This window comes from Perca flavescens, chromosome 3, assembly GCF_004354835.1.
Source record: "Perca flavescens isolate YP-PL-M2 chromosome 3, PFLA_1.0, whole genome shotgun sequence".
NCBI lineage: Eukaryota > Metazoa > Chordata > Actinopteri > Perciformes > Percidae > Perca > Perca flavescens.
Genome location: NC_041333.1, coordinates 15,724,224 through 15,792,358, shown reverse-complemented (window position 1 = coordinate 15,792,358; position 68,135 = coordinate 15,724,224). Strand labels below are relative to the sequence as shown.

Here is a 68,135-nt window from a genome sequence, read left to right as displayed (position 1 = left end):
ATGCCAAAAACCTGGACGGCTGGACTGGACGACCTGGTCAAGTGTGGTTACTGGCCTGCAACGGTAAACTACCACTGTGTACCAGTTGACCTTTCCAGTCTTTCGAACATCTGAAGCTGCTTGCACCGGGGCTCTCCGTCAGGCATTCATTCAGAATGTTGGAGGAGAGGAGCAGAGCCTGTGGGAGTAAATATATATATACTATTTATATATATATATATATATATATATATATATTTTTTTTTTTAAAAATACAAAAAGTTCAGTGAAGTTCGGCATGTATCATGAAATGCACAATGTTTGTTTTGTCATTGCCATCTAGCCAAGCAACATATGTGGGATGCCTTCCAGCGGGCATACATAGAGTGGTCCCATGCCAAATTTGAGGTGGAGAGAGCCATGGGCATTAGTCCTTTTACCTGCCTTGTTTAGGTGTTACAAATGCATGCGGTTTCTGTGGATGGCAACCGCAAGCATTATAGATTCAGAAGTGCCACAGGGTATTACATATGTCTTTGAAGCATTAACTGAAAGATATTCATGTATAGTTTGTGCTGCATTTTAAGGACTTTTATTGACATACATCATATCTAAAGATCCACAGAAGGGCTATTTGATGGTGCATTGTTTGCAAACGATTTGACGATGTGGCAAATTTTGTGCATTACGTTCAAAATGCTACAAAGCATGTAAGTTTAACATTAGCTACACTAAAGTCATATACAAGTGCATTCTCTCAGAAAATTATAATATCATGGAAAGTTCCATTGCTCTGCCATCCTCAAATCAACATATCTGTATTATCATTTTATTCACATATTCTTTTATCTAATCTGATCTGATCTGTAAACCCGTATCATCAATTATCATTCATTATTTTATATTAATAGGCATCAGGTAAAGGTATGTGTGGCTCCAGTCAGTGGACAGCGGCTAAAGAGACCTGCAGGGCATCTCGTCAAAAATTGACGAGGGATTGAGATAGCGGTGTGCAGGCATGGAGTCCTTCTCAAGGCATTAAATATGTTCAGAGGAGATTTTGCCTATCCTATGTACCTTCAAAAAGAGCTGTCTACCCTAAGTCCAGCCTTTTTCTGCATGGATGTGGCCTGCAGATACTTCCCCTACCTTGAGAAAGTTGCCACCCAGTGTCCGGAGCTGCAGGTTAGAATGATGTAAAAAAAAAAAATTTAATTTAAACAAATCCATTTCCTCCACTTCTGAAGGTGACATCATGCCATGAGTTGTTGATTGTTTTGCATCTCAAAAGTATTCTTCTAACTGTTGTGACTGCAAGACACAACTTACTTTAGCACATTCATTGTAATGCATTTCAGGCATGTCTGTTTTTTCACATCATAGGCCCTGCAGATTATGCGTCCACTCCTCTCAGTGATGCACGCCAAAGCCCATACATGGACGTGTGAGGTTAGCGTGTAATTTTGTGCATGAATTTCTACTTCCATTTGTGCTTGGGTATGACTGGTTATAATTGTCTTGTAATTGCGTGTGTGAAAGTTGAGCATATTTGTGAATTGCAGTTGAAATGGGGAGGGCGGACCCAAGAAGGGGCAGGTAACACAATAGGAGAGGAGGTGGAACAGGTAAAACTTTTAAATATTGGGCTGACTGCATTAATCTTTCAACCTTCATCATCACACTATCACTAACTGTTTACTAACTGTTTACGATTTAGGTCAACAGCTTCTTGTCCAGGGCTGCCATGTCAACTAAGTACATGTCGAAAGGAGGTAAAAAAAAAATAACAATCCTGTGTGTTTGCATGGGGGCATTTATTTCTGCCATGATTAAACAAACTAGCAATTGCTTTTCTACACAGCACGATTTGAGACATGATTACTATGTTGACAATATCCTGGAACCAAAGGAAAATGGCAAACTTGCAAAGGACATTAGTCCAAAGATACGTGAAGGTATATTTTTCCACCCTGTGACATTGCCACACATTCCTGAAAAGCAGTGGACTAATTCCCATGACATACAAAACATATTAAGTGGGAACCCAGATTGTGGATATTCTCTCTACGTTTTTGTTGCTTTTGAAGACGCTGAGTAGACTGGACCAGGAAAAAGAAGCTGGACTTGCTGTGTGCAGAGCTCGGTGTGGACGACATCAAACTCCAGCAATGGATTGTTGATGTCCAGCACTGGCCATATGGTAGTACTTAAGGTTTTTAAAACATAAACAGAAACTTTTTTAATTTTATGTATTTTTTATGTAACATGTCATCATTTAAACAAAAATTTCCCAGCTACCACTGTCTTGGAGGAAGAGTCGGTGGAAGGAAAAATCGAGGGGCTGTACCTCAGCATTCGCCAACGAAAGCAAAATCTCTACAGACAGACTGGTTTGACTTTTAACACCTTAATATTTTTAACGCTTCAGGACATCTTTTCATCATGTGATTTGAGGTGCTCTAGATTGTCCACATTCAGTGTATTCAAGCAAAACATGAAACTCAAATCTGCAAAAATGTGATGTTGAGCTTCATGGCCATCATTTGCTGCTTAACAGAGATGCCATGTTTGAAGGCTTCTATCACCTAGTGTCCACAACTTTTGCTGTTACTTACTTGCACTAAACTCTGTTTTTACGTTTTGATTACAGTCCTGGAGTAATTTTATCAGATAAAATCCAGAAATACACTGACAAAACATCACTGCATATTCTAATTTTTTTCCTCTTAGACACCAACAAAAGGAGACATGCCATCCGTAAAAAATTGTTCAAGAGAAAAGCATATACAGAATGCCATGGATCAGCTGGACTAAGCACTGAAAATACAGTTACCACCTCTTGACGAGTTGCTTATAACTGACAATTTTGTCTGGCCCTGGGAAAGCCTTTACTCAAGTATGTTAATAACCTCTGGATTTAACTATAAATAGAAGTTTATGTTGATTACATTTTCAATGAAGCAATAGCAAATCATACTTTTATGACTATCGCTACTGTGTTGTGTAGTGTAAAATTAAGAACAGTGCTGAGAAGGACTGAAATTCCTTAATTACATGATCCACTTACATGTATGAAGTAAGAAAGTTGTAATATCATGGAGCAAACACTGAAATGAATATGTGCTTGTGTGACAGTATGTAAACAATGTTTAGTAAAACAATGTCTTAACCAGAGAAAGTGGTTGCAAACTTGCATGTTCATGAGCAACAGTACTGTTTGAAATATGAAACGTGATATTATGGTAACATACTACCATTGTCATTAAACAATACATTAAAACACACTAAATACATTAATTTGACACCATGTTTTATTCCATGAACTACAGACAATGGTGATCTCTCCACCAAAAAAAATGTCTTTGACATAGCCATGCTAGTCCACCGCTTTCAGGAAGACATCAGGAACATCATTGTGGATGAGATGCATAGGCACATTACCTCACTCAAAATGCAGCACCACAAGCTAACAGCAATGGTGGAGGTTCAATGTAAGTAAATGTTCACTACTGGAATTCCTACTAATTGTGTATCTCCAAATGTCACAGCATATAAATGAAACCAGCACATTGAGCGCTTTCAAAATACTTTAGCTATGTTAGGTCAATACTTTGTACGTGATGAATAGTCCTGACAGTCATATCTTGTCTTTTCAGGCAGAGAACCAAGTCTTCTCAGCATCTTGAAGAGGCGTCTTCAAGAGCTGCAGGACAACATTGCCACAGCCAAAATGTCATACAGTCCTGCTTTCCAGGGAGGCACAACTGTATTGCAGCAGCTGCTGCAGCAGGACAGTGAAACGTCCAACGAACTGGAGATGGAGTCCTCTGATGAACTAGAGATGGAGTCGTCCGACGAGGATTTAATTGAGGACATTTAAAATGCCTTTTTGTGCACTCTGCCCTGTTACATGCCTTTCGAAGCTCCTGTCTGGATGTGTTTCCCTCTTGTTCTTTCTCTTGCTCACTCTTTTTTCTCTCCAGGATTGAGATGATTGCTTTCCACCTGTGTTTGGAGTATTTGAGGTGGCAGTCAATAAAAGGACTCCTGAGAAGTGGGAGCTAGCTCTTGCTCTGCTCTGCTGGCTGGTTGCCAGTCTTCTTGTCTTTTAAGCTGTGGCTGTTTGGTTATTAAACTGTGGAGTGTTGTGAGGTGGAGGTTGAGGACCTTAGGTAAGTTGGAGTACCCTGTACATCTTGCATGTACTTGATCTTTGTATAGATACACCAGGTTTAGTGGTTGTTGCCGCCTGTGTAATGTTCTCTTTATCTTTTTGTAGAGAGCCGGCTAGGTATTAGGTTTGTTTTGTTTGTAGCGCTAACGCTAGTGATGAGCTAGGCCCCGTTTTGTTATATTGATTTTATTTGTTTGGCACAACCTCCAGGTCCCATCCTCCACCCTCCTGTTGTGAGCTATTTCCATGTTTTGAATAAAAACACTTTTACACTGACTCTGCACTGACTCTCTCTACACTCACAAAATTTGGTATGTGCCTGTAACTCCTGAAGATTAACATGTACATGTACACAGCATTAGCCATGCCCAACAGAAAGTGCGGCAATTGGGATTTTGTGTGTTGTGACACATCCTGATCAATTTGTCCTAGATGATTGATCTTATTCTTGATTCATCCTATTCATGTCAGTTGTTGATATACATAATGTCAAGTTGTTGATATGAAATTGCAAAAACATTATTGGATTTGTTGCAATGTGCTGAAAAAGCAATATAATGTCAAAGTTGGTATAAAAGATGTCAAGATGTTGATTTGAAATTGCTAAGAATGTTGTTTTAATGTTCTTAAATAGCGATATTTACATGAAACTTTAAAAAAACTTGCCACATAAACAGGAAATGTGTCATAAATTTACCATGCATTGCTTGACATGGATCATAAATCACATGTTAATGATAATATTCACATGCTCAAAATGTATACAATAATATACAAAACTATAATGTAATTTTAAAAATATAGCTGTTTTTTTGTATTTTGACTACATTTCCCATGACGTGTACCATTAATTTCAATGGTGCTTACAACAATGGCGCTGAAATTTGTAGTTCCCTGAGGCATTTTTAACAAATTAGGTTTAGGATTGAAAACAGTGCCACAGATGGAAATTGTGCACAGAAATAGTTAGAGCAAGTAGTTACATGTGTCACGACAATGATATACAACTAAAAGAAGCATAATTCCACAAAATATCCAAAAACTTTCAGAGACCATCTGTAACAGGTGAGTTGATGCAAGAGTCAATTATGAAAAATTAGTTGGTGTATCCTATTGTAACCGTATAGTGACTAGAATTAAGCTACATTTGCAATTTTTGGAGAGTTTTTTGCTTTTGTTGAACTACCATTTACATTCTTGGTTTACGGTTTGATTATGCTTACAGTTTCTAGAGGGCTTGGCCCATGATCTTTGAACAGATATTTAATTGCTATGACAGTTTTGCTTTTAAGGTTGTACTCCATGTGAACTGTTTTTGCAAGAAAATGCAAATATTTGTTCACATTATCTGGTCATGATAATTCTTCATTCTCAAGCTCATCAAATTGTACTACGGATCAGGTCATATATGTCAGTTTGAGGAAAAAAATTAAAATATTCAGAGGATAAAATAAACTACCATATATTGTTCAGTCTGATGCAAGAGAGCATGTGAGTAATTTTTACTGCCCCCACACCACCAGTTATCTCAGTAGCGCCCCCCAAAGGTGTAAAAATTTCACTTTTTGAATGTCTTTAATTCCAGAACCACTAATCATATCTGTCTGAAAATTGGTATGGTAATTACTTAAGATATGGGTTATAAATTATGTTTCTGTCATTGTTCCACCTCATTTGCACACATGGGTAAATAACATGTATTTAAAAATAATGACAACATTGCAAGCTTTTGACTTCATATCAAAGCAGGTGATTAATGTTAGTAATTTAATCATGTTTCTCATTTTATATATAAAACTATTATGTAATTTTAAAAATATAGCTGTTTTTGTATTTTGACTACATTTCCCATGACGCGTACCATTAATTCCAATGGTGCTTACAACAATGGCGCTGAAATTTGTAGTTCCCTGAGGCATTTTTAACAAATTAGGTTTAGGATTGAAAACAGTGCCACAGATGGAAATTGTGCACGGAAATAGTTAGAGCAAGTAGTTAAATGTGTCACGACAATGATATACAACTAAAAGAAGCATAATTCCACAAAATATCCAAAAACTTTCAGAGACCATCTGTAACAGGTGAGTTGATGCAAGAGTCAATTATGAAAAATTAGTTGGTGTATCCTATTGTAACCGTATAGTGACTAGAATTAAGCCACATTTGCAATTTTTGGAGAGTTTTTGCTTTTGTTGAACTACCATTTACATTCTTGGTTTACGGTTTGATTATGCTTACAGTTTCTAGAGGGCTTGGCCCATGATCTTTGAACAGATATTTAATTGCTATGACAGTTTTGCTTTTTAGGTTGTACTCCATGTGAACTGTTTTTGCAAGAAAATGCAAATATTTGTTCACATTATCTGGTCATGATAATTCTTCATGTCAAGCTCATCAAATTGTACTACGGATCAGGTCATATATGTCAGTTTGAGAAAAAAAATGAAAATATTCAGAGGATAAAATAAACTACCATATATTGTTCAGTCTGATGCAAGAGAGCATGTGAGTAATTTTACTGCCCCCAGACCACCAGTTATCTCAGTAGCGCCCCCCAAAGGTGTAAAAATTTCACTTTTTGAATGTCTTTAATTCCAGAACCACTAATCATATCTGTCTGAAAATTGGTATGGTAATTACTTAAGATATGGGTTATAAATTATGTTTCTGTCATTGTTCCACCTCATTTGCACACATGGGTAAATAACATGTATTTAAAAATAATGACAACATTGCAAGCTTTTGACTTCATATCAAAGCAGGTGATTAATGTTAGTAATGTAATCATGTTTCTCATTTTATATATAAAACTATTATGTAATTTTAAAAATATAACTGTTTTTGTATTTTGACTACATTTCCCATGACGTGTACCATTAATTCCAATGGTGCTTACAACAATGGCGCTGAAATTTGTAGTTCCCTGAGGCATTTTTTATCTTTTTTTTACAAACGAATTAGGTTTAGGATTGCCACAGATGGAAATGTGCACAGAAATAGTTAGAGCAAGTAGTAACATGTGTCACGACAATGATATACAACTAAAAGAAGCATAATTCCACAAAATATCCAAAAACTGTGTGCTTTGCCCCATGTTGCTAGGTAACGCCCTTTACCAGCTGGGCGGAAGACGAACGTGAGCCTCGCCTGTAAAGTGGACGAGAGCAACCGACAAAAGTCCGCTCTCAAGTCAGACAGTTTCCAGTTGATTCCAGCAGCCTTCAGGCTGAACAACAAGTGACAGAAACACTGTGGTCTGATTCTGATTTAATAAAATGTTATCAGACCATAAATCAGCTCCTCCAGCTGTTTTTATTATGATCGAAATGCTCTACATGCATCTGTTGCTGATTTTAATTAACAACAGACTGTAGATGATCTGTAATCTGAACAGATTTAGTCTCTCTGACTTCTAAACATCACTATCAGCACAACATGTGTTCTGTACAGAATAAGCCTTTAAATCAGACAGCCTTTAAATTTCAAAATCAATAAAAAGTTTATACAAAACTTCGATTCTGAAACAATCAGTTGTTAGATCAGCTGAGAGGCCGATGTTTTCCAGCATGCCCTGGGTCCGCCTGGGTCTTGTAGTCGGTGAAAAAGCAACTGAGCTGCCTGCTCTCATGCTGCGTTCATGCCACCTGGGAATAGAAGGACCACCCCGTGATTACGTTGTTTTTCCGACTGGCAGCGTTCATATGGTCGGGACGCGTGTTCTTCTTCTTCTGTTATATTGGCGTTTGGCGTAACAACTTGTTGCATGGCTGCCACCAATGGTTGGCCGTGGCGAGAGATCATCACGTGTGTGAAAACATGGAGGCCACAATAATACAAGATTTCCTTTTATTTTCTTATACGAACATGGAAACAGCACATCGCCAGCTGTTTGTTTGTGTTATCTGCAGGACAACTAACAGGAAAATACACGGATAATGTGTTGTTTTTTTATACATGGGCCTATTTATTTAACTTCCTCTCCAGAATGTAGTTCATGTCATTAGCTGAGCAAAACAGAGACAAGACATAAAGACCAGGTGAAGATAAAGATGACTATTATCATTTATTTTCTTCTTCCTTATTTACACAATATTCTCCACATTGGTCCACAATGACCTCCACCTTTTGCCACTGAAAAAAGAAATAAAAGTATACATGAGTATTATAAGGGGCTTTTTTTTTTTTTTTTTACAACAATAGGCCTACATCAATAAATAAATAACAAAAGACCTTCAGAACAGGATGATTAACATCTGCCACCACCCCCACCTACCAGGCATTTCTTACAGATAGCATTAATACTAGATACTCTTGTTCACACTGAAAACACTTGTCCTAAATGACGATTCATGTCAAATATGATATTCATGTCAAGATGTTTTTGTAATGTGCTGAAATACTTACCATAAAGGGCAAGGATGCCACTGCATAAATAGCTGTTTCTGCCCCTTACAAAGAATTAAACAAAATAAAAATTATTATTATAATTATAATTATTATTTATTATTATTATTATTATTATTATTATAAGGGTTATTCTGTACAGATGTAAGCTCAAGACCTGCTTACCACCCTCACTGGAACCCTTCCAATTTGCCTACCGTCAGAACAGGAGCACAGAGGATGCCATCTCTACAGCACTTCACTCTGCACAATGCTGTTCATTGACTTTAGTTCAGCATTCAACACCATCATCCCCTCCAAACTGATCACCAAACTCAGTGAACTGGGCATCAATACCTCCCTCTGTAACTGGATTCTGGACTTCCTAACCAACAGACCTCAGTCTGCTAGGTTAGATAATAACACCTCCTCAACCATCACCCTGAACACCGGCATACCACAGTTATGTGTGCCCCCCGACAATTGCACTACCCTATCCCACCCAGTGTTATATTTATTTACAAATGTACATACTGTAATTACACTTATACATAGCCATATTCTACTGCTCGTCATACTATTTATCCTGCACATACACTTATTCTTACTACTCTTATAATGTTACTGTTTCTGCAATACAATGGTACTGTTACCACACTGCACATAGCTGTACATACTTTACATATCTGTCTATATGGTTCATACTGAATATCCATATTTATTCAGTTTTTCTTATAATATATATACTGCATAGTATATCTATATTTTACAACCATTATTATGTCAATGCTACTACATTGCCCGTATCTGTACATGTTGTTCATATTACATAGCCATATTTATTCTGCTCTTATAAGGTAGCTGCTAATACACTACACATATTTATTAGGGCTGCAGCTATCGATTATTTTAGTCATCGAATATTCTACGATTATTCCATTGATTAATCGGATAAGAAATACTTAGTAAGAAATACTTGGTAAACAGCAATAGTAAATATTTATTATTGCTGTTTACTAAAAAAAAGGAAACCTGTCGCTTGTATATATACAAAAGACTGGTTTCCTTTTTAAAAAAGCAACCTTTTTTATTGCCAAATTCCAAGAACCTTAAAAAGAAATACATTACAATAGTAAATTTTTGGTGGCCCAAATGTTAATATTTTTTTTACCCAATTCCCCTTCTTGCCTCTGGCTCTTTGCACTGGATATGCAAATACACAGCCTAATACACAGTGAGGAGCATAGATATATCTATGGTGAAGAGAAAGAATAAAGAATGCATGCTGGGGGAGGAGCCGGTTTGTCTCCGAAGCAGCTACATTTCCAAAGATTAGAAGCAAACTAATAAAAGTTACACTACAAACCGACAGCTTTCGTTTTAGCTTGGTAAAACATCGCTATTAGCAGAGTAGCATGCTGCAGGCTAGTTGTGTAAACAGCGCGGTGGGCGAGAGCAGCAGACGTCAACTACCTTGTGTCGTGTTGGCTCCATGGAATGGATGAGTACACTGGATGTTTGTTACAGAGATGTAGCAGCATTCTCTCGCCTGTCTCTTCTCTTAGACCCTCGCTTTTTTCGTCTTCCTTCATTTGTAATATGGGCCGTCAGTCTTGTGTCCGCAGAAGCACACACCTCTTGGTCGCTAGTAATAATCCTCCGTGAGGAGACACAGTGAGCCGTACAACCTTAATTACATTGATTTAACGAAGCTTGAGGCAAAAGAATTTTGCTTCGAAGATTTTTTGTAATCGAATTATTCGAGTTATTCGAAGAATCGTTGCAGCCCTAATATTTATATTTAATTTATATTACTCCAAACCACCTTCTGTAAACCAACTGTACACTGCACTATATTTCTTGTTCTGTCTATACTTGAAAATCACATTGCACTTTTTTTGCACTTCTGGCTAGATGCAAACTGCATTTTGTTGTCTTTGTACTTGTACTCTGCACAATGACAATAAAGTTTAATCTAATCTAATCTAAATACTGCCTCAACGTTAATTAAGTATTAGACAAAGCAAACAAAGTAATTATTGGTGCCATGTGGATACAGAAAAATCTGTTTACAAGGCCCTCAAAATCACCAGTTTTCCAAGTTTTTTTCCATATCTAGGGCCTTATATAAAACTAATGGGCATGCAGTACAATCATACCAAGAACATGTCTACGTTCCACCCTACAAAGTTTGGGCCGGTTAAGAATTATACTTTTCAAGATATTAATGCCCAAACATGGCCTCCAAGATGAGGTATTTCTGAGATAGTAAAAATGATACGTTAAGGGTGAAAATATGTATGAAAACATTGGAATTTAATACAAATATTTTACAGGTCTTACTTTTGGGACCTAAATATTAGGTAAACAAACTTTGAGCAAAATCTGAGATGGTCCAGCAACCATTTTCCTGGATTTTGTCTGATTCGACACGGAATGACCCATATGATATTTTACATATCATCTTTTGCATTTTCATGCACTGGTGATTTCTTGGAATTGCATTTCTAGTTATACTTATCGCTTTTATCTAAAGCAACTTACATATGTCAATTATTACAAGGGCCAGTCTCCCCAGATCAACTAGAAGTTAAGTGTCCTGCTTAAAGGCACAACGGTGGCAACTGGGAATTGAACCCACAACTTTTTCTGGCTAATGAATGCTAGCATAGTTCCTTAGCCACTATGCTACCCCACTTTAACAGCCTATCTACTGTTAATGCACTTTCATTTCCCTCAGATACCAACCTTTTTATGTCTTTCACGAAGGACATTCCCATCAAAAATTTCCTGGTGGCAATAGGAACAGTCTGAAATAAAGATATACTTGAGTGAGTATGTATCCTACTGGAAAGCAAAAGAATTAAACAGCAGAAAATAAATAAATATGTCCTATGAAGTATTATGCTACAATGTACATGTCAACTGATACTCTGTTCTATTTAGTTAACAAATTTTCAATACATTCCCTACCATTACTTTTTCTCCTCTCCTTTTTCTTCCTACTGAGATCTACAGCTGAGGCAGGTAAAGTGGTGACAGTGGCTGGCAGGGTGGGAGTAGGAAGGGTAGGAAGAGGTAGGGTGGGAGTGGTGAGGGTAGGTAGGGTGGGAGTGGGGAGGGTAGGAAGAGGTAGGGGTGGGAGTGGTGAGGGGTAGGTAGGGTGGGAGTGGGAAGGGTAGGAGGAGGTAGGGTGGGAGTGGTGAGGGTAGGTAGGGTGGGAGTGGTGAGGGTAGGAGTAGGTAGGATGTGAGTGGTGAGGGTAGGTAGGGTGGGAGTGGTGAGGGTAGGAGTAGGTAGGATGTGAGTGGTGAGGGTAGGTAGGGTGGGAGTGGTGAGGGTAGGAGTAGGTAGGATGTGAGTGGTGAGGGTAGGAGGAGGTAGGGATGTGAGTGGTGAGGGTAGGCAGATTGGAAGTGGTGAGGGTTTGTAAGGTGGGAGTGGTGAGGGGAGACAGGTTGAGGGCAGAGGAAGGCAGGGTGAGAGTAGAAATTGTAGGGGAGGCAGTGTGGTGATGGTTGGGGGAATCAGGGTGGGAGTCATGAGGGTTGGTGGAGGTAGGGTGAGGGTAGTGGGAGCCAGGGTGGGAGTGCTGGGGTAAGGTGTAAGATAGGTGGATGCAGCAGGCTTAGGCACTATGGAATAAATATAAAATGTAAGTAATCACAGTCTCTTCATTACTGTTATGAAGGGTTATAGTTGAGAAATGTCATGTCACAAATATAAAAACTGTTGACATAAAAATATGCATTACATTCAATATGCATTGTATTCACAGACATAATGAGGCTAGTGTGGGACAGGTTTTAAGTCTTGCAGGCTCAAAACATTTACCTCAATATTCATATTGTACCTCTATTGTAATTGTATGCTATTATTAATTAACTCAATTTATACCGTTATTTGTAATGTTTATATACCATTTTTTGTAAAATCAATAAATTTGAGTATTGCGATATTTTACTATACTGTATATACAGACATATATACAGTATATATACTGTATACATTTTCAAAACAATGTTATGCACATGATAATGCCTTTATAATGTCACAGAAATTAGAATATCTCCTTACACACAAAGATAGGTTGAGAGTCTACACAATTACAATTGAACAGGCGTAGTCTGCGAGACTATTCAATTAAAAACAAAGATAAGAGACGGTCTGCGAGTCCGTTCGGGTTTTGACAAAGGTTTGCGAAAAAAAAATAACTTAGCCTTGTGGTGACGATCACATTGAAAAATATAATAAAGTTTCTGTCATCATGGGTAACGAAACCTCCAAGCCATGTCAAGCCTCAGGACCCATTGTTGGTGAGATGAGCCAAAAATATGGACCGAACTGCTTGAGATGTCTGTCTTTAAATTCTTATATTGCACTGTAAATTTTATTCTTGTCTTTTAATGTTTTTAAATTGTTTTAAATTGTTTTCTAACTGCTCTTTAATGTTTTATGTAAAGCAATTTGAATTGCCCTGTTGCTGAAATGTGCTATAAAAATAAAAAAAAAAATTTCAATACATTGACTCATAAACCCTGCATCGTGTTATGTATCATATCACAACAAAGCCCTTTTGTCCTAACCCTCTCTCTTTGCTGTAGCTTTATGTTATTAAATCCAGGTATATGTAGTAACCATTTTTGAAAAAACAACTAAATAAAAAAAGAGGTCGTTGGTTCTCTGGCCTATCTTGCTTAAATAAACACTACAAATATATGCAAATATGTAACTTTATATGTAACTTTACTCTGATTGTGGGGGGAAAAAAACACCAGCATAACATTGGCTGTCAGTGAATTGTCAATAAACCATTCCTATGAAATGTTTTTAATCCTTCAACAGATGTAGATTAAACAAAAAAAAGATAAATAATATTTTAATTTGTAGGCTTTGTGAAACAGAATGTACTGTTATGTGGTTCAATAAAGTACAATAAAGTATGAGAAACTGATTATTTTGTTATTAAACTGAATATGTATGCTTACAGTTGAGGAAGGTCTCGAAGACCCCTTTAATTGTGGCAAATGCCTTCATCGTCTCCCTGGATGGCTGCTCTTCCAGGTGGAGCAGCTGGGCCTTAAACTTCTTCTTCCCCTGCTTCGCCACCAGGAGCAGGGGTAGAAACCCCACTGCTTTCAATTTATGTAACTGTAACAAAACAAGAACAAAACACCACATGTTTTTTGTTTGCACATACACAGATACCTGAATGAACAATTAACTAGAAAATAAATGAATGTAACATGCTTACATCAATAAAGGCACTATCCAGTGCCTTTACGGCATTGAACTTTGTTGGTGGTTTTTCTTCAATTTTTTTTAACTTATTCATTTTAATTGCCTTGTATGGCTGCTCCCTTCCACAAAGGTTGCACTTCTTTCTTGCCACGCCAATCATGGCGTGACAGGAGATACAGGACTTTTTAGTCGATCCAGGCATCTTTATGTAGGACACAGTTGGAACAGAGATGGGGTGAGAGGTTTGAATGGAGAAGGATAAAGTAGAGAAAAAAAGAGGGTAAGCGAGGTAGCGTGAAAACTGACATGACTTCTGCACAGACAACATTTCAACAATGTCCACAGTAGAGTTTAGAATGTTTGAAACCACATATTGTTTGGATACTGAATATAAACAAAGCCTATGAATAAAATGTCAGATTTACATCTCGATTTTCACCCCAACTCAATATCTCGGACACTATGTCTCATCCTCCCTTTCACAGATACACAGGTACACAAGTACAGAGACACAATCACAGAGACAGCCACAACAGTTTTGAAATATAATAAACAGCAATCTTATGTAGATCAATTTTATATAGGCCTAGTATTTCTATGGGATTTTCAAAAAGAAAATCTGTTTAAATCTCAACAAGTCTATGGGCCCTATTTTAGGATCTAAATAGACAGTCTAAAACGAGCACACTTGCGCTCAACTTGGCGCTGCAATGCACATGGTATACGATAGGGCCCTATAGCTCCAAGGCCGGCTACACACTGCTAGCGTGGCGTTTCTGTTGCATGTCAGTTGCATGTCATTGCACACCAGAAACGTGTTTGATGCGGCGCTGCGGCTGCTAGCCTTGTCTGTACACATGTATGTTTCCCATTGATAAAATGCAGTAGTAATACTTAATGTTAAAATGTATATATATATATATATATATATATATATATATATATATATATATACTGATTTGATTACAGCAAAGACAACGTTGGCAGTATTGACGGCAAAATAGGCTACAGAATATTTCGTTCTGTATTGACAGGTGCAATATTTGAAAATTGATTAAAACATTTTGTCTGTACACATGTATGTTTCCCATTGATAAAATGCAGTAGTAATACTTAATGTTAAAATAAATATATATATATATATATATATATATATATATATATATATATATATATATATATATATATATATTTATATATATACTGATTTGATTACAGCAAAGACAACGTTGGCAGTATTGACGGCAAAATAGGCTACAGAATATTCGTATACAGAATATACACGTTCTGTATTGACAGGTGCAATATTTGAAAATTGATTAAACATTTTTTTAAATTACACTTATATATCTGCATTTGTGTCAAAACCTCGAGACATTCAAACATCAAAATATCATTTATTAAATGTATTTGTGTCAAAATGACATATAAACATCTTTTCGTATTATATGTTGCCTGGAAACGCTTCCAACACGCTTGCATGTCACGTGAAAAATAGGCATCTGGCCTATTTTTAGCATTTTCGGCCGCAGCTCAAGCCGAACACGCAGGCAGTGTGTAGCCGGCTGCGTGGCATGAGCGTGTCAGCTGCGTGGCGTGTCCGTTTTTTTTTGGGCTCCCATGTTAACAGATTAGAGCTTGCACACTGCCTGAATGACACGCACATCTCAGGAAACGCGTGCATGCTAGAAATAGGACCGACACCTATTTTTCAGGTGACATGAATATATTGGAGGCATTTCCATTCAAAAGAGACAGGGAAAAGACTGGCCGCAGCAGCAGCGCATCTGAGACATTTCTGGTATGAATGCACATATAAAACACAACGCAGTAGCCACATAACAGACAGAATACACATGCCACGCTTGCGGTGTGATTAGACCCAAACGTCTTGTGTCCCCCTCCTTATCTCACGGATAAACATGCACACACACAAACACATTACTACTATCAACCATTATATTTACATTGCATTTACATTATATTGCAACATCTTGAAAGCTGTACAAAAGGTAACGTTAGGTTACATTTGGGTGAAAAAATATCTAAAATACACATTTCTTTCATATTGAAAACGAATGTGTGTGTGTGTGTGTGTTTTAACAGTTAAAACACATAAACTCAAGAACAGAGGTCATAATTTAATCTTGCTTGGAATGAATTTAGATTTTCATTGCTACAAGATTGCTGATAGTGCTAGCTAGCTGCCCTATGGAAATCATACCAGATATCAAGAAATGCTAGGTCATACAAAAGGTGGGTCTCTATATAAAAATGACTTAAAAACAGGTAACCTAACTTAATGTTTTATTAACTAGGGCTGTCTTAAATGTTTATTGGATACTACCATTGCAACAATGTCCATTTAATTTAATGCATAAGTTGCTAATAACAGTAGCTAGCTAGCTACTACTGACAAGTATTTTAGCTAGCTTGCTAGCTAAGAAGCTATATTGCAAACACAAGAAAATCGTACATTTGTTGATCAGTTGCAAAAGCACATATCGATTGGATTCTGTATACAAAAATAAATATGTTAAACAAGTTGTTTAAATGATAATAATTTTAAATGAATAAAATGATCGTTACCTTTCTGGTATGGTCCTTTCTCAGGGCAGAACGGGGTGAGTCTCGCATGCTACGAGATCTCACGTTGCTGCAGCTACGAGACGAGATTTCACGTTGCTGCAGCTTCAAAAGAATGTAACAGCATTACATTTTCTCACCATGCTATTTTGTAAGGTTGTTACATTTTTAGTAGGAGACTGGGTTGTCAAAGGACATCCCGCTGTCGTTTGGCTTCCTGTCTGTGCCTGGGGGCTGTGCTGCCGACCTGAGGGCAGAGTTGGTCAACGCCTCTCTTCCCCGGACCCCAGATGCTATCTGTGTCTTGGCACCCAGCAACAACCTCACTGCAGACCAAACCATCAGTGAAGCGGCGGCAGATTTTCGCAAACTATTGGTCAGCGCCCGCATCATTTGTGCTGAGGTAAGCTCTTTTTATGTTGTATTATTTTTTATAATTTCTATAATACCATTCTTGTATTTGTTGTATAAGTCCTAACTCTATTGTATCTGTTAAGGTCTTTGTTGTCGACTTCCCGCCGCGTTTGAACGTTGCCCTGGACGTACAACAGCGTTATCTTGAGGAGTACCATCGGGTTGAAGCTTCGTTGGGTATGTGAAGTCAAATAGTACATTTGTGTACAGGTATAAAGGATGACATGCATTTAAGCAGACATTTTAAATAAATGCCTAATTATTGTTATATTTTTCATTTCTAAGGTGTTACCTGGTACCCTGTTGAGGATAAGTTCCCTTTAAAGAACCGTCAGCTGTGGAGCAGAGATGGCGCAAGTTTGATCCTTTTTTTCATGGTATATGTATAAGTGTGATGTTCAGTTCCCGTATTGGATTTAACAAGTTAAATTGGACAGATGCAAGTTTATTGTGGAAACTGTTGTCTAAAGTGATTCTTCATTTATTTAGATTCATCTCAGCGACAATCATGGAATGCCAATCCTGGTGCAGCTTCTGTACATGGCCGGCTATGGCCATCTTTTGGAGCCAAAGCAAGCAACAGTTGGGTGGAAAGGACCAGGCAGGAAGGTAATACCGTGCTAATTTTTTGTAGTATTTTCATAAATTTCCCAGTGTTTGTTGTTAAATATATTTTTCAGTATTGTTACTAAATATATATTTATATTTGCAGAAGTCGCAACCAGCTGGCAAGTCAGGTGTTCCTGCCAAGAAGAGGCAAGTTCAGCAACAGTTTAGTTGAGTTTTGTTATATAGTGAATATCTATTTTTGTAATATGATGTAAGTTATTAGCTTTTACTTAAATGTGATCTTGAGAAACAAGTTTAATAACCCAGTCTTGGTGCTTTGTGTTTATGGCGTCCCTATCTTAAGGCTTTTGTGCGGTTCCAATGGTCCGTCGTAGGGTTCCTCCTTCCTCCCAAGGGTTGGTGTGTGTGAAGATGGCTGGACAGTTGTTGGACAAGGCATAAAGGTAATTAAGTGTTGGTTAATGTTTTGTTTTTTCTCACGGTTTATGTTAAACATATTTTTCAGTATTTATTAGAAATTTACCACAGGTTTTTAATTATATTTGTCTTTTGTAGAGGTTCCAACCAGCTGACAACTCTGGTGTTTCATCCACAAAGAAAGTGGTTCAGACGGAGGTTAGTTCATTTTTTTTCTTGTTATATATATTTTTCTCAAATTTGATCTTGTGTAACCCAAATTTTGACTTTTTTTTTTTTTTTTGGTCCTTGTCAGGAGGACATGGTGGACTGTTCCATCGTGCTAAATCCCGTGTGGTTTAGTAAGGAGCTACTTCAGACTTTGGGCGATGGCACCGTTCACATCCCAGCCCCTGTGTCTGCACCTGGCCCAAAGGTTAGTTCCATATTGATTTGTTTTTGTTTTTTGTTAATGTTGACATTACATTGTCAAACATATTGTGTATTACTAAAAAGCAACATTGTTTATATAGTTTTTTTCTGTCTCTTAGAAGGCACCAAAACAACGTCGCCACCATCGGTTTGCTACCAAGAAGACAGCGGATTTACAGCAGGTGTGCCTTTTTACTCCTTTTGAAAATATTTTTGTATAGTTACTTTAGTCGGTTAGACACATGCAACCTCTTTTGATTGTATATAGTTATGTGTCTAGTAGTTTAACTATTGATTATTGTTTATAGGAAAAGGCTACTACATCAATGGCAGTTCCTGGTCCATCGTCTGCCAGTCTTCCCACAGTGGCTCTGAAGGAGGGCAGGACCCCTTCATTGGATCAGCCACTGGAGCAGCCTGGAAAGGTAACACATTGTAACTTGGTTCTAAAAGATATTGATACATAAAACAGTTAGTAGCTTTTATTGTATTAAGTGGATAAATGTGTTTTTGGTCGTTTAACAGTCTTTGTTTTTATTTTAAGGAGAAGGCATCAGTGACATTGCCCAGCCCTTCCCTTCCTGATGTTAGTGAATGGCCTACACTACTGGACACCGTGAAGGTAACATTGTTGATGATGATGATAATAGTGTGTGAAAATGTTTGAACCCATAACTCAATTGGTATCTACATGTACTTAACCAACTTGTTTATTGTTTTTAGGATCAAGTTGCAAAGCTGCAGTGGACCAAGAAGGAAGTTGATGTACAACAGGTTTGTTTTTTGAAGTTACTTGTGTAGTGCCTGTTGAAAATGTGACTGCTTGGCCTGTGGTATTGGTCCATGTAGAACTCTTCAAAAATTTAATTGTAGCCCAAAATTACTTACAGAAAGACCCCAAACCACTTCATATGCAACTCTACTGTATAGCATACTGATTTAAGGTGTAGGCTAGTACTACTGTATTTACCTGAAAGAACGCTGCTGATTCAGAATGTATTCACAAAATCTCACAATGAAAAGGTGGAGTATTTAGAAATTAGTGTCATGGGCAGTGTACTATCCAACTTATTAGCATATATCTGCGTTCATCAACCAGCAGAGAGAGAGAATTTATACATAGATATATATACTGATTTTATGTTAGTTAAATTAGGTAGACAGTTTAATTAAACAGCGTGTACATTGAATTCTGTATTTTAAATCAAGTTGTTAATTTGTATAAAAAATATTGGTTTATTACTGGGGTGAAATATACACATTTGTATGTACATATGTCCTATGTATTGTAGCGATTATTTGCATGTCATGGATTTGCTAATTTGATTGTATTATTTTATAAATATTTTTTTTTCTCTTATTTTAGGAGGAGGCGGCGACATCGGTATCTCCCAAGCCGTGTTATTCTCATGCTGTTGCAAAGCATCTACTTGACCTCAAGAAGGTGGGTAACCCATACTGTTTGGACCGTAATGTTGTTGGTCCATGAAACAGTTTATTTTGTGTTAGGTGAATACATGTGTTTATGGTGGTGTTAACACTGTTTTTTTCTTATTTTGAGGAGACTGCAACAGTGACATCGTCCAGCCCTTTCGTTGCTGGTGTAAACGAATGCCGTGGACCACAGGCCACCGTAAAGGTTTGTATTAATTTTAACTAATGTGTGAAAATATTCCTTTTTCTTTTTTTTTTTTTTAAATATTAATTACGATATATGTACTAACAACTTCTTTCAATGTTTTAGGCTCATACTGTAAAACTGCAGGAAAGGCTTCTGATGTCCCAGAAGGGAGATGGAACGAAACAGCAGGTTTTTATTTTTGGATTCATTTATTTTCTTTCTTTGAATTAAATTGTGTTGCTAGTGTTTAACTTAAGTGAAAGTTTTACTTATAATTTTAACATTCCCTGTTGTTCCCATGTATTTTAAATTAGTTACTAGTCCATAAAGTTTTTGATTTGTATTACACGGAAAAATATACACATTTGCATATGTTTCCTATATGTATAGTAGTGATTACTTGCATGTGATTACATACATTACAATTACATTATAGAGTTGCTAATTTTACTTTAATTCATTGTCTGTTTAACAGTCCTGTGAAGTACATGAGACGACAGTGGAACCTGTGAAAGTCATCACCCCTGCTGTGTCTGCTGTTCCTGCTGCTACTCCTACTGACCACCGGGACCATGTGAGTCTTGACAGTGTCAATTCTTTTACTAGGGTTCCTTTCATCAGGGTCACAAACGTTTTCTTAGAAATGGGAATAAGCAGTGTGTAACGAACAGTGTCATAGCAATCGTCACACATCTTTCAAAGAGTGTCTTGTCCTGGACAACAAAGGACATTGATGAAATCTTGGTTCGTGGTGATGAGTTGTACAGTTGCATGAGTCGACAAAATATGATCAGTGATGCTGATCGCAGTGGGTACATTTTTGTCCACGAATTACCCAAGAAGCTTAAATGGGACAATACGACTGTCTGTTTAAACTATTTGAACCAATACAGTGGAATTATTGGCGTGGAACACTATGATCTAGCTGTTCAAGATATAGCCATGCCTCTCGACATAGCTATCCAGAAGGCACTGTTAGAGGCACATGCATGTTTGCTGAATATAAGAAGGAACACATGTGCTGTGTTTAGGTTGGGGTCAAGGTTTGCTGTGTTTGATCCGCATGCAAGAGGTGAAGATGGTGGTTTGCAGCTTCATGGTACCAGCATTGTAGCATGCTACGACACTTTGGACATGGCATACGAACATGTCACTAACCTTGTTTATTCACTATATGGTGACGATGATGTGTCTAACGAAACTTTTGAAGTCACTGCTGTTGAAGCTGTTTCAGTTGACCAGGTGTCAGTGTATGAGAGTGTCATTGATGTTGAGTCAGAAACATTGGCTGTTGTAGCTGGCGAACATGTCTCAAGTGACTCTGAATCTATGGTTTGTGACCAGGTGTCAGTAGATGATAGCGTTATTGATCTTGAATCAGAAACATTGGCTGTTGTAGGTGTCGAAAATGTTGCTAGTGATTCTAAATCTATGGTTTGTGACCAGGTGTCAGTAGATGATGAAATCAAAGGGATTTATCTTAAACACTGCAATGAATGTCATTATGAGCCAGTTACATGTGTGAAGGATAATGTATCTAGTATGTGTTATAGTGTAAATACCCTCTGTGAAAATAACGAAAGCCAAAATAAGAGAAAGAGACAGAGATATGCTGAAGACAGTGAATATAGCCAACTCAAAAAAATGAAAGGACAACAGAGATATGCTGAAGACAGTGAATATAGCCAACTCAAAAAAATGAAAGGACAACAGAGATATGCTGAAGACAGTGAATATAGCCAACTCAAAAAAATGAAAGTACAACAGAGATATGCTAGTGACATAGAGTATAAAGAAAGTAAACAACAAGCAAGTGTTAACACCTACGCAACTAAACCTGTGGCCAAAGAAAAACTCAGAAAGAGAAACCAAACTAACTATGCTAACCCTGAATATAAAAAAAATCTGCTACAGAGACACAAAACTAAGTATGAAACTAAACCTGGATACAAACAAGGTCTCATACAGAGAGGCAAAATTAATTATGCAACTAAACCTGAATTTAAACAAAAAATCATACAGCGCAATAAAGCTAAACAAGTTAAGCAATTACTTAAAAACCATGACATTAATTTTGTAATTGAGCAGTTTAAAGAAAAGGTAAGACATGGCCCAAAATTTGTTTGTTGCGTATGTCATAGATTATTATTTCTACATCAGGTAAAACAATGTAAAAAAAGATCTACATATGTAAAGAAGGGTTCTTTAGTAGCATCAGTAGCACGCGAATGCATAACTTCCACATATCTTCATAAATGTACAAATTCATGTGACACAAATTGCTCTTTCTCACATTTAGCTAAATTGTGGATTTGTTATACATGTCATACTAAAATAGATAAAGGTAAAGTACCTGAAGGAAGTGTAATAAATAATTTACAAGTGTATCCTATTCCAGAAGTTCTTGCCAATATGAATTCATTAGAAGGGCATTTAGTTGCACAGACTATACCATTCATGAAAGTATTGGCTTTACCAAAGGGAGGTCAGAATGGCTGTCATGGGCCAGTAACTTGTGTTCCATCTAACAGTGATGTTATTAGTAATGTTCTTCCTAGATCAGAAAGTCAGGATCTCATAATTAAAGTTAAACTAAAGCGAAAACTTTCCTACAAAGGCCATTATGATTATCAGTATGTGAACACAAATAAAATTCATGACGCTTTAAAATACTTAAAAAAACACAACAAATTCTATACAGGTGTGAAGTTTAATGAGAATTGGAAAAATCCCCTGGAAAAAGAAACTAATGATGAGAAAGATAAATGTGATGAAGTTGTAGATGATATTGAAGAACATTTAAATGACAGACAGCAGCATGGGATGTACTTGGATACATGTTTGCAACCAGTGGATATAGCACAGGAAATAATGGATCAAAACTTTGAGAGTATTTTATCAGTAGCTCCAGAACATTCCATGATGTCAGACAGCATAAGTTAACACCCGCCAAATATTTCAATAGTAGAATTCTTCATGCAGATGGTAGATTTAGCAAAAATTTAGAATTCATGACGTTGTCTGCTGATTTACGATGGACAGAGTTGATGGAAACATTTATGCAAGTGCAACATGTAAAAGGCAATGTAACTGACATGGACTGGTCGCAAAAATGTAATCTGTTACAAAATAATCCCGTGACAGCAGCAAGGATGTTTGATTATAGGTTTCGTACTTTTTTAAAAGAAGTAATCATGTCTCCCGCTCAACCAATTGGCAAAATAATTGATTATTTCTACAGAGTAGAATTTCAGCAAAGAGGTTCCCCTCATGTGCATTGTCTTTTCTGGGTGGAGAATTCCCCAAAGATAGGAACAAACCCAGATCAAGAGGTTGTTGATTACATTGACAAATATATTACATGTGATCTTCCTCCTGAAAGTGATGCTATGCATGAGGTTGTTTCTGGTGTTCAGATGCATAGTAAAAAACACACAAAGAGTTGTAAAAAGAAGGGCACAGTCTGTAGATTTAATTTTCCACGACCTCCAAGCAATAACACATTTATTTGTAAAATAGAAGAAAAGAAGCAAGAAAATGAACCAAATAAAGAGCAAGAGCAAAAGCAACAAGATCAGCCTAGTGCAGAACAAAAGCTGAAACTAGCAAAAGATATAATGACAAAAGTAAAAGTAGCCCTTTCAAATGAAGAAGCAACCTATCACAGTGTCGACGCTTTGTTCAATTCAATTGGAATCAATCAGGCAATCTTTGAAAAGGCTTATCGATTAACTACCAAGAAAACCAGTGTTGTGCATAAAAGAAACCCTAGTGGGGTTTGGATAAATCAGTACAATAGAGACCTTCTGCGTTGCTGGAACGCCAATATGGACATCCAGTTTGTTACTGATCCGTATGCCTGTGTTGTTTATATAATATCATACATCTCTAAAGCAGAAAGGGAAATGGGATTGTTGCTTTCACATGCACAAAATGAAATTAAAACAAAACAGGCTCTAAACAAGTTGGGTAGCGTATTTCTACACAATCGAGATGTTTCCGCCCAGGAAAGTGTGTATCGACTCACAAATATGAGATTAAGGGAAAGTTCCAGAAAAGTAGTATTTGTTCCTACTGGAGACAGCATTGTTCGAATGAGTCTTCCTCTCAGCGTTATTCGAAAAAGAGCAGAACATGAAGATACACACACACAGGCAAAATTTGGATGACTAGCACTACTGATCGTTATAAATGTAGACCTAAAACTAATGAGTTTAAAGACGTGTTTGGCTACTTTTGCATCAGAATACAGGCAGGTTTACAAAAACGAAAGCTCTAAACCAGGTTTAATCACGTTAGATGATAAATGTGGCTTTGTTAGAAAGAGGACGAGGACAGATGTGGCTGTTGTTAGATATGCTCGGTTTTCACCAACAAACCAGTCTGAAAAGCACTATCAAAGTTTACTTCAGCTGTTCTTGCCACACTATAATGATCAAGAATTGAAACCTCCATCATTTATTTGTTTTGAAGAGTTTTATGATGCAGGCTCCATATCTAACTGTAATGGTGACATTGTATCTGTCAAAGAAGTAGTAGATATGAACAGGTCTAAATTTGAAATTGAAGCAGAAAAATTAGAAGAGTGTGAAGAAATTATAGAAAGCAATGGATTTCCAGAAGATGCATGGGCTTCTCTTTGTCCTGAATCTGAACGTTTGGAGTGTTTAAGAGGAAATGAGACTTAATCAGCCTGTGTGTCCAACAGAACAAGAAGTTATTCCAGATCTGGAGCCAGAACAACAACCACTTGTGTCAATGGAATTCCAAAAACAAAATTAGTCGTACTGAAGCTCAATCTATGTTGCGTTCATTAAATGATTTACAGGCTCAGGTGTTTTATGAAATACGACAGCGGTGCCTAAAGAAAGTAAATGGAAATAATCCAGAACCATTTCATGTTTTCATTTCTGGTGGAGCAGGCACAGGGAAATCTCATTTGATTAAAGCTGTGTATTATGAATCATGCAGATTATTAGCAAGACTGTCTAATTATCCAGATGATGTTCACGTTTTACTAACAGCCCCTACTGGAGTAGCTGCTTACAACATTAATGCTATGACAATTTACCACAGCTTTGCTATAAGTAATAATGTCTCTTTACCCTATCAACCTCTAAAGGAGGAAAGAGTAAATACTTTAAGAGCCAGTTTGAAAGACCTACAAATATTAGTGATAGATGAAATTTCAATGGTTGACCACAAACTGTTGATATATATCCACGGCAGACTACGGCAAATTAAACAATGTGGTGATTTTTCTCCCTTTGGCAATGTGTCCGTAATAGCTGTTGGCGATTTTTTTCAACTGCCACCCATTAAAGGAAGACCTCTTTACTCAGAGCAAGCAGGGATGAACATATGGCAGGATACTTTTAGACATGTTGAGTTAAAAGAAATAGTTCGGCAGAAAAATCAAGACTTTGCTATAACACTCAATCGCATCAGAAAACATAAGAAAGGAGAAAAACTTAATGAGCAAGATGAAAGGTTGTTAAAACAATGTGAAACAGGCTTGGGAGAAGACACAGAGGACCTTCACATTTTTGCTACAAACAGTCACATAGACACGCATAACTTCAATATGCTGCATAAAGTGTGTACTGATATAGTCCAAATCAAAGCCCAAGACTTTGACAAAAATCCACAAACGGGTCGTTTTGCAACAAAAACTACCTGCCATACCTTCGATCAAAAGACCTATTTAAACAAATTGTTAAGTGTTGGTACAAATGCTAGAGTCATGCTTATTAAAAATATAGACATTTCAGATGGGCTAGTTAATGGAGTTGTTGGTACCGTTTGTCTTTTAAAATTTGATGAAAATGCTACAGTCCCCAAAACAATTTATGTTACTTTTGATGACAAAAGGATTGGCAGTAATTTAAGAGCAAAATTTCCATGTTCATTACCTGGACTTGAAAATGCAACACCAATTGGACTTGATGAAGACACTGTAACAAACAGTGGTGGAATTAGACGGCAGTTCCCACTACGCCTGGCGTGGGCCTGTACAGTACATAAAGTTCAAGGCTTAACTTTGGACAAAGCAGTGGTTTCTTTTAAAAAGATTTTCTCTGCTGGACAAGCGTGTGTAGCTCTGAGTCGTGTAACATCAGTAGAAAACCTAATCATTCAAGATTTTAAAGCCACTGCTATCTATGCAAAACCTGATATAGATGAACATTTAAATGCCATGGAACCATACTTTAAGACTCCATTAGCAAGACCAGCTTTTTCTCTGAAAATCTGTTTACACAACATTCAAGGTCTAGATGTACACATTAATGACTTAAAACAAGATCGCAGAATTTTGGATGCTGATGTGATTTGTCTAACAGAAACATGGTTGCAACACAATGCATCACAGACTAATATTGACATGCCAGGATGGACATTTTATCACAAAGCTAGATCTCAATCTTACAGTGACATGACACTTTTTTCTAGGTTACAGAAGGAAAAACAGGGTGGTGTTGGCTTCTATCACAAAAACCACATCATCTGTAACAACATACATGTGCAATGTACTGTCTTGGAAGCAATAATGTTTAAGGTTCAGCCTATGAACCATAATTACTTGGTACTGTACAGACCACCATCATACAAAATTGGCCTATTTAAAAGAAAACTTGAGGCTGTAGTTAGGCCTGTCGCGATAGTCAATAAATCGAGTTATCGCATGATAAAAAAAAATTAGCTCGATAATTTTTCCGGCCGCGATAATTTCCATTTGCATTCTTGTTTATTTTCCTCGTCTCTCTCTACCAGAGAGACTGGAGGACCACTCTCGGTTCCTTAGCGTAACGAGGAGTGAACCCTCTTGTCAGTTGCATGGTCTTTGTGTGGGCGGTATGCTACTCCAGCCGGAGAGAGCGAGAGCAGGGTTTCCTGCAGCACTTTGCAGTTAAGGCGCCGTAAAAAAAAAAAAAAAAGTATACGAGCGATATCCACCGTGTTACTCGGCGTCCTGTTTTCTCCCTTTCATTCCAAACCACACAGCTGACAACCTGCAGGTGGAGACTGTGGGGGTGGGGGGTGGAGACGGGCTCGGACATACACGCCGCTGTGGACTCGTCAGTCTCGCAAGCGGTTTCAGGAAAGTGGCTGCATGTGTCCGACAACGCACAGAACATTAACGGTACAAGCCTACAGCTGTCCGCGGACACGGAGTGTGGAAAGTATGTCAGAGTTGGCGCCTGTATGTGTGTGTGTGTGTGTGTGTGTGTGTGTGTGTGTGTGTGTGTGTGTGTGTGTGTGTGTGTGTGTGTGTGTGTGTGTGTGTGTGTGTGTGTGTGTGTGTGTGTGTGTGTGTGCCCGTGTGTCCCCCCCACGAAGCTCCGACCTGCAGAGGAGCAGAAGCCGCACCTTCGCCAAAATGAAGACTGAAAAACAGAACTATTTTGGTACATTTACTCGCCACGTGGCAGATAGCCATACATATAGATTTTATTTATTAATTATATATTATTTAAATGTAATATTTAGTGTTAAATAATTGTAAAATGTAGTACAGAGTCTGTAGTCTGAGAACTTACGTGTCACAAATGGCAATTCCACAACTGTACATCAGCGTGAAAGACGAAATACTAAAGGAGATCAAAGACATATTGTGGATATTTAAAATGTCTTCCAGTTCCAGTGTTAAATATTCTTTAGAAATAAAAGTGTATTGATCTTTGAAAAGGTGTACCTGTAGTATTATTATTATTATGATGACATTATCATTATATTAGATGCAAATGGTCTCTCGATGACAATATTATCGTTTATCGCAATAATTTCTGGGAAAATTTATCGTCCAGCAAAATTTGTTATCGTGACAGGCCTAGCTGTAGTCAACCGTTTTAATGATCTATCAGGTGGTAAAATAATAATGGGAGATTTTAATGACAATGTACTGCTTTCAAAATCTATAAAAACCTTAATGACTCATCAAGGTTACATTCAGATCGTTACCTCACCTACAACCGATAATGGGACAGCAATTGATCACATTTACATTAGAGACATAGATCCTGCAATAGTAAATGTAGAGATAATGTCAACATACTACAGTTATCATGAATGTATTTGTATGGGTTTCTTATCTACTTAAATTACATGGGAAGCTAAATTCGTCTCTGAAAGTGGAACGTCTGTACTACTGTGAAATGGGGGGAGGGGGTTTACAGTGAGCTTTGTGTCATAGGGGCATAGCATCGCATTTACACAGCTAATTTATTCAAAGTCCCAGAGGTGGCCTCAAATGTGTAAAATATAATCCTCCGACCTCTACATTAGTAAACTATACATGTATTTGTCACAAAAAAAACGCTTACTTTAACTGCATGATAAAAATTTAAAAACCGGTTTATTTTACTGCATTAAAACAGCATGTTTCACTAAAACATATATTAATAAACATTTAGCTCATGTTTACCACTCATTTAAAAACTGCACATTATATATTTATCTAAATTTTTCAGAACCAAATATAGTACATTTATGCCATAATATTAAATACTGTTATTTATATGCTGTTGCTAATGCAGGTTTTGCTTTACCTTCCATGTTCCGTCAACAAAAGCAAAAGGCACCGGTATGGTACTTCTGGTTTACTGGGATGTGGTTCGATTCCCTGCGGTGTCCTGCTAATTGTTTTGACATTTACATGAAAGCACCTATTAGTTTCATTCTATTAATTCTCTCTAAGAATTCCCACAAACTTCAATGAACTGTCAACATATAAACTATTTACTAACATGTAACCTAAGCAATAAAAAAGTAAATATTACACTATTTATGCTCCCCTTTTATTTTAGTATTTAAAAAAAAAAAATAACTTTAGAGATTTTCATTGCAAAAGGTTTATACAATGTTTTCCATGCTTGTCCAATGAACCACAAACAATGAACCTGCACATGTTAAACAGTCAAAGACTATTACAACTTAAGGGCAATTTCTAGTTATAAGATACTTAGAAAAGTAAAGACACTTTTCTACTGACTCTGAAATACACCAAAAGATAGATATATTCATTATTATGGCCCGAGCGCCGACAGCGGCGAAGGCCCTATTGAAACTGAAGGAATTATTCTTTCTTTCTTTCTTTCTATTCTTTTCCCGTCAAATGATTTGGCTTTTTGAGGGGCTTAACATATTCAAAAACTCACCAAATTTGGCAGTTGCATCAAGTCTGGTGAAAATTTACGTGTTTTTAAGTTGTTAAAAGAAAAACTTTTAATCATAGGTCGTGGCCATGTCGGGTGGCCATTTTGTGCGTTTCGCCGCCGAAACAGGAAGTGGGTGTAACTCGAGTGTACTTTGTCCAATTACCTCGAAACTTTTCAAGATTCATAAGAGTTGAACCCTGAGGTCAAATAAAGGCCGATATTTACTTAAAGTCATAGCGCCCCCCTTGTGGCAACAGGAAGTAGGCCTAACATTTCTTACACACAGTGTATCGGAAGTGGGTGTAACTCGAGTGTACTTTGTCCGATTACCTCGAAACTTTTCAAGATTCATAAGAGTTGAACCCTGAGGTCAAATAAAGGCCGATATTTACTTAAATTCATAGCGCCCCCTAGTGGCAACAGGAAGTAGGCCTAACATTTCTTACACACAGTGTATCAATCTTGGTTGTAACAGTATGGATTAATTTCACAAAGACCCGAAAAACTCTGGACATCTAGGCTGGATGCAAAACCTTCTGTAAGGGCTAAGAAGACAAAACAAAAACATCAGCAGAAAGGGGGCCGTTTGGCGTTGCATACAACATGCTCGACCTCAGAAGGGATTACAAGGCCCAAACTGGTATATGTTGACTATAGCGCCCCCTAATGGCCGATGTTCGCCACATTTGGTACAGTGCCTCAGAACGCCATTCCAAACAAGCACCACAAATTTTGTGTTGATTGCTTTTACTGTGGCAGAGATATTGCAATTGCAAATTTCCCATTTAAATGCATTGAGTTAGTGGGCGAAACAAATAAACGTTGCTTATAGCGCCCCCTAAAGGCCGATCTTCGCCAAATTTGGTACAGAGCATCGTAGTGGAATGTTGAACAAGGATCTCAAGTCATTTGGTGATAACTTTAAATTTAACGGAGATATGATATGATACGTGTGTGGTAGCTAGGTAGGACAATTTGTTTGGTTGTCAAATTGGCATAGTTTAACGTAGCAAAATGATTTCCATAACTTTTTGTCAGGTCCATCTGGAGATGCTAACTACTAGGTTTCGTGCAGATCGGTCGCACGGCCTAGGACGAGTTCGAAAAAGTTGGTTTTGCACGTTGCGCGATACTGCGAAAAAACGTTTGCGCGGAAATGGGCGGGGCCTATATCAGGCAATTCAGCATGATTCAAGGAACACGTGGATGTAAGAATTTCTAATGTGTGATGTGTATTGTGGGAGTTAATTACAAAAAACCATTATAGCGCCACCTAGTGGTCCACATGTGTAATTTTTGGTAGGTGTAATCCACGGCCCATTGTCCATCTACTCTTTAAATTTAAAGTTGTTCACATTAGTGTAAGTGGTGAATCTAGAGTTGGGTCACATTGGGTCCCATAGGCCACGCCCACTTTGACCCCTCGGAACTCCATTCTAGGGGTGGCCTCAGGATTGGCCACAGATGGTACCCATCAAATTTCGTATAAATCGGATGAGCCGTTCATGAGATATAAACTTTTTGTAGTTGTAGCGCCCCCTAGTGACCGATTTTCGGAAAACTCATGGAGTACCTCCCGAGGGGCATGGCAAAGAATAATCTAAAGTTTGGGGTTGATAGCATTTATTTTGGCTGAGATATGGCAAAGTTGGTGTTTTCATAGTTAGCTACACAAATTTGTTTGTGCGTTATATGCACAATTTGTATCGTACAAAAATTTTTTCCATAAATTTTAGTCAGGTCAGTCTGGAGATGCTACGGTCCAAGTTTTGTGCAGATTGGTCGCACGGTCTAGGAGGAGTTAAAAAAAGTAGGTTTTTGATAAATCGCGATTTTTCACGCATAAAAGTCTCGGCGGAAATGGGCTTGGTCTATATCACGTGATTCAGTTGGATCCAGGGAACGCGTGGATGTATGGTTTTTGAATGTCGGGTGTACGGTGTGGGAGTTATAGGGCCAAACGCTTTTTTGTCTGCTATAGCGCCACCTAGTGGTGGAAATGGGTCAATTTTTGCGCCTGAGGTCCTTGCGGGGTTTTGGACCAGTCCTGAAAATTGCAACCCCCCACCTTGTACGGTTTAGGCTGCAGTCTGAGTTTCAAAAAAAAATCCTTAGAAAAACAATAGGGTTCCACAGCCCTGCTGTGCGAACGGCGTAGCTATTGCTACCGCCGGTTCTTCCAGACTCGGGCTTGGACCCCTAAGGTTCTTCCAGACTCGGGCTTGGACCCCTAAAAATGTACATTTGCAGTAGGCTTCAGGTAATTATTACCACAATGAATTTATAACCTAGGCTTAGGCTCACCTGTGTCCCGTAACAGTAATGATTTGTCTGGACTCCAGCCCGGCCTCAGACAGACGACATTGAACGACAAACTAACGTATTCATCCCCGGCGTCATCCACTTTTATGGCGAATGAGGACGCAGTCAGTTCCCGAGTGCCCTCCCTGCCTCGCCTCGCCAAGCAAAGCTGGAGGTCAAACCAAACTTTGGAAACTAGACCTAACGGGGTGTCCGGGGAGAGAGCTGTCGATTCACGCAGCAATTTCAGGTCAGCCTCGGTGACGTGGGGATGGTGTTTCGCCTTGTCTTGGCCATTCTTTCGATGTGTTTTTAATTATGGATTTGAACACCCTGTTGCTGGTGGTAAACTCTCTGTCCGCATAGAATTTGAACCTTGAGAAATGACGGTTCAGTGAGGCTCTGATGCCGGTCATCGTTGCCACACTGTACGGCTTGCCTACTGCGCTTTGAACTGTAGCATAAAAACGTCTTAACAAATCGTTTAGTTCTTCGGCGCTGCAGGTGTCCGCGTCAGTTGTCACTGTCAGCCTATCCTTCTGCTGGCTCTTCCACTCGGTGAAAACCTTCATAGCAAAGGCAGTTGCCTTTTTTGTGTTTGATTCCAGGGCCCCGTCTTCAATTGTAAGCAGCTCCTCATCTGTCAGATCTCAGAAACGGGTACCCTGGGCCTTGTCTTTTTCTTTTGTCATGTCATCCTCGTCGCTCTTCAACCAGTCCTCAAATGTCTTCCCTACTCCAAATATATTAAAATTGACAATGAATTTGTCCATTTTAAAGACAATGTAATATTTAGAACTAGTCTACAGCGAATAATGTTAGCTTAACTGTAGCTGACGTTAATAGTTTCTACAGTGACCACACCATGCTGCATCTGATCACTAATGTTAGTTTAATAAGGTAGTTGCTACATTGTATCTTGCTTGCAAAACTATGTATCGACTGACCCTCCAATAGATTTCAGACACGTTTTAGAAACTTTTTTAAACAAGGTTTATTTTTACAATGGACCTCATGTTTGAAATTTCTGTGATAGAAAAAAATACAAGTGGCGTATTGATCTACTATTTGATGACGCTGTGCTCAGTCAGCGGGCAATACAGAGCGGGCAATATGCCGGGTTAATGCCCTCCTCCCAGCCAATCAGAATGAAGCATTCTTAAACGAAGTAGAATAAATAGTATTAAGTTGCTGTGAGCTGTAGCCAACATTCACCACTTCTAAACAGAGGCAGAACATAACGGAATCTCTAAGATTATTCCTTAACAGTGCTGTGCAATGCGAGAAGATCTCAGAGTTGAACTGGGCAGACACAGCAGTTTTTATCAGACTTTTAATAGCTTATGGTTTTGGAGATTTGCTGTGTAGTTTTTTTGAGTGAGAGATTTCAAAAATCGTGTGACATGACAAGTTTTTGTGTGTAAGCAGTTGGAAAAAACTGTAATATAAAACATTGCTCATAAAATGAGCTCCAACTGCCAAGGCAACTATTGCAATTTCCTGTTGGATGGAAACCAAGCTTTACAATTGTTTAAAACACACAAGCGCTTCAGGGCTGGATTTCATCAATCCTTTTGTTTTTGTACACTGAGACAGCAATTATAAACTGTTTAGATATTCTAATGACATGGCCTTAGTTGGTCTCTTTCGTGAGACTGATGCTGTCTCTGATTTGACTTTGACTTTTGAAAAATCAAAAGTAGCCCTCAGTATCTGGTGTGGCCACCAGCTGCATTAAGTAGTGCAGTGCATCTCCTCCTCATGTACTGCACCAGACTTGCCAGTTCGTGCGGTTGTTTTTGCCATCCTGTACCTGTCCCACAGGTGTGATATTCGGATGTACCGATCCTATGCAGGTGTTATGTGCATGTTCATTAATTGTTTATGATTCATTGAACAAGCATGCCCAGAGGAACATTTTATTGCTCAATGGTTGCTATTCTACAGCTCAGGAGACAAAACTGTGATTCTCAGTTCAGCCTCGTTTTTATTTCAATTTTGTCTGACCTATTTCTTATATGTTGCTCCTAAAATTCACTAGGAGAAATAGGTGAGACAGAGCAATATTTGCAGGAGTCATAGTTGAGACGTGATGGAGATAACTTGCTCAGTCTCGTTAATGGCTCATTTTGTTCTCATTTTTGTCCGACCCATGTCTTATATGTTGCTCCTAAAATTCACTAGGAGAAATAGGTGAGACAGAGCAATATTTGCAGGAGTCTTAGTTGAGACGTGATGGAGATAACTTGCTCAGTCTCGTTTTGTTCTCCTTTGGAAAAGAAAATGAGCAGTACCAGAGCTAATATTGAGCAATATATGAGTCATACATTTATATATCTATAAATAAATTTAAAAATGTCTTATATTTTAGATTCTTCAAAGTAGCCACCCTTTGCTTTTTTTGATAACTCTGCAAACCCTTGGTGTTCTCTCAATGAGCTTCATGAGGTAGTCACCTGAAATGGTTTTCACTTCACAGGTGTGCTTTGTCAGGGTTAATTAGTGGAAGTTTTTCCCTTATCAATAAAAAAGCAAAGGGTGGCTACTTTGAAGAATCTAAAATATGACATGTTTTTAGTTATTTCACACTTTTTTGTTAAGTACATAATTCCATATGTGTTCATTCATAGTTTTGATGCCTTTAGTGAGAATCTACAATGTAAATAGTCATGAAAATAAAAAGGAAACGCATTGAATGAGAAGGTGTGTCCAAACTTTTGGCCTGTACATTAATTTGCATTAAATATTCTATAAAATTATATTAGTTTGAACTACTTATACAGATTACATTAACAGGAAATGTTTTCCCCAGCAATGAATGTTAAAAGCGCTAGTCACAGAACAAATAATTAAGTTTGATTTATTGTTTTTGTAATGTCATTTTGTGGAACATGATGGAACATGACTCAGTTTCTCAGAATGATTTAAGGTATTTAAAATGGTTGCCAAACAATTTGAGGTGGACATTTGCTTGAAAGCTTTTTTTCTACACTATTTGATGGTCAACACTGGAGTTTTAAGTTTCAGAAGTCCCTTACAACTTCAGATTACAAATGTTTATAGATTTGAGACTTGTAATAACAGCAACATGGAAAATAATAGCAGGCCTAACAGGTCATCTGTACTAGTTCATTTTGAAGAACCAATTCCAACAATAACACCTGGAAACCACAGAGCCAGTTTCATCAAGGCTACTTCAAATTTCTGAGGTAAAATGTGTAATTCAAATAGTTACTAATCAAATTAAAAGGAAATTGCTTTGCATTGATGAAGTAATCAAAATAAAGTAATTCAAACCACATTTATAATGGTTAACTTATAACAGTAAGCATTAACATTTCCAAAGTAACCTTCCTAACACTGAATGTAAGTGAGATTCAACACATTCTTTCTGTTGTGTGGCTGTGTGGAATTTCTTTGAATTGCCATGAATATAATTCCACTTCCTGTCATTCAAATTCAAATTCAACTTCCGGTGGGGCAGAGTCCATTCAATTCAAATTGCAATTTATGAATTGAATGGAGGCCAATTCTGAAATTCTGAATTTTGCACAAGCCTGGTGTGAACTTGCTGATTATGTCATTTCTTTTTTTTTTATTGGAACAAAGAACACAAAGTTATCATGGATGCTCAAACAGTATCACAACATAATTCCAACATCTTGATATACAATATCACACTTTCCTCAATGGTTTACATACATAATCCATTTTTCCCACAACTTGTTACATTTGTCAAATTTGAGCCTTAATATAAATGTAAGTCTCTCCATACTGTATATTTCGTTTACGATCCCTAGCCATTGATTGTTAGTTGGAGGGTCAACCTGCAACCATTTACGGGTTATTGCTTTCCTACTGCTTGCAAGCAATATTTTTAATAAATATTTATCCTTATCTAAAACATTTCCTGGTATTTTACCTAATTATATAGTATTGAACGAAAAATCAATCTCTACCCTCAATATTTTCTCAATTTTTTTTCCCTGTCAGGGAAATATGACTTTGGAGCAGTTTATATACAGTAAAAGGCCTAAAACCAATAACAAATAATAGGACAAAAAGAAATGCAACCAAATTGCAACTGTTGTGATTTTAAGTTTCTTATGCAATTTGGAAATTATTTTGTGATTTTTTTTTTTAGATTCTTTTTTGGGCTTTTCTGCCTTTTAATGGATAGGACAGCTAGGTGAGAAAGGGGGGGAAGACATGCGGGAAATTGTCACAGGTCAGATTTGAACCCTGGACCTCTGCGGCGAGGCATAAACCTCCACGTATATGTGCGCCTGCTCTACCAACTGAGCCCACCCGGCCACGATTCTGATAATTTTATTAATCTGATCATTTATACTCTTTTCAGGCTTGAGAAAATATAGCCCATTTCCCGTGCTCCAGGAAGAGGTCTTACTCTACTTACCCTACATACTTTTAGCCTGGGGAAAACCCTGATGAACTTCCAGCAAATTTGAGATTTAGTCTGCAAGTCTTGGCCAAAAGCCCATTGAAGCCCTTTACCATGACCGTTTAACAGATCTGGCCCAGAAAGTTATGGAGGCTCGGGGCCGGTGTTACAGTTTAATTAGTTTTTGATTTAACTGGTGATATGTGTTGCAGGCGGGGCTGCACCGCTGCAATAAACAATTCTGATCAGTTCGCCTCTTTTTCACATTCATTTGTTGGGGTCTTGTGAAACACGGTAGGATCGGGTTACTGGGACAGTCACGGTAGTTTTGGACCCAACAGACATACATGAACAAATGAGCCGTTTTTTGTTACGAAAATATCACTCGTTGTCTGGCGAGTGTGTTAAGAATTCTCTAAAAGACGTGTTCTTTCGGATTTCTGGAGGAGGAAGGAGAGGCTATGGTCGAATTGAAAGTTAAGCAAAATGTTTAATGAAACTGCATGAAAACGACAAGACAAAACACAATCAAACATAAAACATGAAAACACTGCAGCTGACAGCGGACTGATCTCATGCTTCTCCTTGCGGAGTTACAGAAGAACAGTCATGTGACATGACAAACAATACGCTGTAAACAGCGGACTTCAACATGCTTCCCCGGTCGGGGTCACAGATCGAAGTCCCGAATCTTTCTCCTGCTCCCACATTTATTCCTGTCTCTCAGGATAAAGACACACCTCTGATTTTAGGTTTACCCCAGGTCACAGACTAAGGTTGATTATCATGGAAGTGTTGATCCCACAGTAATATGCATTTCCTTTGTTCTAATCACGGCTAGCTCAACAGTTACTTTTCCTGTGGGGACAATGAGTCTCCTACAGTATGCTAAATGTCAGCAATGACCTAAACAATTCTTTAGAAGCTACAGAGGGTGTGAGCCAGACCAATGCTAATCAGTGTAGTTATTTGATTAGATCTAGCAAGTACATTGTTTTCAATACATAAGCCGGGTTTTAACTTTTTAACTTCAACAATCCCTCATTTTTCACACCTTTGGTGTGAAAACACTATGAATGTTAATGAAAACAATGTCATTACATAAACATACAACAAAAATGTAGACATTAGCAAAATGTGTTTGATTTATACAAGAAATTATTTTTCATCTCTGACCTCATCTTATCTGACTCCATATATTGTATCAAGAAGGTTATTTTCTCTTAACAAAATATGTTTTGCTGGTTTTACTCACAGTGATTAGTGACTTGCATTCCATTTGAAACAAAAACAGAAACACTTAATTAAATCAGAAGATATTAAAGCTGTTGACCAGGTAAAGACAATGGAAGGGAAAACATTTTAGAAATCAAAGAAAACAAAACCAAATTCAAGTTTCCACACTGCACTTCAAATACTGCACAAGGAATAACTTGTCTCAAATCTGTAATGCAATCAGGTGGGCTGAAATCTATTCTATGGCAGAAAATATCTTTTATCTGGCTCAAGGAAAAATGCATTAGGTTTGATCTTAATCTCAAAGGAGCTAAAAACTGATACACACACACTTCAATATATGCTGTCAGTTCAGATGGAGTGAGCACAAGGAAACAGTCTTCATCAATGACCTTTCTGTAGTGAAAGATGCAGACTTGTGATAAAAGTCTGAAATACAGATTTTGACAGTTCCTTATTCAATATTATCCAATCTGAAAAATGTGGGACAAAATCTCAGATCGCTGCTGGTTCATTCTCATGCACCCAGCACAGGCGGCAACGTCACCAAAAAACCTTAGCAGGCTATGGCGCACTCTTGACGTCACATTTGCGCGCCTAGCTTGGCTGCAGCTGCTGTAAAAAATGCTCTTATCCTCCTGAGCATTCTGGCTCTTTAACCGTTGAAACATGAAGGTGACAGATCAGAGGGGAGCCCAGGGTCTCCTTACTGCTGACCCAATTCTCCTCACTCCGCTTATTGGCGTTGGTGTCCATCTTACTGTGCTGGCATTCAAGCGTTACATCCTGTAGAAAAAAGCCATCCTTAGCTTTTTTGGTGTGTCAGCAGGCCCAGGGTCAGGGGGTGGGATCCAGTTTCCTTGCTCTGTCAGGAAACCACCGCAGGAATTCAGCAGCAGTGAGCACCGCTGGTTCTCTCCGTCGGCGTCTGAACCCGGACTGGGTTCCTGTAGGCACTCTGCTGGGCTGAAGTTGAAGTGCGAACATGGATCCTTGTGATGCGTCTCTCCCACTCCACTGCAGCGCTGGTGTCCAGCAGCACCTTGCATGAATCTGACCTGGATTCCTTGATCTCCTCGATCAGATGTAGTCATCAGGCTGAATGGCTTTATCAGCAGGAATCTGGAGGCTGCTTTCACCTATGAATAAAATTACTGACATGCCAACACACTGCCTTGCGAAAAGTCATATTATTGATAGTTTGTCCTTGATTTGTCCATTAATTTCTCATAGAGGAGAAATTTCCTTTGTCATCTGTGTTTTCCAAAGTCCTTAAGACAATGGGCAAAAAGATTTAGTCCATAACATAATAAATGATCCCCAAAAAAAAAAAAACATGAGTCCATTGTAAACATACAGTACAGATCATCAATTACAAAAACACAAAAAAACAAAAACAAAAAATAAAAACTCCTCTTCTCAAATGGGGGAATGGGCTGCGTGATTCATCTTTTACTATTACTTCAAACATTTTTAACAAACTTGATCAGCAAATTGCTATTTTTTGAGCAAATCAATTTCTATATAAGTCCTGTGTCATTCTTTTGTGGCACATTTAATACCCTGAGAAGAAGATTTGCATAGCACTCTGCGTGGCCAGCACAGAGGCTTTACAAATCCTCTGATCTCCCCCCATTTTTTATTTATTTTTTAACAAAATATTTACAACTAGGGAATAAAAATAATAAAAAATCAACAAACCATGAAGAAATATCAATGGAAAAGCTACTACCTTGATTCTCTCAACCCAATGATTTCTCAGAGACATCAGAAACATGAAAAAGAATAAAAATCAACAAAAAACAAAAAATAGTGGAAGATTAGCTACAGTAAGATCAGAATGCTTAAAAATACTATTAATTTATCTCCATGTGCCTGTTATTTATCATTTTTAGTGAAAAACAAACCAATTTTGAGTCAAGATGCACAAAAATGCCAAATATGCATCTACCAATTTATCCATTTGAAAACCCCCTAAGGATCTTAAATTATGTTTGTTACAATTGTAGCTAATGTTAAATTGCTTAAAAGTAGCCCAATTTATTTCTCCTTACTGCTGAATTCATCACCACCCCCCATTGAACTCTCTTCCCAGGTAGAATGGGGGATTCACATCGGTGAGAGTGTAAATTCAAACAAAGGCACCTTTTGTCTTGGTTTTGTGTGAAATAAGAGAATGTGTGAAAAAATTCAATCTAACAGCTGCTGTTTTGACTTGCAATGGGCTTATCAATCATTCAGACACAATCCTACTCAAGGCAAAAACCGAAAAGAAAATAGATGATTAAAAATGAAATGCACTTATCTCAACTACCTGAACCATTGAGCAACAAACATTAATTCACAAAAACTCTGAGCAGACATTTTGCTCCCATTTTCAACTGCTAGCTGCTCTTTCATGCATTCACTGAGAAACTCCATTCAAACATTTCCACATCTTTCATACTTGCAGGGTCGACGCCCAACTCTTCAAAGACATATACCGATTAATCCATTTCCACTTTTTCAGCCATTCTCACTGCTTGAGTTTGCACGCTTTTTCACAAAATTCAAACCAGTCATCCAATCAAGAATATACTGTACTGCATTCACACTGCAATCTCCTCAGAAGATAGTTCTCTAGTTTACCGTATTTTCCATAGTCTGACCCCTGGTTTTAGTAGACGCTCTGTTGTAATGATTTACCAACCAGATGGAGTCGCTGTTCGTTATCAGGAAATGGAATTTCCAATGCAAAACTCAACACAAACGAACATCCGCAACCCCCACCGCTGAGCTGCTGCACGCTCTCAATTTAAACAAAACAATCTTACAATGAAATTATAACCACACTGCGCTTTCAATTTCAACACATCTTATTTACACAATGAGTTATTTTACAATCTTATTTACATTTTTCTACACAACACACACAGCGCAGAGTCGCTGCCGCGGACTCAAATCCCAACACCACAATTCTTTAAAATTTGTATTTACAGTAGGCCTTTCTTTACAATTCCTAAGTGTTTTCACACAATTCGACTATACCTATTATTAAATTGATTTTCCTATTCCCATACTATGGGCACGAGAAAAAACTGGGGGGTCTTCCAATGGCGCTTTATTTCCGCCGTCGCCGCAAAATCAGCTTTACCAAGTCCTACTTCCCCACAGCTGTTAAGCTGGCTTTGAAAAAGTCTTAATGTTTTCCTCCGTGCCTTCACATAAACTAATTCTCTGTCGCCGTCCCCCGGCCTTTTTATTTAAAATGTATTCTTTGGTTCTGACCCGCCGATTCAAACGGGCTCCTACTTGCACACGACTCAAACGATTTCAACCTAATGTTGGTGCATCTTAAATTTTTAATTTATTCTTTGGTTCTAACCCGGCCGATTCAAACGGACTCCTACTTGCACGCGGCTCAAACGCTACCTCAGGTCTCCCGTCCTGGTCGGTTCCTTGTGCATTTTTCCATGGACCTTCTTTCAGGCTTTTTAAGCTTTAACCCATACAAATTACACAATCACATACATTGCCCTTGACTTATCACTCTCAACGCAGTTCTCAATTGGGCCTTACTTTATCAATAGCCTACTTGTACAGATTTTAATAGACTTACGAGTTTGACGCTGCTGATCTCTCCCACCTAAATCTTTCTAAATTAACTATTGCAGATTTTCGATAAAAACAGGTTCTGGCTCACCTTTCAATTTCGGGCCCTGTGTTAGAGATCAGCAGTCACACTCCAGTTTTTCAATTTCGCCTTTTTTTTTTTTTCATCCTCCAAAGATCCACGTCGCGGGGTCATCTGTTAAGAATTCTCTAAAAGACGTGTTCTTTCTGATTTCTGGAGGAGGAAGGAGAGGCTATGGTCGAATTGAAAGTTAAGCAAAAGCTTTAATGAAACTGCATGAAAACGACAAGACAAAACACAATCAAACATAAAACATGAAAACACTGCAGCTGACAGCGAACTGATCTCATGCTTCTCCTTGCGGAGTTACAGAAGAGCAGTCATGTGACATGACAAACAATACGCTGTAAACAGCGGACTTCAACGTGCTTCCCCTGTCGGGGTCACAGATCGAAGTCCCGACATCACCTCATTTTCCAAATTATATTCCTGTGGAATTGTGGGTCTCTGATTAAAGACACACCTTTGATTTTAGGTTTACCCCAGGTCACAGACAAAGGTCGTTTCACATGGTAGTGCCGATTCTGTCTAATCACGCCTGGCCCTGCAGGGAGTGGCTCCCCAAAACCAGAAACAATAGTTACCTTTCCTGTGGGGACAATGAGTCTCCTTCATATGCTAAATGTCAGACATGACCTGATTAATTCTTTAGAAGCTAGGTTTTAGGTGAGACACTCAAATGCTGTATTAGTGTACTTGATTAAATTTAGCTGCAGGCCCCATTAAACATTGTTTTCAAAACATGAGCTGGGTTTTAACTTTTAACTTCAACAAGTGTAACGTTGTGTGTCTCTACCACGGTCTCTGACTGTAAACCACTGACACACCGGACACATCTTTTTGATTATCTAGTGACATTCACGCTTTAGTTAGTTATAACGCAGTGTCCAACCTATAGGTAGGCCTATTATAGATAACAAACAAGCTAAACCTGACCTTTCACCTTTCCACACATGCGCCTAACTAATATCCAAATCGCTATAAAATGGGAGTTTGACAGTCCTGTCCAATGATGAATGAGTAGTAGTGTGTAGTGTAGACTACCATAGTGATGAGAATGAAGCACATCCGTAGAATTCAATATAAAACACAATCAACGGGATAGAAGTTGTCACAAATGAATCTGGTATCAGTCGTTGCTATCTCCACAAACATTACGTGCGAACACCTCAGAAAGTATGTTTCACTTATCCCTGTATGAAAGCGTCTCAAACCAACTTGAAGTCAGATTAATAACGGAATGATAGGCTACAAATATAACACTGATAACGGAAACGTTTTGGAAAACACACTGACGTTTGCGGTAGCCAATTGTGAACAGGCATCGACACAGCCACCTACGTCGTCAGTCTTCGTTCTTGCAACGGCATCACAAGTTAATTCAGTAACCGTACAACATGGATTACATGTATTGAGATCTGTTAATATTTCAATACAGCCTGTAAGTAAAACATAAGCTACATATGAGGTTTGTACACCCAGCTGAATGCAGCGTGGAGACAGCTAAAATGTGATCCGCTCAGATTAACTTGTGATACATACAGTAGGCATTTAAAATTGAAATTTAATTATATTTCTGTAGGCTACGTAGATGTGTTATGTTAAAAGCTACAGGCTCATCACAACCACATTATTTAATATTCATTATGCCTACTCATTCATCCAGATAAGACAGCATCTCTATCATATTGCAACAAGTGCACATTACATATTGCACCACGTGGGTCGGAGAGGATGGCACATATTGCAGAATTGACCAATAATGTTGACTTGACTTGAAGTGGCAGGAGTTTGATCCAGTGTGGGTTCAATAAAGTCTATCTTATGTTAATGAATGTCTGAATATCTGCAATATAAGTATTAGGAAACACTGCAATTACAGATATCTGCAATCCAATTGTTAATAGTTATCTTAATTTTAGATATCCATAATGAAAAAACAATATTCCAGATATAGTGTAATTTGAAATATTCAAAACTTCACTTTGCCTAGTAAAAATATTCACAAAGTAGAAGCCAGCTTCCAAATTCTTCTTTTATTTTGTTGACATGTTTGAGTCAAAGGGTTTTACAGAGGGGATTTTATTTTAGATATATCCTTTTATCACTGTATTTATCAGAATATGGTGTCAACAGCCATAAAAAGTCCATTTTCACCACGTTTGTAGGTATAAAATGTTACAGAAGTTAGGCTATGAAGGATATCTGAACAAACCTCTCTGTAAATGCCTTCAGAAGTACATAGGAGTGAATCTGGAAAGCTTGGTGTATGTAAGTGCTACTGAAGTTGAGTTTTCTGACTCGAGTATGAGGAAAAACCCATTTCGAGAAAACGGCCTTCAAAGATTATAAAATCCCACACATTTTGCAAGACATTACATGTAGATACAGTGTTATTGTTTTTTAAAGATTATATTTTTTGGCATTTTAGGCCTTTATTTTGACAGGACAGATGAAGACCTTAAAGGGGAGAGAGAGGGTGAACGACATGCAGCAAAGGGCTGCAGGCTGTATGGCGAGTGGATAGTGCCACGGATAACCTACCGAAGGAGACTGTCGTGTGACTCTTAACGTGTGGATTGACTACACCGTCGCCAGTGTACATCGTAGCTAATAAGTACGCCGCCACACCTAGCGTCGTCGCCAGACGTGCCCCTCCCCCCGAAAAAAAAAATTGATTGAGTGAATTCAAGTTCAATATACAGTAAGACTATAGCCTATAGGTTTAAATGTATTTCAATTCATTCAATATATGTTCCAGGCCCTTTAGCCATTATACAAGTTGCTCTAAAAGTAGCCTACTGACAGTATAAAAATAATACGATAAATTGTAGTATCTCATCAGTTTATGTGACCTGCGCACTGTTGGAAGAATGCGTAACTCTAACATTGATTGAACATCGGCGCCATCTACTGGATCATTGGCACTAATTGCCTTACTGTTTATAAGCTTAATAGATCTATTTACATGTAACTTTATGTACGTATGTGTATGTATGCATGTATACACTTTATAATATACAACTTATATATGTAGCCTACATAGTAGTGAAATGTTCATGTTTAACGTTACCTTGTTTATCTTTGTTTTTAGCCATAACGTTATGTCTGTTTCTGTGTTGAAAGCAACACCTAGCCAGACTCAAATTCCCTTGTGTTTACTTGGCCAATAAAGCAGTTTCTGATAAAAATCCGAAAAATACTGTAAGTTCTTTATTTAGTATCTTTCCAGAGACCCCCAATTTAAAAAAAATCGATTTGAGTCAAAGGCACCACGGTCTCGCTGTGTGGGCTGGCTCTCTGTTCTTTATCTAGCTAGTTGGCCTAGCTAAGACCAGCCAAATCACTGACTTATTTATTATGTAATGGGTAAATGTCAATCAAGCACCTTCATATTTGTTTTAACGTTGAATACCCTTAATGGTTAATTTGTTTGTATTTTTTGAGTGAATTGACGTTCATTTTGGGTAACAAGTGGACGCAACTATCACTAAGGCTGCAAGCTCCCCAGCTATATCAGCTGTTATTTTTATGATTTTTATCATATATCTTGTGACTATACCTTCGTTACGGTCCTAAGGAGGCATAAGACAGTTGCTGATTGTTGTTGATTTTGGTTAAATATGCCAAATTGCTATTTTATTTATGATTGTTGTTCAAACGGCATCTGTCTCTTGTTGCTATGGAGACATTTCAGTGTTCATTCAGCAGTTTAATACTTTTTTATAAGCATGATTATATTATTAGCCACACATTATGAGTAACACATAAGAACCAGAAAGTAAGCAAAAGAACACTAACAAAATGTGAATCTAAACAATGATAATATACTTTACTCTAGTTCAATATTAGGGGAAAAGTCACCCTGACGACGTAGACGTCTTTAGATAGTGAAGGCGTGTGTTTCACACGTTTGTAAGGCGACGTACTTAGTTTAGACGTCTTTAGTAGGCGTAAATTTAATGGGAATTCTAAACATACGCCGTCGCCACGTCGCCGCCGGAAAATGTTTGTACATGCACTCGCCGCCTAGTCTCCGCTGGTCTCTCGTCTGCAATCCCTATTAAATCAATTCCAAAATTCCACACGGTTTGGCGACGACAGGGAGGGTAACCTGCTCCTTCTCCTTCTCCTTGTTATCCTTTGAATGACACAATCCACTCGCCTTACAGGCTGGAGCCAAACCCAGGCCCGCTGCGTCAAGGAGTAAACCTCTATATAAGGACACCTTATATATACCAACTGAGCTATCTGGGCGCTAGTGTTTACTAATGTAAATGTCACAAATCAATCTGGGTGTCTCCACGGCTTGCAGTGAGTGCACACTCGCCAGACAACGGATGATATTTCGTAACAACAACGGCTAATGTTTGCATGCATGTCTGTCGGGACCAGAATTAATGCTCAGCAACTCGTTTCTATCATCAAGTTTCACAAGACCCCGACAAATGAATGTGAAATAGAGTTGAAGCAATCAGCATGTTTATTTCCTGGTTAGTCGGGAATGTGCCGCCCCCCTTCGAATGACTGCAAAACCATTGGCACAGTGCCGGTCCTGATGAAGTCTCGGAGCCGCATGGTTTTTGCCATCTGGGTACTCACTGAAGCTTTAAATGTCAAATTACAATAATTTAGGATGAAGTGTTTTCGTTGCCAATCCACGCTGTATTACTCTATGTAAAAAACACAGTCAGACGAGCTCCTTCAGCATATGATGTTGTCATGTCAAGTTCTACGTCACCACATCTTCTGCAGTACATGATTGATAGGTGCAGAGACAGTGAGTGTAGCAGAGTCTCAGCTGGGTCAACTTGTCTCCTCTGCAGCAGTTGTCCCGCTCTCTGGTTCTGGATGTCGGAGAGGACCGCCTGGTGGTGACGGCTCGGCCATCACTCTTCCATCTAGACATCTTCCATCCCTTCATCATCCACCAGGAGAACAGTGTGGCCCAGTACAACAGCAGCACTCAGGTACATTACACACACACTCACACACACACACACACAGTATACGCTAGAGATGATCTGATACCATTTTTTGCTTCCCAATTCCGATACCTGAACTTGGGTATCACCCGATGCTGATTACTGATCAGATACCAGTGTGTCATATATTTTATTATGTTTTAACAGCTGTATACTTCCATCCCTGTATGGATATAATATATGTTGACCTGGCTCAAGTTAAACTCTTTGTGAAACATGAACAAACCCAAACAATGAATGCCATAGAACTTTCTTTTATTATCCAGTTTGACAGTCAGTTATAACAGGAAAGGAACATAAATAAACTACTGTAAAGATTTTCTTCGGGGCTACATGGTTTTGATTGGCACATGAACTCCAATACTTACCGATACCAGCCTTTTAGGCAGTATCGGAAGGCTTTTCCAATACTGGTATCGACATCAGAACATCTCTAGTACGTACTGCACACAATTTGTTTTCATCCGAGCCCTTATGTCCCCAGCACTTTTAACACACATTGACGGCCTTGGAAATGCTCCAGTACAAAACGGTTCAAGAGAGTGAAAATTCTGCATCTGTTCAATGTTGAGAACACAAAACCTTTCGAACCCAAACACGCACGTTGTAGCTTCTGTGCATTATCATGACTGTGCAAAAAATAAAACACACACATATACACATTAATTGCGATTAATTGCATTGTCATAGTTAACTCGCAATTAATCGCACATTTTTATCTATTCTAAATGTCCCTTGATTTATTTTTGTCCCATTATTTTTTTTTTCCTTCTTCATTTTAATGCTCTTATCAACATGGAAAAGTGGATCGGCTTGCTTTGTGCAAATGTTTTTTTTTATTGAAAACAACATTGGCATATACTGTAGTGTTCAATTTCAACATTCTTGTATTGCATGTGAAAAAACTACAAAGTTTGTTAGGCCAAAAAGAACTTTAATCTCACGCTAAAAAAAATTACGGCGTTAAAATGGGTTTGCGTTAACGCCATTAATAACGCGTTTAATTGACAGCACTAATATATATATATATATATATATATATATATATATATATATATATATATATATATATGTTACTCTTTAACAAAAAGGTCTATCTCTGTAGGGATCCTTTCCATAAGGTTATCAAAAACATCACTTTTAGTGGACGAAATCAAACATAAAAAACATATATTTGCCCTGTATGATAACGTTGGAGCCCGGTTCGTTGCTGCCGGTTACAGCGTCCTCGTTCAATACTGGACCATTTTCAAAGATTATGTATATTGGTCACCTAGACACCAATGCATGGGGAAATAGGGTCCAGGTTGAAAAACTACAACGAAATGACCCTTTAACTGCCTCAACTCACCAATGGTCCGACTCATTTGAAGTTATTTTATTACGTGTACAGAATACAGAGAAGCACTTGTTGGTTAACGATGCTAATTAAGGTAGTATGTATAAAATCAAAAGAAAATCACGCAAACAACAAGAACGTCAGTTTTTGTGAGGCGCACAAAACATTTTTTTCACATTTCCAAGGCAATGTTGCTGCCAGTCTCACCACGAGCATTTACAGTATGTTCTTGTTCCATGTGAGCATATGCGCAACACTAGGACTTTAAAACTCATGTATGTCAGGCAGCAGTTGAAGTGCCTCTCGGCAATAATTGTTCCTAGCTGCTTTGTTTGTAGTGAAGCAATTTGAATTTCTAGAGGCAGATAGTCCTCTGTCCATCACCTTACACGATGGAATCCTCGAAGTCCCGTTCTAGTCAAGCTAGTTTAAGGAACCCACTAAGAGTCCATCTGTGTTTTGACTGGCCTGGTCTTCAGCAGGGCAGTTTCACTCCAAACTGGTCCAATACCGGCGTTTGGTCAGTGGCCCTCAGCGTCTGATACAGACGCACCATTTAGTGCCTGTATTAGACGCACCCGGCGTTCAACTAACTAACTAATTAAAACCCACACAGACTCATTGCCTTTCTCTATGGGGACCGATCATGCTTACTATTGTGCAAAGGCCTATTCTGAGCCAGGAAAAACCCTGGCAACTACTGTAGTGCAAAACTCCTGATTAGTGGGAGAGGTTGGGGTTGGTGGATGGGTCAAACAAACAGACTTTTACCCAGGAGACCGCTGTTTGCGTCCCGCATGAAAGCCAAAAGTAAACGCTGACTTTTTAAAAAGTTATGGAGCCTATGCAATAACTTTATTACCTTACGTTCCTTAGGTAACGTAACGCCACAAACGCAAGTTACATAGCAAAGGTTTAACCCAAACCACCATCTTTTCCTGAGCCTAACCAAGTACTTTTTGTTGCCTAAACCTAACAAAGTAAACATAAAACCAAAATAAACTTGCGTTTTGAGGTTTAATTTTTTTTTTCAAGAACACTGCATGTAACAAGCGGAAAGTGACTTGCGGTCACCGACATGTCCATAGCGGACGCTAAAGCGGTTTCTAGAGCACCATAGTTTGAAGCGTGGGGCCACTGAACAAGTGTCGGCATTTGACGAGTAAGGAGTGAGAATGTCTCGTCTTCAGCTGTTTGGGGTAAGTCTAATAGTTCTTTAAACATGTTTTGTTTAAAATGCGTGCGGCCTTTGAAAGATTTCACCCTTGCAACCATGAAAATCACAAGTCACGGGTGTACTTTGTGCCTTCATCTCTCATTCCCCTGTCTGGCATTGCCATATTATCAGTCATTACATACATGTAAACAATATCAGGGAAGCGTGTGTTGATCCAGCGAAGCTACTCTGAGTCAGACTGGAAGGTTGCAGGTGAAGGGATGTCTGGTTCATCTGATACGTCTGTTGCGTCTGATGCGTCTTTGTCTGGTTCGTATAGTTCGTCTAGTTCGTCTATGTCTGGTTCGTCTGGTGTGTCTGATACGTCTGTTGCGTCTGATGCATCTGATGCATCTGATGCGTCTTTGTCTGGTTCGTCAGCTATGTCTGCAGTTGGTGCAGTGTCCCCATGTCCATGCTGCGTGTGCTCTGGTGACATCCCGTTTTCAGTGCTGTCCTGTGAACACATGAAGATAAGAAGAACTATGTCACACGTGATAGAATTTTGTCTTTTAAAAGGGCAGCCTCAAATGACATAAAAAATAAATACAGTATAAGAACATAAAAGATACCTATAAAAACAATGACCGTACAAACAGCGCAAAAACAAACGTAAAACTGAAAAAGTAATGGAGCAGGATATGTGGCTATTTATTTATATGTTCAGAATGGGTGGAAAGAACAAAGAGTACAAAAATGTTTAAAAAAAGTACTACTACTTTCATGAACTTTTACTTAAAAGGACAATTCCGGCGCAAAATGAACCTAGGTGTTAATAACATATGCGTACCGAGTTGAACCTTCTCGGATACTCGCTACTTGGAAAACAGTCATGACCAGACGAACGCCATGCAACCAGTAACCAGTAACCTAGCTCAAACACAGCGTTCGTGATTTGACTGCTCATGACTGTTTTCCAAGATGGCGTCCGCATGTAAACATTAACACTACTGTCTTTATAATCTAACTTTTTAATAAACTGTCTGTACACTTACAAAGTTCTCAATGTTTTGGTTTACATGTAGGGACCCTCATTATGCTACAGTTGAAGTGTGTTGCTATTTTGAGCCTTGTTAGTGATATAGAAATAGTGATTTACCCAAAGGGGTAAGCCAGCCTCCACAAAGCGTAGCTCCTATGGAGCCATTTTGTTGCCAACAAGCCGTCACGGCGTCACATTGTCCATTTCCTTAACTGTCTATGGATTTACCATGTGCCCCGAAAGCTACCGTTAGCAGCTAACCTTTGCGGTAGCTTGTTTAAAGCTAGAGATGCATTTGATTAGCATGAAAACATGTCCTAGAGAATGGTCGATTTGGTACACGTTATTAACCCCTAGGTTCATTTTGCGCCGGAATTGTCAAGTACAAGTAAAATTACTGGTATAAACATTAATTCAAGTAAAAAGTAAAGAAAATTTTTTTTACTCAAAATTAACTCAGAATAAAAGTTACTTAGTTACTTTTTAAAAAACCTCTGCTGGGGATTAGGGGGGATGGGGGTTGGATTGTACTGACTTTTTCCGGGTGTAGAGTTCTGTTAGGGGGGGCTTGGGGAGAGCCAATTATATTACCAGTCTAATTTATTATCCGGGCAAGTTTTGTTTTGTGTCCGATGGTGAGGACATTGTACCAGGTTGAGTAGATATAGTAGAGGTTGTTACACAGTACTGACAATGTTTTCATGTGGTGTACCGACACAACATATTTTTAATGTTTTCACTTGCCTGGGATTCATCTGAATCCGTGTCTATCGGCGGTATAGTGAACGCTGCGTCTGCTCCTTCAGAGGCCGCCTTTGATGCTCTGTCTTTGCATACATTCTCTGTCCATTGGAAGAAGGTTTTATTGTCCCATGCCGGTCCCATTGCTTTCAGCTTTGCAAGAGCCATCCCGCTAGTTATGCACACACCCACTCGATTTAACCATTTAAAACGTCTTCTTGAGCCACTATGGCACATAACCAGAGCATTCGTGTACATATGTGCTGACATTGACTCGCAGCGTGCGTTCAGGAGTATCGCCCCAGCCATTGGTAATCGGTATTTATTAATCCTTCTGGGGGTTAGGGGCGTATTCTTGAAGTAGCGGTAGCAGGCTCAATGGAGACAGTGCTCGCAAGACTGTAAAAACTTGAGAAAGGTCGGTGCGTTTGTCCTCCACTCTTCAACAACATTCATCCATTTAAAGTTCTTTAGGTCTTCGATGCTGGTCCGTCGGAGAATAGATGTGAATTTCCGGCTTGTTAGCTTCTTGCACTCGTTTCTGATAATATTAGTCATCTCGTGGACCATAAAATCAAACATTCCAGGGACAGACAGAAGTGCGTGTGGGATTCTGTGCAGAGTTCCTTGAACAATGTGGTGGAGTACCCTCTCCATGGGTCCACAGACAATCCGACTTTTTAGGGATTTTGCTGTTCTTATGGTGACCTTTTTGAAAACAAAGGATTGGAAACGTGTCAATGATTAGGCTGTACGACTGTCACCATTTTCTTTTTCAGCACCAACAAAAGATTGACACATGATTTCCATAACTGCTTGTCATTACATGTCCAACATTGGATGTTCAGTGTTGTGTCTGCATTTCCTTTTAACAACAAACCTTTGATTGCTTTTTCATTGGAGGTTTTGTGCTTGCAGACGGTGTTGGTGCACCACGTCCCGACGACCCGGCTTTAGTTGTTGCAGGGAGAGGCGACGGTGTGCTTTGACCAGGTTGTGTCGTGGTATAGCTGCCATCCAGTTGAATCTAAATAAGAGGGAGGAAGACTCTGTTATTATCATGGAAATGGTAACATCAACCCTCATCCTACCACTTCGGGTACCTGCAGACCCCAGAGGAATACTTTTTTGTCATAGCTCACAGGTGCTTTATTCAATCATTCCAATTGTTCATGAGTCTGTCAGGCAATTTGTTCCTATGGACCAAAAAAAGAAATAAAAGTTGCCTTGCCTAGCCCTACAACCTCCTTGTCTGTTACCAGGGCATAGATAACCCTGTTGTACCTGTCTGTTTTAGAGGAAGTCTAAAGTTAACTTAAACGCAGTGTTGTGGCAAAGTCATCTTTACTCAAGTCCCAACTAAGTCTCAAGTCATTTGGTCCAAGTCACAAGTTATTTTCTTTGGGGCAAGTCAAGTCACAGGTTATGTTAAGTTGAGTCCTTAGTTAAGGGAAGTCAAGTCCCAAATCAAATCACTTTTTTACACCCAAGATAAAGCACTATTACCTGTAGTATCAGCTCTTTTAGGGTTAGAGATAGATTGAGGCAAGATATTAGTAGGATCTTTGATGTTACGTGTTGCCATAGCAAGGAGTTGGACTGACAGCCAGTCATCCAATCATGACAAACGCATATCAGGGAGCTTTTTGAGTCGTCCAATCACGATTCACAGTTTGCGCTGCTGCCACTGCATAGCGTCTCAAGTCCCCATCTCTGCTTAAACGCACTACGACAGCTTTCAGCTCTCCTTTATATTCTATCGCAGCGGACGTTGTTTGCATGGAGGTTTGAAAAGTGTAACCACACTTGCGACTGCTTTACCGGCATTGCCGTGACTTACTGTGACTCTAACAAGCTGCAGAGGCGATGTAATGTTAGTTTTTGTCCTCTGTAGTTGCAACGTAATTTGGTCGGTAACCTAAAAAGTACAGAGTTTGGTACCCAACCCTAATTGTAATTGGGATAAAAGCCGCATGATGGTGGTTTCTTACAGGAGTTTGTTCTTGTATGTTAAATATGTTGGTAGGATGAGGGTTAACGTGTGGGCTAAAGTAGATTGAAAAGACAAATTAGATTCAATTGAAAAGGAAATGAATGAGTTACTATGAAGGGGGATGAAATAATACAAACCAGCAGTGGTTGTAAATTCAGGGCGGGGGCTCCGCCAGCAGAAGTCTGGACAGTAGGTTGCATCTGAAGCTGATCAGTCTGGACCAGCCTGGTCACACATTCCTGGATTGTTAAGGCCGACTGTAAGCAAACAGAACAGCTATTAATTAATTAATGGCAGTGTCTACGGAGTTAGTACATTCGTGGATAATTTTAAAAAGGCAGAGTAAAGACTGATCTAATCAACACAAAGTGCTTATTGTAAAATAAAAACACCAGCGCTACCCATAGATGCTTCTCCTGAGTGTAATTAATTTTTCCCAAACGTGGAATCACAATGAACTGCAGCACGGGACTTGAGTAAGATTAAGCTTTCCATTAAAGGAACAGTTAGATTTATATCTTGTCATCATCTACTCACCCCCATATCAGCCAAAGCTCCATTTGAGGTTTGGGTCTACGTAACATACAGCCCTTCGTTTTTGCCCTTTTCAGAACACTAAAGAAACAAGTGGGGCTGTAAGGATCTGGTATACAGTAATTCAATGATTAATGATCCAACAGCATCGATGCAAAGTGAAAATTGCTCCCACTTTCTGTTTATTCTTTTTATTTAAAGAATAACTTGTTTTTCATTTAAATGTCTAGAAGAGTTTAGTAATCAAATTGTAAAATCCTTTTTGAGTTGTCATCTATAAATGGGCATATTGATAATGTCTGGTATCGATCCCAGGACCCTGAATTGAATCAAACCATATCGTGGCAGATTTTGTGATATCAGCAAATATCGCATCGTTCTCCAATATCGCATCGTTCTCCAAAGAATTGATACAATACGGTACTTGGATTTATACCCCTAGAAAGATCTATTGGCTTCAACTTGTTTGCTCGCTAACTCAATGTGTGTTATGAGTAGAGCTGGATTTGAATATTCAGAAATGTGTTCGATGGATAGGTATGCGATTTTCATTTTTGAATTTGAATATCAATTTTTGGAGAAAAAAAAAAAACGTGCATGCAGGCTGAAATTTTTGCTGTGGTGTTTTGTCGGCTAACTTATGCAGCGCTATGTCCTTCATCTCAGCCAAGAACGGAGAAGGAGTTTGTACGGGTCTGTATGGTTACACTGCATCAGCCTAGTGTCGTTTTCAGGCAATTTGAAGCTTCCAATATTTGCTGTTTATAAGTACCGAAGTGTCGAGGCTCCAAAAATTGGTATTCGGTAAAGCCCTAGTTACGAAGACACACAAACTAAGAGTTTTAACTGATATGTGGGGGAGTAGGTCATGATGGAATATTCATTTTAAAGTGAAGTTTACAAACCAGAACTGGCTGTGAATGCGGTACTGCTGGGGCCATGGTAACAAGAGTCTTCCTCACTGCTCCGTCATCAGACGACAGGGCCGTAGGCTGAGGTAGAGGCTGGGGCTGAGACCCAGGTTTCAGACTACAGATGGCAGACTATAGTAGAGAAAATGAAAGACATGACACGGTAACACATTTTAACTCGGCTTTGACAGTCAATACCAATTTCCATGGCATTTTATTTTGAACTGAGATGGTCTTGTTGCAATTTAAGAATATCTATTAGCTCATTACTTGGCAGGGTTTCTACAGGTGTTGTAAAACTGTAGGCTAACCTTAACTGAATCTGCAGACCAAACTACTGGAATGGTAGTTGCAGGTTTCTTGCCAGCTGCTTCATCATCAGTAGTCTGAACAGTTGGTTGAGGTGCATGCTGGGACTCCAGGTGGAGCTGGGATTGGGGCTGTGGCCTGCTACAGCACATATCCACAGCTGGATTTCGTGCTGTCTGGCTCACAGCTGCCTACAGTTTACAAAAAAAGAACTTCAGCATAGACAGAAGGATGTGACAGCTATTTTTGGTATTTGTGTTACGTGTTAACAACACATGAGATCAAATTGTACAAAGTGAGACGGAGAGCGTTCAGTAAATATAGTAAAAAAAGTGAATAAGCAAAATGTTCTGAGTGGCAGAAAATGTTTCACAGTCTGAATTATTTGGTAGTAAATGTAAGAACATTTGTTTCTCAATTAAATATTAATAAACGTCCGTAACATTCAAGCCATTGCCAAATGAGTTGCTACAAAGCTAATTTTGACTATCAGCTGCACACAACTCTCTCTGGATTTCTCAGTACGGCTATGTCCGGTAAATTTTGCACGCAGAAACTCAAGTGAAGATAATTACCTCTTCTGAAGAGTCCATGTTTTTTTAAACCTCTGTGTCCTCCTTGGCTACTAGCAACTGTGTGGAGAAGGGGTGGGGGTGGCGCGCGGTCATGGAAGGATTGTATCATAATGTTGTTGTCATTACTTAGAATTCCTCACGGGGGAGACAGAAACAACGCACTTTAGCTTTAATTATTGCACTTATGTTTCAAGGGCCCCACATATGCCATTTTCAACGCATTCTCATGAACGGGTTTGTACGATATTGTACAAAAATGTACGCACAACAATTAAGTTTGGGAAAAAGATTGTGCTTTGAATTTAAACACTCTCTGGTAACAAACACGTGTTTTCTGCTTATTATGTGATGGGCCTGTTTCACTTGATGCAAAGGTTTGTTTTTGTGATTAAAATAAATTTAAAATATTAACCTAACATCCGTCTTCCTGAGTGCAGAATTGCGGAAATGTGTTTATAGCTTTAATTGACAACGAAACACGTGCATATCAGGCAGACTGCATGCCGCAGCGCATTGAGCGCTCAGAGCGCAACAATGGAAGATGTTAAAAAGAAGTTGGCCTCAGGAGATTTTAAAACCACCAAAAATGAAGGAAAGTCTATATTTCCACATAGTTGTCAAGGCCGATAGTGATGAACCTGTTGGTTATGTTCAATGTAGGGGTTGCGGAGTTATCATAAAATATGATAGCAAGAGGACTGGGAATTCCGCCACCCAGCGGCATGTGGATAACCTTTGTAAGTCACCTGGGCTACAGCGGCCGAGCATTGCTGCCTTTGGCATATGTTAATTTTATTTCAATTATATGATTGGGCCTCTTGTGTGCGCCTGTGTTAACGTGTGCTTGTTGCCCCATGTGCGCGCTCACTCTGCTGATGCGCTCATCTGTTGAAATTTCTGAGTGCCTTACAGTTGCTCAATAAAAGCGGGCTTTCCACACAAACAAACGTAGCCTACATGTGTCATTAGTATGAGAAAAAAATTTGATTTTAACGGTGCCGGGCCGGGCTCGGACATAAATCTCTTGATGCCTGTCGGGCTCGAGCCGGGTTCAGTCACGGTTCTGTCGGACGCGGGCCGGGCTCGGACAGAAAAATTCGGCCCGATCCCACCCCTAGAAGGGAACTCCGCTCCCCAGCTTTACAGCGCTCTGTTTTATAACCCACCCATCCACCCTGACCTCCTCCCTACGTGGTCCACAGCATTCTTATGCGCCACACTGGCAGGTGTACCAGAATAGTCATGTAATAAAAAATAAAAACTATGCTGAGAGTCTCTACTGTGCTTTTTTTTTTTTGTCATTTAAGGGCACGCTGATTCTGTCCACTGCTGTCAGTGTCAGACTTTTGACAAGATTCTCTGCAAGACTTCTACATGTGTGGTGAAACTGTTGGCTCACCTTAACTGAATCTGCAGACCAAACTACTGGGACTGTAGTTGCAGGTTTCTTCTTCACTGCTTCATTATTAGAAGCCTGAACAGTTGGCTGAGGTGCATGCTGGGACACCGGATTGAGCTGGGATTGGGGCTGTGGCCTGCTACAGCTTGCCTCAACAGCTAGATTTCGTCCTGTCTGGCTCACAGCTGCCTACAGTTTACAAAAGAAGAATTTTAGCATAGGCAGAAGGACTTAAGTGACAGGTATTATTGGTGTTTGTGAAACTTGTTAATGACACATGAGATCAAATTGTACAAAGTGAGACTGGGTATGCAGTAAATATGTAGGTGGCAGCAAATATTTCACAGTCTGAATTATTATATTAAAAACTGTTGGAAAATTTGTTTCTCAATGTAATTCTTGCATTTAAAGGTGCACTATGAATTCCTGCATGACATCACTTCTATTGACGTTCCAAGTAAATATCAAAGAAAGCTTGCCCCTCCCCCCCATGTTTCCGTAACTGTCATGACTAACTGACTAACTGTCACTAACCCCCACCCTCTCCCCCCAACCATCTTGTCGGTGATTGGCTGGAGTGGTTTGTTGTATTTTGGTGCACAGCCTGTGCCCCTAGTGTTTGTTTGACGTTTACGACCTCTGTGTTTCTCCCGAGACCGGGATTTTTCACAGTGTATTCAGGGGGCAGGCAGCTAGCGGATCAAGGAGAGATGCCTATGATTTGAGACAAGAATGAAATTGCGCTGAAATCATGTAGGAACTCATAGTGCACCTTTAAGTTTTCTGGATACACCATACTCAAACATATGCATACATACTGTGGCTGAGACCAAGGTTTCAGACTACAGACTGACGATTACAGTACAGACAGAAAGAAGAAAGAAATATTAACACATTTTAACTTGGCCTTGACTGCAGACACCAATTTCCATGGCATTATATTTTGAACTAGGATGATCTAGTAGCCATTTAAGAATAACTATTAGCACATTTCTTGGCAAGATTTCTACATGTGTGGTGAAACTGTTTGCTCACCTTAACTGAATCTGCAGACCAAACTACTGGAACTGTAGTTGCAGGTTTCTTTTTCACTGCTTCATCATTAGAACCCTCAACAGTTTGCTGAGGTGCATGCTGGGACTCCGGGTGGAGCTGGGATTGGGCCTGGGGCCTGGTACAGTTCGTCTCAACAGTTGGATTTCTTGCTGTCTGGCTCACAGCTGCCTACAGTTTACAAAAGAAGAATTTTAGCATAGGCAGAAGAATGTAAGTAATGGGAATTATTGGTATTTCAACTGACATGATGGGTGAGCAGGTCATGACAAAAAGTGAAGTTAACAAACCAGAACGGGCTGTGAATGCAGTGCTGGGGGTATGATGACAAGAGTCTTCCTCGCTGCGCTATCATCAGATGACAGGCTATTTGGCTTAGGTAGAGGCCGGGACTGAAGCTGAGGTAGAGGCCGGGGCTGAAGCTGTGGCTGAGGCCGTGACTGAAGCTGTGGCTGAGGCCGTCTCTGAAGCTGTGGCTGAGGCCGTCTCTGAAGCTGTGGCTGTGGCTGAGGCTGTGGCTGTGGCTGTGACTGAAGCTGGGGCTGAAGCTGTGGCTGTGACTGAAGCTGAGGCTGAGGCTGTGGCTGTGGCTGTGGCTGTGGCTGAAGCTGTGGCTGAAGCTGTGGCTGAGGCTGAAGCTGTGGCTGTGGTTGAAGCTGTGGCTGAGGCCCAGGTTTCAGATTGCAGACAGCCAACTACAGTAGAGAAGATGAAAGACAAAAAATTGTAACAAATTTTGTATCTTTGCTTATGTGCTTTTAAGCTTTGTATGTGCTTTTTTAAGCTTTTTTTCTCTGTGTTTATTTACTTCTTGTCTGTTTTCTATTCCAACCCAACCTGCCAGGGACTACAGACTGAGATGGTCTGGTAGCAATTTGAGAATAACCATTAGCATACTTCTCTTCCTACATTTGTTTTGAAAATATTACCTACTTAAATTTCACACATGTATGCATGTATGCATGCAAGCTTGCTTATGTAACCCATAAGCTAAGTTAGGCTGTGTCTTTAACTGCTTGTTAATGTTCGCCGTAAGCTAAGTAAGGCTGTGTCTTTAGCTGCTTGCTAATGTTACCGGTAAGCTAAGTTATTCTGTGTCTTTAGCTGCTTGATAATATTACCAATAAGCTAAGTTAGGCTGTGTCTTTAGCTACTTCCTGATGTTACCGGTAAGCTAAGTTAGGCTGTGTCTTTAGCTGCTTGCTAATATTACCCATAAACTAAGTTAGGCTGTGTCTTTAGCTACTTGTTAATGTTCCGCATAAGCAAAGTAAGGCTGTGTCTTTAGCTGCTTCCTAATGTTACCGGTAAGCTAAGTTAGGCTGTGTCTTTAGCTGCTTACTAATGTAACCGGTAAGCTAAATTGGGCTGTTTCTTTACCTGCTTGCTAATGTTCCCGTAAACTAAATTAGGCTGTGTCTTTAGCTGCTTGCTAATGTTCCCCGTAAGCTAAGTTAGGCTGTGTCTTTAGGTGCTTGCTAATGTTACCGGTAAGCTAAGTTATTCTGTGTCTTTAGCTGCTTGATAATATTACCAATAAGCTAAGTTAGGCTGTGTCTTTAGCTGCTTGCTAATATTACCCATAAACTAAGTTAGGCTGTGTCTTTAGCTACTTGTTAATGTTCCGCATAAGCAAAGTAAGGCTGTGTCTTTAGCTGCTTCCTGATGTTACCCGTAAGCTAAGTTAGGCTTTGTCTTTAGCTGCTTGCTAATGTTACCCATAAAATAAGTTAGGCTGTGTCTTCAACTGACTTGGTGGTGAGAGATCATGACTGAATGTTCATTTTAAAGTGAAGCTAACAAACCAGAACTGGCTGTGAATGCAGTACTGCTGGGGCTATAGTAACAAGAGTCTTCCTCACTGATCCATCATCAGACGACAGGGCTGTTGGCTGAGGTAGAGTCTGTGGCCCAGGTTTCAGACTACAGACTGCAGACTACAGTAGAGAAGATGACAGACAAAAAAAATACATTTTAACTTGGCCTTGACTGCTGCAGCTACGAGACGAGATTTCACATTGCTGCAGCTTCAAAAGAATGTAACAGCATTACATTTTCTCACCATGCTATTTTGTAAGGTTGTTACATTTTTAGTAGGAGACTGGGTTGGCTATCAATATGCGGGAGATTCCCGGAACTTCCGGGACAGTTGGGATGTCTGGATAAACATATAAAGGCATAAAAAGGAAAATGTCCTCCCGTTTGGCGCGCCCCAGCTGTCACGTCTCTATTCCCCACCAGTGGGGCGCGCCCCACACTTTGAGAACCGCTGATCTAGGGCAACCAAAGGGCTAGAACCGGCCCTTATATGTCAATGGGTCTAGCTACTAAATGTAGTAGCTAGCTAGCATAAGCTACTTAGTTACAGAAAACCCTGTCCCCATTTTTACAGTATAATCACGTGTTTAATACTGACACGTTAGTTTCCCCTCATTAAAATCACATCATATGCAGTCGCTGTTTAGCCTACCCTACGCCCACAACTGACAGTTAGTTTCCACTTATAAAATCACATCATCTGCAGGCGCTATTTACGCCTACAACGCTGTCGCTAACCCAGTCTCACGGCAATTTTGAAGACTTCAGCTTCTTCAGACCGACAGGATAAAATCTGGGTGGGGAAAGTGAAAGAGCAGCGCTTATCTCTCCCTCATTACCACCACTGAGGTCCCCTTGAGCAAGGCCCTTAACCCCAACCGCTCCAGTGGCCAGCAGATCAGACTGTGTTGGGCAGATTCCAGGTATGAATGTGTAACTGTGTGGATGTGACAGGTCATCGTTGCAAATGAGAATTTGTTCTCAATCGACTAACCTGGTAAATAAATAAAGGTTAATTTAAAAAAATTTAAAAAAGTTTTACGTTCACTAAATAGCCTAACTTGATTAAGGCATTCTAGAACAGCTTCCCCTATTCAGTAAGAGGTTGTAAGCAGGTCCCTAGTGGAAGGCCTGAAAAATATAATCAGGCCTAGGCTATACCGAAATTATATATTGCACAAATGAACAATATCCCAGTCTTCAAGCAGTAGTATATTTAAAGGTTATTCGTTTGCACAAAGAAAATAAAAATAAATCAAAGAAAAAGACCTGGTCCCATAAAGGTGCAAACTCAATTTCTCCTCTTAAAAATAAGTCGAATTAAAATGCTCAAGTTGAAATTAAAATAGCATGGATTGTTTAAGCGATAGCCTATTTTGCCTACAGTATATAAGGCTATTGGTAACAAATAATAAATGAGTTGGATAAAACAAGCTGAAAGAAAATAGAAACCATACCACAGATTTCGTTTGTTTCCTCTGATATTTTGTTCTGCAGTGAGTCATTTCCTACAGCCTCTTTAGAAAGTGGTTGGCAGACAGGATTTAAACCCCAAGCAACAACAGAAGTGTTGAAAATGATAGCTCTAACAACAGGTGTGGTTTATTTAGCTTATTTTATGGTTCTGTATTAACATTCATAAAACTGTTTTTTAACGGAGCGCGACGAGGTGCCTAAAATATAAGACATGTTTTCAGTTATTTCACACTTTTTTGTTAAGTACATAATTCCATATGTGTTCATTCATAGTTTTGATGCCTTCAGTGAGAATCTACAATGTAAATAGTCATGAAAATAAAGAACGCATTGAATGAGAAGGTGGGTCCAAACGTTTGGCCTGTACTGTATGTTTAACTGTTTTTAACTGCTCTTTAATGTTTAATTTCTTATACTGCACTGTAACTTTTAATTTTTTTTAAATTGTTTTTATGTAAAGCACTTTGAATTGCCTTGTTGCTAAAATTTGCTATATAAATAAAGCTGTCTTGCCTTGAAAAAATACGACAAAATAGGCTATAATAATAATAGGCTAATAATAATAATAATAATAGCTTAAGGTTACATCTAAACTGCTTTAAATCTGAGGCCTACTGAAATGAATGCATCTGTGCACAGGAGGGTAGAAAATCGAGGCCAGAAATGCACCCAGTGTTCGAACTACACCGGGGTCGTGCGCTTGCGACTTACAATGACTTACAAAGATACACAACAGCTACAAGTGTTACTACAGGATTTACCCAATTATACTTTATCGACAGGAATAGATAGGTCAAACTGCAAACAGCCCAAAATAGTCTATAAACAAAGCATTGGGCTGTCTTAAGAGATTTCACATGAACAACGGTTAAAGTTACTCAGGCTACGGAAGAATACCATAATTCCTCCGTTCAATTCACCCCAGCTTCCATTCCTTAAAAAACAGCCGCCGTGAGACCGGGTTGTAATGTGACATTTACACGTAAAAAATAATGTGACATTTACACGTAAAAAACGAGAAAAACATCTCCGTGAACACGTATCAATAGATTAAGAATAACGTGGACATTTACACAAACTGCCGTGAGACCGGGTTGGTATATCGACTCTTCCAGTATCTCCACTTCTGGCTGTTCTAATGTAACGGGAGAGAGGAGCAAGAGGGGTTAGGATCATCTTCAGCCAGAGAGGACATTATCTCTTCAGCTTCTCCTTGCGTTGTCACCAATTTCTTAGTAAAACCAAAATGAATTAAACTGCCTTGTTTTCTTTTTGCCATGGCTATATGGTGCTTAGCCTAATGCAGAATTGGATTTCAAGGACTTTGCGCGCCGATTAATGTCCTCCAACGTTTATATTTTTTCTATGAATCTTTGAGTTAGCATGCACTAAACATGAGTTGAATTTGCACCGCCGCGCCACCACGCCTTGACGCTCATGTATAGTACAGTATATAGTATGTATACTATAGTAGCTATAGCCTAGTTATCTTTATTGAAGTGAAATAGGTTCAAATCGCCGACATGCATGAATGATATTTTTGCAGTTTTACACGATGATCACATTACACAAAACTGAAATTGCACGTCAAAATGACACATTGTCAATATTTTTAGAGACCCCCCCAAAATTTCACAAATCACGTTTTCAGGGGAGCCCATGTCTTATTAAGGGGAGCCGAGCTCCCCCTAGCTCCCCTGTAGTTCGCACCCTGAATGCACCCACACAGCCTACCATTGTTCTGGCCGTGGGTTGTTTTGTCACTGTGGCATGATGCAACAAGCAGGGGCGATTACAGGATTTGACTTGCGAGTGATTAAGATTGCCACCTCTGACCTGTGTTCAAAAAACTCACATTAAATAAAAAACGATGCCATTTGCTATACCTGCCATCAAAATGGCAAACCTATCTCCAGCCTGGTTTTAATTTTTCTTTGTAAAATAGTCTATAGAATAGTCTGTAAAAAATATACGCTTATTCCACATAAACTACTAAAACTATACAGAAAAAAAAAAAAAAAAAGATTCAATTTTTAAACACAGTTTAAAACAGTAGATTGCAATGACAATTTTTTTCAATACTTTTAACAACTTTCCTAAACCCTAAGCAGTTAGCACAACATCTGTAGGCTATCCTGCATCCGGCATCCTGTAGGCTAAAGAATTAATTGTACATTTCTTCTTGCATGCTTTGACACAAAATGCATACTGTTAACACACATTTAAAAAGCTTGAACTTCTTTTACACACAAGATCAACCAAGACCAAAACAATGGATGTTTACTAAAAAATTTAGAAAAGCTTTCACACTATGTCAGAACAGATAACATCATGTTCTAAACCTAACTTATAGGATAAAGTCAAAGTGAACAGCTGTTTATATTGTAAATTGAAACACAAATATATCCTCTGCATTTTATTCCATTTCTATAGAGAAACAGCTGACAAAGTTGTGCAAATAGCCTTGCCAGAGAAGATACAGTAGATGTGGCCAAATGCAGAAGACCGGGCAGATAAGAAGACTACTTAATTTTATTTTATTTTTTATTTGTCTGTGGCTTTTTTGTGTGTATAGTTTGTATTTTTACATACAGTAATGGGAGTGGCAGTAGCTCAGTCTGTAGGGAGTTGGCTTGGTAAGTAACAATGTAACATTAGTTAAACTTTTTAATTGCTTAGATACAATTTATGTGTCTTGGCATAATTTGTTGTTACTTGTAATGGAAGTAAATAATAGTCATTTAGAAATAAATAAAAAAAAGTTTAATGTAAATAATATAGTAGAAACTTTTTATATTCCACGCCAAATGCCTTGTTGTTTATGTACTGTAAGTATACGTAAGAATGGGAGAACACATAGCTTGTTGTTTATGTGTAAATAAGTGAGTAAGTACAAGAGAGCAGTGAAAAATTCATAATCCAGTGTGCGCCCCAGATTTTACAGGGTAAGTACTGTTCACTGTATGTATCACTGTAAGAGATTTTTGTCTCGTTCCTCATTGTCAGAGTGGGATTACAAAACTGCCACAACAGTAACACTTGTGCTTTTCCTACAAGTCAAAAGAGAAGTCAAAATGTGTGATGCGAAAAAGGCTTTTAACAGGATTTGGGGACTTGCACCCTTTTTCACTCATTTACCCTGATCACATGAGACTTTTAGAGTCTGTGTGGGTTCAGTGCGAGGAGCATCGGGTGGACATTTGAACTGAGCTGATGTCTCCTGGATGTTTCCCGGTGGAGGCATTACAGGCACACCAGGTCTGCTCCACAAAACCTCAGAGCTTTCAGGTCTGCCTAAAACCAAACAAGTGTGTGTGACTTCAAGTAAGTGGGCAGAGGAGAATGGGTAAGCAAAGAGTGGATAGAAAAAGAGCTGTTTGTTTTTAGTCTAAGCAAATCTGTTAGGAAGGAATGTGTTAAACACCAGTTTGACACAAAATTATCAGTTCATCTCAGCCACACAAAACAAAAATTAGGGGAGTGGACCATTTTTCAAATATTTCGATGAGGTGAAAAGTAAAAACAATCTTAGGTTTTTTCACTTCTGGGATTGTTCCGTTGCCGTCAGAAATTCCACAGAATTTCATTCTTTTTGGTCGGATGTCCATCACCTTCCGCTTTCTTTGTGTTGGAATTTTAAACTCTGGTCGATTTCAATTCAATTTTATTTATAGTATCAAATCATAACAAGAGTTATCTCAAGACACTTTACAGATAGAGTAGCCTAGGTCCAGACCACGCTCTATAATATACAAAGACCCAACAATTCCAGTAATTCCCCCAAGAGCAAGCATTTAGTGTGACAGTGGCGAGGAAAAACTCCCTTTTAGGAAGAAACCTCAGACAGACCCAGGCTCTTGGTAGGCTGTGTCTGACGGTGCCGGTTGAGGCTGTGATGAACAGTGGCAATAACAGTCACAATAAAGATAATGGGACAGTGACTAGAAATAGTAGTTGTAGTAGTTCATGGCATAGCAGGGCACTGCAGGGCGTTACAGAATGTAGCAGGGCACAGCAGAGCACAGCAGGGCATAGCAGGACGTAGCAGGGCGTAGCAGGACACAGCAGGACGCAGCAGGGCACTGCAGAGCGTAGCAGGGTGTAGCAGGGCAAAGCAGGACAAAGCAGGGCATCGCAGGGCGTGCAGCAGGACCACGGCGACAGCTGCAACCATGATTTTGGTGTCACCCTAAGCCAAGGAGACATGCTGGGCGAAAAAAACAAACATAAGGACTCCGGGGAATAAGCTCTGCAGAGCTCGGTTAGTAACAAGCATTTCTGGGACATGGATGCACACAAATGGAAAGAGAGAGGAGAGAGAAGGTCAGTGTGTCAAAGGAAGTCCCCTGGCAGTCTAAAACTACAACAGCAAAATTAAGAGACAGGTTATGGAGAGGAGCCTGGTCGGGCTAGAACTCTCCCCAACCAGATCGGGCTGTACTGGCCTGCCTCCCTCTACTTTTATTATATTATTGATTATATGGTAGATGAATGTGACGACTATGAAGAGAAGCAGGTGGGCAGGGCTAGGCATACGCTGCAACTCCTCACTCCCTAACTATAAGCTTTATCAAAGAGGAGAGTTTTAAGTTTACTCTTAAATGTGGTGACGGTGTCTGCACCCCAAACCCAGACTGGGAGCTCGTTCCACAGGAGAGGAGCCTGATAGCTGAAGTAACTCTGCATCTTGGGTGCGCTGTGCTCTAGTGGGACAATAAGTTATTATGAGCTCTTCAAGATATGATGGTGCTTGACCATTCAGAGCTTTGCAGGTCAGAAGAAGGATTTTAAATTCAATCCTGGATTTTACAGGAAGCCAATCAGTCCCTCCAGAAAAACGCGATTATGTGATCGCATGATTCAATGCATAATCAGCCAAAGTCCGCATATTCCTGCTGGGGCCGAATTTTTCCAAATATGCCGCACTTTTGCCGCATAAATTGCCGATTTCGGCGCAAAATATACGGTGCTTGCATGATTTCATAAAAGTCACATATATCTTAGCAGAAAGTTGAAAAAATGTTGCGTTTACTTCACACAAGAGCAGCCATTTTCCCCAGGTTGCCATGGGAACGTTATGAAGTGACGTAATTACGTGACATGAAAATCATCGAAAAGCAGGTGTTGGAGGTTGATACTTTGAGTCTCTTAAGTTGGTATCCAATAAGAAAGCTATCTTAATATCTGATGTCTACTCAAATTTCTTTGTTTAAGTTCTCCGGCTGTCTATATTATTAACAATTTTTGAAAGTCTGTCTCTTTTGTATCTTTTATTTCCCTCTGTTTAGACTATTACTTTTATTTTTACTTTAATATTATATTATTTGTATATATTTTTGTATCTTATTTGTTTACTTATTGCAATGACTGAAAATCTGTAAACTATTTTTGGAAATTAAGTTTAAAAAAAGCAGGGTGTTGGGGGAATCACTTTATCTTCTCTTTTTCATCAAACCGCAGTTTTGGCAAGTTCCCGCAATTTTTGCAAGTTCCCGCAATTTTTGCAAGTTCCCGCAATTTTTGCAAGTTCCCGCAATTTTTGCAAGTTCCCGCAATTTCATCGCATAAAATTGTATAAATATCCCGCATATTCCATCGCATTTTTTAAGAAAACGTGCCGCATAATCAAGGATTTTTGCCCGCAACAATCACAAAAAAACTCAGCGTTTTTCTGGAAGGACTGGCCAATGCAGAGAAGCTAATACAGGAGAAATATGATCTATTTTCTTAGTTCTTGTCAGAACATGTGCTGCAGCATTCTGGATCAGCTGGAAAGTCTTAAGGGTTTTATTTGAGCATCCTGATAGTAAAGAATTACAATAGTCCAGCTTGGAAATAACAAATGCATGGACTAATTTTTCAGCATCGTGTTGAGACAGGACATTCCTAATTTTGGCAGAGCAAGAATTGAATTGAATTGAATTTTATGAGTCTGTGTTCGATCCTGATCTGGGTTGGGTTATGGGCGGGGGAGTGATTTGAGGGGAATTGGCATGCCGTGTTAAATATGTCCTGTTCACCTAAGCCTGTTTGTTCCAGGTTCCGCCATCCATTCCGACATACCCCACACTGACATTGACGTCTAATTGTTGGAGTGGTGGCACTTCCATTGTTTTCAAACGTCCCACCACTCCGACAATTTTTGTTTCCATTAGGGTTAGGGGTTAGGGTTAGGGAATAGCAGCATGTCGGAATAGCGGCATGTCGGAATAGCGGCATGTCTGAATAGAAGCATGTCAGAGTGGCGGCATGTCGGACTGGCAGCATGTTACCGTTTGTTTCATGCCATGTTTATTTGAAATTATATTAAATATAAAAGAGTTGGGAAAAAAAAGAAAAATAAATGTATCCCATTCAGGTCAGTTTACACAACACAAGCTGAACACATGCACATGTCAGTCTAGACAACATATTAAAAACACTGCCTTTTCATACCAGCCTATACAACACATGAGGCAAGGAAAGGCAAGGCAATTTTATTTGTATATCACATTTCAGTGTGTAACTCAATGTGCTTTACATAAAACATTAAAACACAGTTAGAAATTAATAAAAATGAATACAAAATTAAAAATAGTTAATACAGAATTAAAACTATTCATACAAAATTAAAACAATTAATTAAAAAGATTAAATACAGAAATAAAAGAATAAAATTCCCAATACAGTGCAGTGCAAAGAATTAAACATAGGCAGTATCAAAAAGATACTTGATTTAAAAAAGAAGCCTTGATTTAAAAGAGCTGAGCATGGGTGCTGATCTACAGTTTACCGGAAGTTTGTTCCAGATACCTGGTGCATCGAAACTGAACGCTGCTTCCCCCTTTTTTGTTCTGATTCTGGGGATAGCAAGCAAACCTGTCCCTGATGATCTTAGAGGCCTCTGCGGTTCATAGTTCACAAGTAGGTCCGAAAGGTAATTTGGCCCTAAACCATTTAGCGACGTATAAACCAGCAGAAGAATTTTAAAATCTATTCTTTGGGGCATAGGAAGCCAATGTAGAGACTTTAAATTGGAGTGATGTGATCCACTTTCCTTGTGTTAGTGAGGACTTGAGCAGCTGCATTTTGAATCAGCTGCAGCTGTCTGACTGATTTTTTAGGAAGACCTGTAAGGACACCGTTACAGTAGTCTAGTCTACTGAAAATAAAGGCGTGGACGAGCTTTTACCAATCCTGTTGACACATAAGTCCTTTTACCCTTGATATATTTTTAAGGTGGTAAAAGGCTGACTTTGTTATCGTCTTAACGTGACTGTTAAAATTCAGATCAAAGTCCATGATTACACCGAGATTTCTGGCTTTGTCTGTTGTTTTTAACATTATAGTTTGAAGCTGGGCACTGGTTCTTAGTTGTTCCTCTTTTGCTCCAAAAATGATCACCTCAGTTTTTCCTTCATTCAATTTAAGAAAGTTGTGGCACATGCAATCATTAATTTGTTCAATGCACATAGCCAGTTTTTGTATTGGACTATAGTCTCCAGGCGACAGCGTTATGTAAATGTGTGTGTCATCAGCATAACTATGGTAACTTATGCTACTGTTTTTCATTATCTGGGCCAGTGGGAGCATATAGATATTAAACAGAAGAGGCCCCAGGACAGAGCCCTGGGTAACTCCACACGTCATGTCTTTGTGCTCTGAAACATAATTACCTATGGATACAAAGTAGTTCCTATTCTTTAAATAGGATTGGAACCACTTTAATACCGAGCCGGAGAGGCCAACCCAGTTTTCTAATTGATCCAAAAGTATATTGTGGTCAACCGTATTGAATGCAGCACTAAGGTCAAGTAATACTAGGACTGTTGTTTTACCCGAGAAAAGAGACGTGTTTACAATCTGTAGAAGATCAGGAGCCAAACAATTTGAAACATTTTTGAAGAAGTCCGTCGGTAGAATATCCAGACAACAGGAGGAGGTTTTTAGATGTTGTATAATGTCCTCTGGTTTTATAGGTAATCATTTGAAATTGTGTCATATTGGGATGTGTTTTGTCTGCCCATTGTGACAAAATATATCCTGTACTTGATTTGGATGCACTGACCAAATTTTTCTTTGAAGAAGATGGCAAAATCACTGCAACCCTTGGTGGATGAGAGTTCAGATGCTACTGGCACTGGTGGGTTTGTTAACCTATCAACAATAGCAAACAAGGCACTTGAATTTTTATTGTTTTTAGCAATAATATCAGAGAAGAAGGACTGCCTTGCATTCCTCAATTCCATATTATAAGTGCGT

General features: G+C 39.0%; 2 protein-coding genes and 2 long non-coding RNA genes across 4 annotated transcripts; all 4 read right to left on the bottom strand.

Annotated features, from left to right (window-relative positions):
* Positions 1-8,093: 8,093 nt before the first annotated feature.
* LOC114552669 (uncharacterized) lies at positions 8,094-13,650 on the bottom strand. Its single transcript, XR_003692208.1, has 4 exons — positions 13,525-13,650; positions 11,285-11,346; positions 8,558-8,601; positions 8,094-8,284 (listed from the first exon to the last, which is right to left on the bottom strand). It is a non-coding gene; the product is annotated as an uncharacterized LOC114552669 (long non-coding RNA).
* Positions 13,651-13,663: 13 nt separating this feature from the next.
* LOC114552668 (uncharacterized) lies at positions 13,664-16,576 on the bottom strand. Its single transcript, XR_003692207.1, has 3 exons — positions 16,367-16,576; positions 13,791-13,979; positions 13,664-13,687 (listed from the first exon to the last, which is right to left on the bottom strand). It is a non-coding gene; the product is annotated as an uncharacterized LOC114552668 (long non-coding RNA).
* Positions 16,577-46,791: 30,215 nt separating this feature from the next.
* LOC114553274 (dentin sialophosphoprotein) lies at positions 46,792-50,148 on the bottom strand. Its single transcript, XM_028574510.1, has 2 exons — positions 49,830-50,148; positions 46,792-48,560 (listed from the first exon to the last, which is right to left on the bottom strand). The coding sequence occupies exons 1-2, from the start codon at positions 50,133-50,135 to the stop codon at positions 48,288-48,290; spliced, it is 579 nt and encodes a 192-aa protein (XP_028430311.1). The 5' UTR covers positions 50,136-50,148; the 3' UTR covers positions 46,792-48,287.
* A 53-nt stretch (positions 50,149-50,201) lies between these two features.
* Positions 50,202-57,128, bottom strand: LOC114552864 (uncharacterized). The gene is made up of 8 exons (XM_028573960.1): positions 56,891-57,128; positions 56,583-56,771; positions 55,548-55,736; positions 53,576-53,764; positions 53,259-53,396; positions 51,957-52,076; positions 50,707-50,853; positions 50,202-50,534 (listed from the first exon to the last, which is right to left on the bottom strand). The coding sequence occupies exons 4-8, from the start codon at positions 53,723-53,725 to the stop codon at positions 50,202-50,204; spliced, it is 888 nt and encodes a 295-aa protein (XP_028429761.1). The 5' UTR covers positions 53,726-53,764; positions 55,548-55,736; positions 56,583-56,771; positions 56,891-57,128.
* Positions 57,129-68,135: the final 11,007 nt, after the last annotated feature.

Coding starts and splice junctions, on each gene's coding strand:
- LOC114553274 (XM_028574510.1), bottom strand. CDS start 50,135: ATGGCTGGGGCGATACTCCTGAACGCACGCTGCGAGTCAATGTCAGCA. Junction 48,561..49,829: donor CGGATTCAGATGAATCCCAG/GCAAGTGAAAAC, acceptor ATGTGTTCACAG/GACAGCACTGAAAACGGGAT.
- LOC114552864 (XM_028573960.1), bottom strand. CDS start 53,725: ATGTGCTGTAGCAGGCCACAGCCCCAATCCCAGCTCCACCTGGAGTCC. Junction 53,397..53,575: donor GGTCTGCAGATTCAGTTAAG/GTTAGCCTACAG, acceptor TCTCTACTATAG/TCTGCCATCTGTAGTCTGAA. Junction 52,077..53,258: donor CGCATTCACAGCCAGTTCTG/GTTTGTAAACTT, acceptor GTTTGCTTACAG/TCGGCCTTAACAATCCAGGA.